Raw genomic sequence first — 72089 nt, forward strand, 5'->3', positions numbered from 1 at the left:
TAAACAATCAGGATCAAATGTTACCTTTTTATTTCAACTTTCAAATTTTCTTAATTAAAGACAATTGAAAATTACGTAGTACCGAAAGGGCAGTTCAAGGGTGCTAACCATTCCTTGACTGTAACCGATTCCCGAATCTGACACATATTTGGTAAGACGAAGATCATGTAAGAAATAAGGTATCCGATCAACCCATTTGTTTAAAAATAAATGATCGGTGGCGACTCATAATCCATTTTCCTAAGTCGAAGCCTAATTCTGGGCCCACCCGAAAGGCGGTTCCGACAGCTTGGCGACTCCGTTGAGGACAAGTAAGAGAGTCAGGCTAAGGTAATTTCCAGTTATCTTTTTAACGAAAATGGTATGTTAAAATTTTAAGGTAACATTTTGATCCTTATTATTTACTTTTGATTATATTTTCGAGTAAATAGTTGCACTAACCGTTTTCTAATGATTTCAGCCTTCCAAACTCGTTTTTCCTCTAAGGCTCTAAACCCGAGCTCCGAACCCTATTTAAGTAGGGGTAAAAGCGACGCCTTCGTGTGAATTTATTCACCGCACAAGCCTAGAAAGTAGCCTTCGGGAATCATATACCTTATGTCTTCGTGTGAATTTATTCAGCGCACAGACATAAGGGAATGTGTCCTCTCGAGTTTAACTTAGTCCACACAAGATTGTAATGGGCTTAGGACTAAGGGTCTGGCAAGTTCAAGGGGGCACCATCAAAGAGAACTCGGGTACCTTTTTAGAACCTAAACCGTGAGAGTACCGGGAATTAGAGCCCACCCCAAAACCTCATTCCAAACCCCAGGCTATTGTGGTTTTATTTCCTGCTTTACTTTCTGTTCAAAGCATACGAACTAGACAAATATACGGTTAAGATGTGTTTGAAATTAGCATGCGGGATAGAGATCATGTCCGGGTAGGAATAATAAGCACGTGGGGTAGATATCATGTGGGGTAGGACTTTTTTTATTATCCTTATCTTACTAACATTTTTCCTTTAATTTTTATTCTCTTTTATTTCATTTTACTTTCATCATCTACATCATTCAAAAGAGGCGTTGATCCACCAAAAACCTGTTCGTTAAGCGTAAATAATTTGTAATAATGGACAAAAGGGGTTATAATACAAGAGATGAAAAGCTCAGAAGTCCACTATGGTCATAAACGACTCAGAATGGACCAAGTTTACATCAAGTACGTCAAAAGTCAACTTTTCCAAAACGGGTTGACAAAAGTTGCAGGGGCAAGATGAGAAAAAGTTATTAACCTGAGGAGTCCCTTCAAATACAACAAGAACAAGATGACGAAACCCTAACTAAGTTGGAGACTATTGTTGACGAATTCAAGAAACAAGCAGATAAACTTCGGATAGTTCCTATCGATGGAAGGCTCCAATGGCGCTTCCGTTAAGAACGAGATTAGCAGAGAATGAAAGCCAGAAATACAGTCATTCGAGAATTTTTAGATCAAGCAGCTCATCACTTACACAGTTTAGCCTTAGAAGCCGAGACGGTTTGATAGGGTATGCAACCAATGACAAAGGCGGAAGATGAATCAACCACTCCGAGCCTGTTCAGTGGTCTATACCATCAAAATGTTTTTGTCTCTTCAGACGTAACACTTTTGTCCCCAATGAGGATTATTTATAATAATAGACACATTTTTGGATCAATGCCTCGAACATTTCATACATCATGCATTTAGACATATTTTACATTTTTGTTATTTTTCTTTACATTCGCATTAACTAACAAGAAACATGTTTCATCAAAAGGAACACATACTGGATACACCACCTCAAGCATTGGACACACCCCATCCGCATAACAACTGCTTGAAAAAGAAGAAGATGGAAGCAAAAATTGCTCAACCCGAGGAAAATATGATGAAGTTACAGAGAGAGCTAGAAGATAAGATAAACCAGAGAAATCTGAGTACTCTAGATACAATCACGAAGAACCAAGAGTCCTTGGTCGATCAGATTGTTACCAAGCTAGCTGGCCTACGTCAAACAAGTGCATTTGGGACAGGTTTATTGGAAGGGGTAACTATGCCACCTACCCCGCAAGTGGTTGTCTCATCTGGAATCTTTCCAGAACTTCAACGGGACTCATCCGCAGTAAAAGCAAAGACCCCATCTGCTGCAAAGATATAGACTATTGCATCTAACCCTGAGAATAATCCGGGTTATTACCATATACCGGATTTGGACGAAGAAGACAAAGTAAAGAAGATGAAAGAAAAAATTAAGCGATTGAAGGACCAAATGAAAGTAGTTAAAGGATACCATGACTACCATGGAGTGTCGCAGAACTCAGTCTAGTCCCATACTTGGTTCTTCCTTCGAAATTCAAGTCCCCGGAGTTCGAGAATTTTGATGGAAACAACTACCCATCCGCCCACATTACCATGTTCTACCGAAAGATGACAGGATATGGAAGAAACAATCAACTCCAAATCCATTGCTTACAGGAGAGTCTGTCGGGCTCAGCCATCCGATGGTATAATCAGCTAAGTCGATCTTATATCAAGACTTGGAAGAACTTAGCCAAGTCATTTTTGGAACAATACAAACAAATCAATGACATGGGACCCGATCGAGTTATGCTACAAAGCATGGAAAAGAAGCACAACGAGAGTTTCAGACAATCCGCACAGAAATGGAGGGATTTAGCTATGCAAGTTCATCCACCCTTAGATGAGAATAAAACCAGGAAGTTTTTTGTGCAGACGCTAAAGGCTCCTCATTTTGGGCACTTGGTCGTAATCACATCTGGAAATTTCGATGACATAGTAATGGCCGGAGAAATGATAGAAATGACCATAAAGCAAGGAAAAATCGAAGGAGGGGATGTTGCTCAGAATCCTTTGACTAACCACCAAGAAGACAGTGTCAATGCGATTGTTGAGGAAAGAGTTGAGATCAACCTAAGGGGGTCGTACCTTACTAATATGGGGATTATACCTCATAATGTCTTCCATAAAAAGACTCGCATCAATCCAATCCCAATGACATATGAAGGGTTGCTCCCAACTCTAGTTGAGAAGAATCTTGTGACTCCAGTTCAATCCAAACCTAGAGAGGCCCCAGATCTTGAAGGCCATGATATTAACGCCATATAAAGCTATCATATTGGGAGCACAAGGCAAACCACTGAGAACTGTGGGGCATTGAAGCGTGAGGTCCAATATCTAATCGATTCAGGGGCATTGACTTTTAATGTGTAATGGGCATTCTGATCGAGAGTCAGATGGGGCATCCATCAGGAATTTTGTTGCATTTTCAAGCATGTCATCTTGTTTGAACTTGTTTTTTCTTTCGATCTTCTTATGTGTGAATGTTTTTAAGTCACTTGACTTTCAAACATTTTAAATAAAATATTTCCTTATGAGAAAATGAGCAAGTTTTAATCTTGAATTCCTTGAATATAACCTTAATCAAAAACTTTTTAATAATTGAGGTTGTAAATCTTTGAAAAATGAAAAGATTGAACCCTACAAAATAAGGACCACTTTTGATCTAAAACATACACTGGAATACATACCATTCTCTTACAGGAACCAAGCTAGCCCTCTCCTCGCATGTATAGCCAAACAAAGGTTTGGTATTCAGGTATATGTTAGGAGCGAACAGAATGGGGCAACTAGCACATGAGATTGCAAAACTAATTGGTTTAAACCTTTTTTTATGACGTTCAGTGATGATAATGATCTTCACAGATGGAATAGTCAAGTAAGCAAATCTAGGTTAGGTCAGTTGTTTGGAAATTAAACTCTAAAGATGAGATTTATTGACTTTAAAAAACACTTAGACTATAACAGGTTATCCTTGACAAACTTAAGAAATTGGATCCGTATACCCAAATTATAATATTACATATATACAATAAATCTTGAGTTGTCCCTCTAGAGCAATTGGTTAAACGCCTCGACTTTATGGATAATATTCAACTAGCCTGATAAAGGTGATTATACTATACAATAAAGCTTGAGTTGTTCCTCTAAAGCAAATGGTTAAACGACCTGACTTTATGGATAAGATTCAGCTAACCTGATAAAGGTGTTTATGTATTAAGTTGTCCCTCAAGAGCAATTGGTTAAACGCCCCGACTTTATGGATTCAGCTAGACAGACAATGGCGAATTAAATCTAAATAAGGAGTTTTGGTATAGATGGACTAAGGGAGTTAAGTAACACCTGCTATAGTCAAATTCACACGAGCACTCAAGAATTTCATTTTTAGACTGATATTTCTGCACAACCTTTGATAGAGGAGCTTACAAAACTTGAACAAATGGAAGATTTCAGAGAACTGAAACAGAAGTGTTCTAAAAGGTCTATTATTCATTATGCTAGTTGTGTCATTTTGTTCGCCTCCGATCAAAATGCCAAATCAAGAAAGAAGGGTATGCCATAATCTTCACGATGACCGAATCGATGAAACAAACCTTAATTTAAATAACCCACATCTAAACCAACTTTTCGATCTTGATATTTGTCAGAGGATTACAGCTATCAAAGATTAAAAGAGCATTTTATTCTTTTGATATCCAATGAACTCCTATTTTATGATTTGCTTCAATTGTGAAACCTAGAAAGAAGTAACATTTTTAAAAATTCCTTTCGATAATTTTCAAAATTTTGAAAATAAGAAGAAGGAAAATATTTTCAAACAAGATAAGTTCTCTGGAAGCATATCTTGAAAATCAAAGAATATCTATCTGAAGCTTAAGATTGAAGTTGGGGCAAGAGAATCCAAATTTTTAGGACAAAATTTGTTGGAGCAAGGAAAACAAATTGTCTCAAGTTGAGGTTTGCAATAGCGTACCCTAGTAGAAATGAAGACAAACTGAGTCAGGGATAGAATAAACCCAGCTCATGCAACTATTCCCCTCACATATCAACATATACATCAACACGTACATACATGACGCATGAAATATGCATCTTTTCATTCATCATCATATGCAATAAAGACCTTGATTTTTCCTCTCTAGAGGACAAATTCAATAAAACAACAAATAAATTTCAGCTTGGTATACATCAAACATCCATCATCAAGATAGTTACATCCAGATACATTTTACAGATCTTTCAGGAGAAGATGAGATTAAAAGACAACAAGACATCCTCATCAAGAGGGAACAATCATCTTCAAATTCAACATTTCCAATATAAATTTTGTCTCGCTTGAGACAGTCTCATTTAATGTAGATGGTTTATCTCACTTGAGATTGTTTTTCTTAAAACAGACTTCGTCTCACTTGGGACTGTTTTACCCGAAAGAAGATTTATTTCACTCAAGATTGTTTTTCTTAAAACAAGATTTGTTTGGCTTGAGACCGTTTTCACTCGAAAGAAGACTGTTTTTAAAGAAGATTTTATCTCGCTTGAGATAGTTTCCCTCGAAACAGAAGATTTTGTCTCTCTTGAGATAGTTTCCCTCGAGACAAAATATTTTATCTCGCTTGAGATAGTTTCCCTTGAAACAAAATTTTGTCTCCCTTGAGACAGTTTCTCTTGAAACATAAATATTGAAAACATTTCCCTTGAAATGAATTTTGTCTCTCTTGAGATAGTTTCCCTTGAAATAAATTTTATCTCCCTTGAGACAGTTTCTCTTGAAACATAAACTTTGAAAACGTTTCCTTTGAAACACAAAATATTTTAATCAATTCCCCTTGAAACGAGTTTTGAGACATTTTCCCATGAAACACCCACATTTGATATTGTTTCCCTTGAAACATGTTTTGTCTCTCTTGAGACAGTTTCTCTTTAAACACCAACCTTTGAGATAGTTTCTCTTGAAACATCAACCTTTGAGATTGTTTCCCTTGAAACAAATTTCGTCTCGCTTGAGACAATTTTCCCTTGAAACAAGAAATTTTATCTCACTCGAGAGAGTTTTTCTTAAAACAGATTTCTTATTCATTTTCATCCAGATGTTGAATATTTGACAAGAATTCCAAAGTTAGCAGAGGTTTCATTACACAATTCCATGTTGAAGAACAAGATTTTAACAAAGAATCAAGGGTTTCACCTTCACGACGAAGTATCTTGAGCCAGAAGACGATCCAGGAGCTACTGGTCAAAGCTTTGAGTTCGATATCAACTTCACGACTGAGGATATAGTGCTCAGAATTTTTCAGTTTCGACTCAACCTCACGACGAGGGAGTCATTTCGTGATTTGAATTAACAAACCAGTTTCAATATCATATTTCAACTCTACGGCAGAGGACATCTGATATGGATGAAATTTGTGTCTATTAATCTTTGCTCTATTTTCGTTATACGATAATGAGCAAAGAGGGGCAACTGTAGACACTCCATTTCATCTAAATATATATGTGTTACATTTATAATATTTATGTATATATATTATAATAAGCATATATTATATAACATTAATCTATTATTTTACATGTTTCAGGCTCAAATAAAATAGCCCAACAGTGGCCCAAGTTTCACACCTCACACACCCAACAAGATCCAAACACGCAGGCTACCCACGTGACCCAAAGTGAAGACCCCGAATCGATCCACTTGTGTCTCCAACCGAACCATATGCAACCAAGACCGGTGAACTAGGGTTTGGGAACCCTAGTTCTAATCCTTTATTCCAGTCGCGCTGCACGCTCCCCCGAAGACTCCCACAGTCACACGCCTCATGTGATTCTCGGCAACAAACCATAAACCCATTAGAAAGCAGTGTTCTAATATGAATAAAACGCTAGAAATAAGAGTAGTTGAGTCCAAATCAAACTCTAAAAATAGTCAAATTTGAGGCTATAAAATTAATGTAATCATCCATTTGTAACACAGAGATGATACGAAATACAAGCACAAATTACACAAAAATTACGAGCAACATCGGATTGAAACCGAAACATTTTTCAAGATTTTATTAAAGTAACAAAAGGTAAAGTCTATACCTTTTTTTCGTTTTGAGGCTTGCATGCTTTTGTCTTGTTGTTCTTGATTTGGAAAGTACCAAAAAGAAAAGGGTTTTGGCTGATGAACATTTAGGGGAGGGACCGAGATTTTGATCTCAGATCTACCCTCCCCTGAGGCTTATTTTGAAAAACCGATTTGATATTCGGATTGGGGGAAAGAGGAGCTCTTGAAAAAACTACTTTTTTAGGGTACGCCACCGATGAACGGCGGCCGGCGAGGTGGTGCAACCACCAGGTTCTAGAAATTTGAGGGAGGCTCGGCAGTGTTCTTCATTTGTGAAGAACAATGAAGAGAAAAAAATAAGAGAGGGTCCGTTTTTGTTCGAGAGAAGAGAGGAAATGAAATTTTTTTAAAAAATTGGCTTATATATTATGTCCATTAGATCCGCGCCTGTACCCGACCCGACTCCTTTGGTCCCCGTGTGTCCGAAATAAAATTGGAAAATTTTGTTTTGATCCCCCTTATCCTGAGAGTTATAATTTACCACCTATGTTCCAATTGCACCCCGAGTTCCTTCGAAATTGGCCCCCATATTTGGCTTTTGTTTTAATTTTATCCCTTGTATATATATATATATATATATAATTATATATTTTCCTTGGTTTTATTTATCTATTATTATTATTTTCATTAGTTTTTATTTATATATATACGTAATTGTTTTTAACATTTTTTTATATTTTTTATTTTATTCCTTATTATTATTATTTTTCTTTTTAGTATTATTATTATATATATTTTTTATTTCGCTTTATACCCTTTTACTATTTTATTTTTATTTCTATTATTCTTATTATTTTTATTATTCCTAGTATCATTATTATTATTATTTACCTATTTTTGTATATATATATATATATATATATATATATATATGTTTTATTCTTTTTTATTTTTTTTATTTATTGATTTCCTTTTCTTTTTATTTATGATATTTTACACATTATTTTTATTTCTCATGTTTTTTGGTATTTTATTTTCATGTGCATATATATATATACTATTTTCTTTTTGTTATTTTTATGGTAATTTTTCTGTGTTTTTTTTATTCTAATGTTATTTTTTGTCTTATTTTTATTTTTATATTTATTTTTATTATTTTTTCTTTTCTTTTTTTCCTTTGTTGTATTTTTATTTAAGTTACCATTGTACATGTTCTCTTGTTTTATTTCTGCTTACTACATTATTTTCCTTTTCTGTTTTGTTTATCATTCGCATGGGTACATACTTTTTATCTTAAAACAACTCTGAACTTCACCATAAATCTAACATCGCTATCTTTTTAAAGGCATTCGTTAAATAAATCAGAGGTAAACAATCAGGATCAAATGTTACCTTTTTATTTTTCTTAATTAAAGACAATTGGAAATTACGTAATACCGAAAGGGTAGTTCAATGGTGTTAATCCTTCCTTGATTGTAACCGACTCCCCAATCCGACACAACTTTGGTAAAACGCAGATCATGTAAGAAATAAGGTATTCGATCAACCCATTTGTTTTAAATGATCGGTGGCGACTCTTAATTCATTTTCTAAGTTAAAGCCCAATTCCGAACCCACCCAAAAAACGATTCCGACAAATTCAACCTAGAAAATGAAAAATAATAGTGGGAGCATCGCACGAGCCACTATTTGTTGATGTGGAACATACAGAATCATTAAAAATTACGTATTTATTTATTTATTCTATTCTTAAAGTAACGTATTTATTATACTTGCAGGAGGGAATAAGTAGATGGTGGGAAAAGAATATTAATATATTAATTTTTAATTAATTAACTATTATTATATAATATAAATAGTGCATGTGAACCTAAATCGAATTGTATAAAAATAATCCCATATCCACTTACATCTACTTTTTTAATGTCATTTCATTCTTTACGCGACTAAATATTTATTTTTGTATAAAAATAAATGTTGCCATACATAAAAATATGTACATTAAAATATTTAGTAGTAAGATAGAATATTATTTTTTTTTAAAATGAATTTAAACAATTGATTTATGGATATTATTTTATAATTATTTTAGATTGTTTTAAAAAAAGAAATAAAGAAGATATCCCGACATTTTATCTTGTCTAAAGGTATATTTTATTATAAAATTATCGATATGGTACATGTTAGTCCAATATTAATTCAACCAGAAAAATATTAATAATTTTATAAGAATCAATTTAATATACTTTTTATATAATCTATCTATAGAAACATTTGAAATCCCCAATTTAAATTAATTAAATTTGAGATGTATTGGCAAAGAATATCGTTTTGGTTTTAGTTGACATTAAATTTTGTACTTAATCTAAAACAATATCTCATTTTCTATTAAAGAAAAATTCATCACTTTAATTTTAAATATAAGACTATACTAACAGGGAACTCAATTACTCCTTTTTGTTATAAGAAAAGCTCATCGTCCATCACTTAAAATTCAAATACAAGACTATGCAAATATTTTTTTACTTACTTTTAACAAAATCTAATAACATCAATATCTTAGTTTAAGATTAATCCAACTCAAAATAAAAATAAAATAAAATTTCCTAATCTATATTTATAGAGAGAATGTCAGAATCTACTTATATAATATAAAAATTTTAAATATCTTTAAACCGATAAATAATTAAATTTAATAATTAATATTATGTAAATGTTGGCAAGAATGGAAATGTGGTTACTACAAAAGGTGAAGAGTCATGGAGTATTCTGGAGAAGCTGAATCTATCAAATAATCTTAATAATAAAAGGAAATGATGTTCTCTTTAGAGGTATTGAATTCGAACAGCTGCGTCTGTAAGATGTGTGTATTATAAACAAATACTATATTGTGATCATGTCAGACTATTCAATGTATATATATATATATATATATATATATATATATATATATATATATATGTGGAGAAGCTGCAAGGAAGGTTCGTTTGTATGCTTGTATGGTTGTAATTCTATTTATGTGAAGATAAAATGCTTTGTTTTGGTGTACCTCACCACTCACCACTCACCACAAGGGCCAATATTACTTTCACTTTGTCTCATTTTCGCTGGTCCCGTGGATAAAAATTCAAAATAATTATGAATAAATATTATAAAAAATTGATTTTTCTAAATATAAAAGGGGAAATTTATGTTCACCGAAAATCAAAGATGAATAAAGAAAAAACAAGTTCGTCATCATTATCGCATTAAATTTTAATACTAAAATGAAATGGGTAGCAATATGGACCTTAATTTGGGTTAAAGGGCCCAAACCATAATGAAAGCCGTTTTAATTTTCTTTTTGGTGACGTGTAGTCAAAGGTGAGCAATACAAGCATTTGAGTGTAATTAGATTTTGAAAAGTCATTCAAGTTGAACAAAGGTGCATGTAAATAAGTTATTGATGATGATGAATACTTAAATTGAGTCACATGAATGAGGATGCATTACATGAATGCGTTATGTGATTAAAATATGAATTTTTAATACATTGTATTTATATTATGATAAGTTGAATATGTTGAATGTGATATGCAAAATGGTAAATATGATTGCATGTCTGATGCCTTTTTCAACCCTTTTGCTATTGTATTTTTTTTAGTAGTTTAGGGTATTTTTTGAGTTTATTTAAGCTTGTTTCTGTTGATGATCATTCTTTGTAGAAAAATTAACAATGAGGTGTTCAATTGATCATTGACAAGGAAAATTGGGGTATGTAATATGATTTGTTATGAAAACGTCTTCAAGGTAATGTGAGTACCCATTAGGAGTATACTTTGATTTAGTTTGTTTTGAACTAATGTATGGACTTTGGGCATTTTAGTAAGAGTTTTGATGTGTTTGATTTTATGTGAATACATGCTATGGTTGATTGATTGTTTTGTGTGATGATTAGACAAATTAGAAAAATATGCAAAAATATCAAGTATTCCAAAAATAAATAGTAATGGTGTTTGGTTCGATTGAGCATGTTACAAACATGGAATTGGTATGTTAACCTTGTTGGTATAAGAAATCGATTTTAATTAGTCTAAATTGTCTTAAAACCATTCTAGATTCGGCAATCATGAGGGCTGGTTTTTGGTGCAAGTGTAAATGGCCTCTCCTCTAATCTTCTTATTTGGATTTTATAGACAGTCCCCAAGCGGTTTTCCCCTGCCGCAGACCTTGGTGAGGGTGTTTTTGTTGCCCTGTCTTGCTTGCCTGTTTAAATTTGTTTTCAGCGGGTTGGGGTTCTCCAGGCTGTTGGCGTAGGGAGGTTAGGAAGTGTGTGACTTGGTTGTGTGTACGGTTTTGATTCTCTTTCCCTTTGGCTTGGCTTTGATTGTTGCCTGGGGGGAGGTTGCTCTCTTTCCTCTGAATTACTTGCGCTTGTGGTGGTTAGGAATTGCTGGGTGTGATTGGTTGACCGGGTTCTTATGTCTGCATTTTGTTTTCGGTCAGTTTTGTGTCCTCTGGTGGGCTGCTGTTATTACTTCCTACATCTATGAGATGTGTTTTAGACATGCTGGTTGCTGGTTGCTGGTTGCTGGTTAGGTTTGGGTGCTTTCAGCCGGGGGTCTGAGGGGGTCTAAATTTTATAATCAGGTCCCTAAACTTAATAAAAATACAATTAAGGATGATTTCGAAGTCTAATTTGGCTGGAAATTTTGCATGTTATCTGTACGAGTATGTTTATGATGGTTATCGTGTATATATTTATTTTTTAAGCATGACTCGTAGAAATTTTATGAAATTACCGAATTATCCATGTGATTATATTTACTTGTTTTACATAGTTTAAAAGAGTGACTTAGGATTGTTTGCCCACTGTGATGTATGTTTAGATTGACTTATTCATGATTATTAATTTAACACAATGAATAAAATAAAAATATATATATGTAAGCATGGTTAGGTATGTTTTGTTGCGGGTCACTACGATGACTAATGTGGTATTTGATATTCAGATCAGATTAACATGATTGAATATCGGATGTTACATAGAGTTTGATAATATTTTATTGTTTTCGTCTTCTTCATTGACGTTTTTCGTTTCAACCTTCCTTTTTAATTCAAGACATTTTCTTTTAGATTTTTCAGGTGTTGACCGCAATTCATGTTTTATTTTTTAATTAATAACAATCACATTTTTTATATATCATATTTTGTAAAGAATAACTAAGATTGTTACTCGGTTACATGGTTAATTAGCCAACGCTCCATCCCCAAGACTCAGGCTTAAGTCTTCCAAAAGTCATTCTAATATTTTTTCTATTTCTCATCCACATTTTCACCGTCTGATTGATTAAAATTAATTTAATAAATAATTTTTCTACTGACTTAATATTATATCATGTCATCAATTAAAAATGCCATATCAATATTTTGGTCTATGTAGATATGTCTTATCAGCAAAAAAGTATTGATGATTAGTTAATTAATAGAATATATCTAAAAAAATTAGTGTGATGACAAAAGGAAATTTTAAGGATTAGAATACTTGAAAAAGATAGAAAGCCCGGTAATTATTTGATAAAACATTAAACACATATTTTTATAATGTATACATATAATTATTCTTCTTTAGCCATCTTAAGCTTTAAAACTATTTAGTTGTGATTATGTATTACAATATGTAGTTTAATAGCAGCAGATCGATCAATAACTCTTGGAATCGTCGCCCTCCCGTATATTAATAACTAATGTTCCTCGTTAACAACTTTATGCATATTTGTTTGGGTTAGTTTTCCATATCCTATTAATTTGAAGTATTAAAATCTTATACAAATATATACAGTCAGTAAATATCAGCATTGACCAAATTAGACCGAAACTATAAAAATAACTAAAATACACTAAAAAGTTTAACTAAAATAATACTTAAATTAGTTAGTACTAATTTAACCTGGATATTGGTTCACAATAGAATAGTTGAAAATATTATATATAAAAGACGGGCCATAACTTGAACCCAGGTAAATAAGGTGTTGGGGAAGGAAGCTACATTTACTGGTATCCAAAATTTGCTAAACCCACATTCGACAGTGATGGGGCTGCAGGTTTGGCAACCACCGCCTATACATAGAGATAGATTGAGCGGTTGCGACAGTTATTCCCTTTAAAAAAAATAATTTTTTTAATTTTTATTGATAATTTGTTTTAGTCTCTTAAAATTTTAAAAGTTTATCTCTTTTTAAAATTTTAAAACTTTACTCTTTAATATAAGATCTTATGTCAGTCCCTTGTACAACAAAAAAACTACTAATGTAACATGATTCGCTGCTGTGCTTTTTGGCCCGGGCCTAAGTGAAAGTGAAGTGGCTGGAGAATGGATTGTTGCGAACTTGAAGGGACAAGGGCAATTTGATATCAATGGCAACCATTGGGAGAAGCTCTTTGCTGTACTTTGCTGGAAGATTTGGAAACGACGTGTATGCTGGTTTTCCAACCTGAAATGACCGAATATGAGGACTTGATAAGTCAGAGTATTTTGTCTTAGAGATGAAATTGTAGCAGCCGAGGTGGTTCAGCAGAGGTTTCATCTCACTACAAGAGAAGCTGCCCGTTGGAAGTGTCCTGCAGTTGGTCGGGTTAAAGCCAACACGGACGGGGTTGTCGGTGGTCCCAGGAATATGGCTGCGGGTGGAGGGGTGATTCGAGATTCGCACGGGGAGTGGCTATGTGGTTTCTCTAGAAGCATTGGCCTTTGCAGTGCGTTGAATGTTGAAATGTGGGCAATACACGATACTCTTTAGCATGCCTGGAACCTCGGATTCAGGAGAGTGGAGGTAGAGACGGATTGTGCGGATGCGGTGAAGATCATCAATAAGCAACCCCAAGTTAATGAGAGCAGGGCGATTATCTCCCGGATCCGAGAAGCTCTCAATAGAGATTGGGAGGTTAGAATTTCTCACATTTATCGTGAAGCCAACCAGGTGACCGATAAAATTTCGGTGATGACGAGAGGCAGTTCGATTGGCGTGGCTCTTTATCAGGATCAGGCTCCCATGGAGGTGGTGCCCTTGGTGCTGGTGGTTAACGATAAGGCTTAGTTGCCTAAGGAGGCTTAGTTGCCCAAGGAGTGCTACTGTATTACCAAAAAATAATAATAAGATGTTGAAATGGTTTTTTATTAGTTTGGAATGATTCTAAAATAATATATATTAAAAAATCAGTTAATTTATAAGAAATAAGTATATATTCTTATAATGTAACTGTTGGAATTTAAGAACTTAGTGATTATAATACTCTCTTAATGGGTTCAATGAGGTTGAAATTGGAATAAAGAATGTAGAGACGATTGTATGGAGCATGTGCTGATTTTGAGTTACGCGCTGGTTAAGACAAATAATGGTCAAACAAACTTTGTCCAATGCTTAACACTTGACCATACTTTTGTCTCTTAGGAGACATAAAACCCTAGGAATTATCATAATCATTGAACTAGAAAACTCACACACACCCCTGCAATACTTCCATTGAACTTATAATTATTTATCCCAAAATCATTCAAATTGTATGCTTTTTAAATTTCTATAATAGTTTTAAAAAAAGGTTTCACCTTTACATTACAATTAACATTTGAATCCAATATAAACAAATATTCATATTATTAATTGCATATTTTATTTAATATTAAGTTCCCCAAAAATATTTTTAAGGGAAAAACACCCTAAATTTCTTTAATATATATATAAACTCAAAACTTTAAAATCATTAGTTTCAAATTCATTTGCAATCGTCGTCGATCATTTCCGTAGCCGAAAGGTCACCTACTTGTCGTCGTTCACCCATTGACCGGTCATTGCCCTTGTTTTTTCCCCAAACCCCTAAACTCCTAACTCTATAACTCTAAATTTAATGGGTAGAGGATTTAGTTGGAATTTAATCTCAATAATCCAAATTTATCATTAAAATACCTAAATTTTAATTTCTTTCAAAACCATACATAACATTTAATTTTTGTTTCATTTTAGTACACCGCCGTTAAAAATTTAACGGACAAGCTCGGCGGTCACCGCGTCTACAGTCTTCGACATTTACATCCGTCAGTCAATGAAGTCCAAACTTTCCAGCCCGCACCTTTTCTGCCCCATGAACGCGATTCGGGCCTCTGTTTCATCGGGAAACACCATAATCTCCCCAAATCAACGATATACTCTTTGATTTCTTCATCATTCGATCTCTATGGTCCACCATCAGATGGGCTTAAAACTGTACTGTGTTGGTCGACTCATCATTCTCTCGTGGTCCACCGTTCGGATTGGTCGTCCATCCATCGGAGTTCTTTCACTTCAGCCCGTCCGTTAAGTTTTTAACGACGGAGTACTAAAATAAAATAAAAGCTAAATGTTATGTATGTTTTTAAGAAAAAAAGAAAAAATTAAATACTAAAATACTAAAATAAATCAAAACTGATAATTTAAATATTAAATGTGTAATTTACCTAATCAATCAATATGTTTACTAATAAATATTTTTTTTAAAAATAGCACATACATTAAAATCGATTGTTTTAACTCTCTTTTTTAGGGAAAAAAAATACTACTGTTATGGTGAGCGAGTCTGTAAGGTGTTTTGTTAAAGTGAGAGTAAATTAACGTCAAAGATTTGGTGAGTTTTATGTTTAAAAAATGGGGAAAATGAAAGAAAAAGAAAAGGCTAAAATGGTATCCATCCGTAAAGACAGCGGAAGGTAGGGAGACAGAGAGACGTAGACTTTTATTACACATTCACGGACAGCCTGTCCCCTACCTTTGTTTTTAACCGACTATCCATGCATTTGGATTTTTGGTAAGGAATTTGAGATTCTCATCTAAATGAAATTCATAATCTTATGTTTGGTTGCCGGAAATTTTATTATCGATAATATTTTATTATTTATAGTAGATTTTTTTGAATATATTATCGGAAATGTCATTACCTCCATTTCTTTAGGTATTGTTAGATTACTGGTATTTTAGACTAAAATGCCCTTAAATTCTTTTTTTATTTAAAAAATATCCTTATTTTACAAAAGTTAAATTATAAATTTATCCTTAAACTATTTTAGATTTACAAAAAAATCTATAATTAAAATGTTATATGAAGTTTAGGGGTTAAAATAAAATTTTACCCTTTCATTAAACCTTTTTATATTTTCAATTTTGTAAAAAAAATATAAATTTTATGAATTTAACTTTTTAAAAATATATATATAAATATTTTTCAACTTGTTAAAAAAATAAATATATAGTAAAGACGATTTGGTCAAATATATATTCCAATAATCTTTTATTCTTTTAACCAAACACGGTAATCTTACATTCCTGCTAAACCAACCAAATACAAAATACAACATTCTCAGTAATCCTATTCTCTGGTAATCTTATATTCTCACTGGTAATCTTACATTCGGTGAACCAAATGCATCCTTACGTCCTAAATCAAGCTTTTCACCAATAAATTCTTATTTATTTTTAAATCTAGAGTTAATTACATCACATATCTCCGAACTATAATCTTCATTTTAAATTGGTCTTTAAATTTTTAACCAATTTCATCCTCAAAATGTGATTCTCATTCTATATTAGTCCTTAAACTTTTGAACATTATAATTTCACCCCTAAATTATGATATTCTTAAAATTGGTCCCCAAACTTTTGAATATTCCAAATTTACCCCCAAATTAATGTAAAATTGTAATTAGTTTCAATTATAATTTAACTTAAAATTTGTTTTTTAAACATATAATAATATAACTTGGCCTAACGATTTTATTAATAAGGGATGTGATTAGTATATACGTATAGTTTGAGATAAAATTAGAATGTTTAATAAGTGTAGGGACCAATTTAGAATGAACGTCATAGTTTGGGGATAAATTTAAATGTTCAAAATTTTGAAGATTAACTTAGAATGATAATAATAGTTTAGGGATGAAATTGGAATATTTAAAAGCTTAGGGATCACTTAAAATAAGGGTCATACTTCTGAGGATATATGATATAATTAATTCTTATATTTATTTATACTCGATTTATGTTTTAGTTAATTATATAAAATTTATGTATATTTAAAAGTTATATGTTTATTGATTTTTGAATAGTTTGACATGATATTAAGATAATATATGTTTTATTGTTTATAATTTTTCGTAGTCAATAATAACACATACAACTTGCGAATGTAACTGCTCGAGTCTGAGACCAATTCTAGTAGGAACAACTCTTTCTTTTATCATTGAAGTCGCTTGATGGATTCGTGCATGTTTATATTTGTTTGTTTAATGTTCATGACATATTTATTTAACAAGTTCATAAACATTAAACGAACTTGTTTATGAATATTAAATAAATATATAATTGAACTTGATTAGGTATAATACAAAAAATATTTTTCAATAATAAAAAAAATTATAAATGTACATAATTTTATTTTTTAGATACGAAATAGTTAAACATAAATATTAATAATTATAAATAAAAATAAAAATACTATTAGTATCTCTTATAGAAAATATCGGATTTAAATAAATAAACTTAAAACGAGTTAATAAATAAGTTTATTTGTGGACATAAATGAACCAAATACATTTTTATTTGATCCGTTCCTTTAGTAAACAAATATAATTTTTTCATGCTTGTTTATTTAACTTCATGAATAAAAACAAATAAATGATCTACAAATAGTTTGCAAACAATTCATTGAATATTATATTCATTTACAATTATATTCTTTTTTAATTTACTGTTATTTATTTAAATTGTTCAATATCCGAAAAGAACATTTTGGTATATGTGGATAGTGTACTATCTGTGGTCCGTTTGCTACTTTGAGTAGTCCAATATTTTGTATATTTGTAAATATTATTAAATATTTGCATTTGGTATGTTATAATTTTTTCATACGTTCATTTTATATTGTAATTTATCTTTATTTTTTATTGCATGTATTAGTGTATCGTTAATTCATGTTTTAAATTTATGGATCCAACTTTCATTTAAAAAAATCATATTCCAATGAGGATAGAAGTACTATGAATTCTCATGAATAGAAAAATAAGGTATTTTACATAATTTAATATTTTAATAATTCACTCATAACAATATATTTTTCATTTGTATAAAATTTTGATATAAGGTTTCCAGTGTTGAAACGTGTTAGTTTTAGTATAAGCAGGCTGTAGCTTTTTGTTCATGGAGTTGACTACAAACAAAAAGCTTTTTTCTTTCTTAAGCAGTGCGCGTGAAACTGATCTGCGACAACAGCAGCAGGAGATTAGGCGTTTTCAGAGGTCTGTTTTTTACTGGCGAATCCAACACCTTCACTAGTTCCGTCCAAAATCCATTTCAAACCTTTTTCATCTCATCGGTCTTTTCAGTCCGATAAAACACCCCATTTTCTCACTCCTTTTCAGCCCATAATTCCTTCTCTTTTTCTGTAAAGAATCTTTTTACCTTTGCGTCAAGACATGTAAATAGGGACTAAAAAGTGGAGAACCCTTTCCTTTTCACTGCTCCTTTTCTTGTCATTTTCTCTCCATTATTGTACGGCTTTTCTTTTTTTCCTTTCCCTTCGTGGGATTCTCTTACTCCTTTGCTACAGTGCTCCTTTTCACCACTGTCAGCCCTTTCTTTGCTTTGTTAGAACTAACGTGTCTTTTCCATCTCTTTTTGTTCTTTAATGGGTTTATTTTTTTTGAAGTATGTTCTTTAATGGGTTTAGCATTTTCTATAGTGGGTTGGAATGGGGTTGGATTAGATTGTTGGGTGTGTTTGTCAGATGATTAAAACTAGAGATCGTTTCAGCATTTCCTTGGATCTTTTGTAGAAATTTTTCTGGGTAATTTTTAGTGTCGGTGCTAAGCAAAATGAATGAACTAGCGGTGAAAACACAGTCGTCTCTAGCTATAACGGAGAAGAAGCCTTATAGGCCTGGTGGTTGTGTAGGCATTTTCTTTCAACTCTTTGATTGGAACAAAAGATTTGCGAAGAAGAAGTTTTTCTCAAGAAAATTACTCTCTCCTCGTAAGTTTATTTCTTCTTTCGTTGCTTTTTGATTTTTTTTTCAAATTGAATTTGTAATCAACTGTAATTGTTTCTCAGCCCGTACCAAAGCTTCAAAAAGCTTTGAAGGAGATGAAAAAATGCCCAAATCCAAACTGCATTTGGTATGTTCTCGGAAATTTATTAGATGGTTTTTTTGTGTGTGTTTTAGTTCATAAATTAGTCACTTATTTTGCTTATATAATGATGATAAAATTGATTTTATGAGGAATTTTGGTAGATTGCTGATGAGAACTGTGGGGGTTTTCCGAATGTGAAGAAAAATGGTAAACTTTTTAGTGTAGGAGAAACGGATCAAAAGCATGAAATGAAAGCTCCTGGTTTGGTTGCTAGGCTAATGGGATTAGAAGCCATGCCGGCTTTGAATGGAGAAAAGCCTCATAGAAAAGCGCTGGCGTTAGGTAGTAATTCCGATCTTAAAGATGAGAAAATGGTGAATTTTCAAGGTGGGAATAGCGGGAAAGATTTGGATTTACCTAAAAGTAGCTCGAAAATTGAGCCTCGGTCTCCAAAGATTCAGAAAATAGAGCCATATGATAGACGGATTGTCACTAAGTTTGGAGCTGAGGCATTACAAATTAAGAATGTTTTGTCTCGATCGAAGAAGCATCATCATCATCATCATCAAAAGTTTGTTCCTTCGGTAAAGAGTCCGAGGATTTCTTCTGCAAGGAATGCTTCTAGGACATCGAGGTTGATCGATGCAGCTGCTAAAATATTGGAACCAGGGTTGCAAGCGACGAATAGAGCGAAATATTCTCTTGTTTATTCGAGTAAGAATGTGGCTGCGACTGAGGGAGTTCAGGTTGTGTCACCAGACGTGTTGGAACAATCTGCTTGTAATATTAGTATTGGTAAGTCTTTGCCTGGCCTAACATCATGCAAGAACTGTGGCAATTTGCTTGACGTTGTGGAGTCTAGAGCAAAGTCAGAGGATCAACCATTTGTTATTCCTTCCTCTGCTCCAAATTTTGCTGATGCTTCTTTGCAGGGATTAGAAAAGAGTTGGCTGAGGCCTTCGCTGTCCTTTTTTGATCAAGGGAAAGAGGCAATTCTTCAGAGAAGCCATGACCAACCATTATCTTTTACTAGCCAAGAAGAGAACAGTGTACAATCAAGTAATGATTCTGATACATTTAGAAGTCCTATATCTCAAGAAGCTCAAGCTCAGTGGAATTTAACAAGCCAACCTGGCAAATCCCAGAGAAATGAGAAGTCTCATGTTGCTAACAAGCTGAGGAATCAAAGTCATAATCATATATCACTAGACAGGGATAGAATCCCAGTGAAGGCTAAATTAAATAGTCTTCCTAGTAGGAAAGGTGTTTCAAGCGCAAATGCTGTTAGCAGGGCCAAAGATTTTGTTGCGCTGAACCGAAGTTCAAGTAGTCGAACCCAACATAGAGTGCCAATCAAAGTGGATAGTGCTCCTATTGAAATCGAGAGAAATTCCTGCAGGGTTCGAGATGACTCCTTGTCTCAGCTATGGTCTCCGGTAAGAAAGAGGAGGACCAATAGTGTTAATGGGCAAGCAGAAACTACAGGTTTCATCAATTCCTCTATTGGAAAAGAAAAAAATGATAAATATAATCCGGTGACTAGGCGAGAATTGGTACATGGAGCTTGCAGCATGGACCAAACATATGTTAAAAGCAGATCAACAAGCCAAAGAACTGGTAAGGGAGCCATGGATAAAAAGGACACCGGTATTATTTCTTTCACATTCAGTTCTCCATTAAAGCAAAAGCATGGCGTTTCCATGGAATTGAAGGGGCAAAGAAAAGACCCAAATGAAAGCACTGTCCTCCAAAGACGTGAAATATTGGAGAACAATTACGAAGAAACATCTTTGCCGAAGAACTTGCCGCTGACAGGAGATGCTTTAAGTGCACTTTTGGAACAAAAGTTGAAGGAATTGACTTCTCAAGAGGAGGATGAACGGAAAACTGGTTGCACCCTACCAAAGAGATCAACCGCCATGATTCTCCAGGAGTTAATTTCTGCTTTAACATCAGGGCAGCCTAACTCTCGGAGTGGTCACCTTTTCAGTTCAGATATCGGTTTCCAGGTTGGTGTTTATATTCTGAGGCACTGAATTGTCCTTCCACTGGTTTATGCACTGAATTTGATGTTATATCTTTGGTCTCAACTTTAGTTTTAGATGTCTCTGTACGACACGTGTCTTGATAATACCAGGGTACTACTTATTACTAATAAAATGCATGTAGGAATCATAATAACATTTTTCCAACCCTATTACCTGGATTGTTGTTCAGTTGCTATGTTGCTCCCACTAACTGTGTCCGGTTCTAGTGTTCTACACATGATTAATGAGATAGGATCTTCAAGGATCCTCCAAATAAATGGAAAAACTTAGGAAAACCTAACCATGCTCTTATTGGATTTATATCCGCATCTGAAACTTGGAACTGAGTCCATGTAACATAGGTCAACAGTTCTTATTCCTTGAGAGTGGGATCAGTGTTCACCATCCAATATTCAACTCCTCCATCCTGCATAGAAAGGGCAAAAGCAAAGTTTGACAGTCTAGTCTTATTTAGATAGTTGAAATTTTGGACTTTTTCCACGTTATTACAGTTTTATAAATACACTGCCTAATTGCTACTGAATTGGCAAAAATTAATTGAAGAAAACTATGCCTGTCTGAATTAGATTAACCAGAGTTCGTAAAATCTGCAATTTAACTAAAAACTTTGTCCCATATTCAACCCTATTGAATAGAAACAAGACTGGTGTTGCATAGCTACAGTTGTTTAAGATTGCAGCTCATTGACTTAAGCTGTTGAAATATCTATGGATGTTTTATAGGTACTGTGGAACCGTTGAATAGTAATATATGCAGTTTTCCTTTCACTGGACAGACGATTATTTCAGAATGATGGTTCCTTATTTTGTCACCAATCTGCATATTTTGTATTGCTTTTACTTGAAGTTTGATTAGTAGTTTTTGGCTGTTAATATGGTTTTCTCATGAAGCTTTTGTGTGTTGCTTGAGGGTTTGGGCATTGATAACTTCTATTCCTGCCACTTATAAATTGACATTTTTTTCTAAAATATTATTTCCTTATTTCTTAGACTGAAGCAAAGGCTGAAGGGACTTCAGCTGGATTTTCTAACCATGGTAATCATTTTAGCCCCGGTTCCGTTCTTGAAGCTTCTTTTTCGAACAATAGTTATGTTTCCAGCAGCATCGATGAAAGCTTAGGTAAAAATTCAAAACCTTAGCCTTAAATAAGCCCTTTTATTTTTGTGTCAAGAAATGTGTCTGCTTTTCAAGGAACTTATGCGGTATTGTAGTACTAGAAAATGCAGATTAAAATGAATTCATGCACTGCTCTGATTAGATCTGTTTAATAATTTATTTGAATATTTATTATTTTTTAATTGAGTTTTTCCTCAGCTTTTTAATTTCAAGTTTAGACTTATAGTAATTCTTCTTTATGCTACGATAAACTATTTTAACTCGTGTAAAAATTAATCTTTTGCCTTATGTTAATACTTACCGAACCATAGCATAAATTATGTGGTTTTTCTGTTCCCCATTCAATTTAGTTTTTTTGTGTATTTATTTGGTTCAGGACATAGGTTACAACCAGATTCATTGGATTTCTCATATGATGAACCACAACAAACGGAACCTGATGCAGATCTTCTGGATTCTGCAACTTCATTGGACAATGAAACAACTGTTAATGAGATGATCATTGATCTTGTCAACCGAATTTCTGCTATGTTGCATGTTGTCAGTAATTTTGGTCTTGGATTATCTGGTGACAAGCTTATCCATGCTAAAGAGGTTATCTTGAAAGCGGAACTGTTGTTTGGAAATTTGAATCCCCAGGATTCGGGTAGGACAGATGATTTTATCCTGGCTCCTTATATATATGATGAAGTCGAGACTCTTGTCGCTATCATGCAGGTAGATTTCAAGTCTGTTCTTGGTATCGATCAATTCAAAGAAAACAATCAACTTCGGGGATTTCTGTTTGACTGTGCAATAGAGTGTATAGATTCCAAATATGGTCCATACTGTAACTCGGGATTCAGACCTTGGAGAAGTTTGCCGTATTGCGTGAACTCAGGAAAGCTGATTCGAGATGTTGCAGTCGAAGTTAAAAGGTGGATAAAACTAGTTGGGATGGTACCTGATGAATTATTAGATTATGAGATGAGTTATTCACTGGGGAAATGGACAGATTTCAATATAGAGGCATACGAAACTGGTGTTGAAATGGATTGGGACATTCTTCAAAACATAATCGATGAAATTGTCCATGACCTGGTCTCCCCACGATTTGCATACAGTCCCTGTGATCTGTGAGTATCTTGTATATCATGTTGACATGCAATCAGTAAATTATATTTTTGAATTCTGATCAAGACCAAGCTGGTGAATTTCTGTAAAAGATGGATCTATGTTGATTTGCTTGAAATATTCGTGTTCGACACAATATTCGGACATGGGTGCAAGGATATAACTGTTTAAGAGGACACTCCTGTATCGGATGCTTGCTTAAACCGAGTCCAAGTAGCATAAGATGGGATGGAGGATGGTATTTTTGCTTTGGGACATTAGAGTTTATGTATATGAGCATTTGTACCTGTATAATCTTTCATCTTCTGTGTAGCTTTTAACTCCTGTAATAGCTGAACAAACTTGAAGAACTACTCATTAGTTGTTCCCTAAATTGGAAGGCAAATTACTCATTCATTTAGTGGTCTTGATAGTTCGTATATTTGCGTTTTGTTCATATATATTTCGGAATTCAAGATGAATCTAAAGTTTTTATTTTCTTCAAGTAAAGATGAGCAATGCAAATATCAAATTGCAGATGCACTGAAATACTTAAACAGCGAACCCTCTTCTTATATTTGCAGTCAATTCGTGAAAATAACAAACTAATAAAAGAATTTTTAACCTCAAATCTCTCTAAAATACGAGAACCAAGTAATCAGAATCCTTCAAATTCAGAGCTTTCTTCCTCTCTTTTTTTTTTCTTCTAAAATAATCTGGCACTACTCTTCCCTCCCCTGCTTCCGCCGTTAATGGCCTTCAGTTCTTCAACATTTGCATAACTCTTGCTCGTCATCACCAACCTTCCCTTCTTCTTCTCCCCAGAATTTGACCAATTCTTTCCCCTCGAAGGCGGCGTCATTTCAATCCGCCCCATGACCTCCGGCCTCGGGTTCTCTTTCCATAAAGTGGCAGAAAAATCCGGCACTGATTGAGCCAAAACAGAGGGCCCTTTACTCGAAACCCCTGAATTCGAACTGAACTTCACTTGTTTCTTGGTTGGGGTTTGTTTAATTCAGTTTCTTGTTGCTTCGCTTTTGACCAATTCTTTGCCGTTCTCGGCGGGGTCGATTCAATCCCAACCGACGGCTTCCGGTTCTCCTTCAGTAAAGTGGATGAAAAATCAGGCACCGATTGCATCAAAACAGAAGAACGTTTAACGGGAATCCCCGAATTCGAACTGAATTCCACTTGTTTCTTAACTGGGGTTTGTTTGAATTCGGTTTCTTCCCATTCTTGTAGCTGCTCAAACTTCATTCTCAGCTTGTTTTCTCTCAATTCAGCATATGAACTGTATCTGGGACCTCTTTCGATTATATGATTCTGCGAAAGAATGAGAGAAATGGGTCGAGGAAATGTAAAAGCGGTTGAAAAGAAGGATTTGAATGATGGGTTTGATGCAGAGAATCGATCGTGTCCGCCATTTTCGATGAAATTGGAAGGTTTTTTTTCTCCCAGATGTGATAAAGATATTGAGTTTGCAACGGTCTGATAAAAAGAGAACGAAAGTTGGATTTATTTATTTTGTTTTCAATTTTTAATTAATATTGATTCCAACGTTCTTATTTTGATGTGGGTCCCGGTGGGAATATAATATCAGCCGTTGGATAAAATCTTTCGATCATGGATCTAACTACGACGTAATTAAGGCTTCCCAGTTTAAATACTTGTTTGGTCTACTCTAAAACAAATGCCATTATTTTGTATAATAACCAGTTCCTTAAAAAATACTTTAGAAAACAAAAATAAGGGAAATATATATATATATATATATATATATATATATATATATGATCCCTGACTATAGGGTGCTACTTTGTTGAGTTCCCTAACTATTAAAAGTTATAAAAAAAGTCTCCCGGCGTTGTTTTGTTGAGGAGAAAATAACCTCAGTGACCAAAAATCCCATATAATATACGATTTTGACCAATTTTTTTTGGATTTGCCAAAACGACCAACAAAATCGCAATGCGATTTCTAATTCGCAACGCGATCTCCAGTATCGTAAATTCGCGATGCATTTCGCGTTGCGATAGTTGAAAATCACGTTGCGGTTTTCTATTTCGCGTTGCGATAGTCTACAGTGTCGTTGCGATTTTCCATTTCGCGTTGCGATAGTCTACAGTGTCGTTGCGGTTTTCCATTTCGCGTTGCGATAGTCTACAGTGTCGTTGCGATTTTCCATTTCGCGTTGCGATAGTTTTAAAAATAGTATTGCATTTGTTTCTTAAGAATTTTCTCTAAAAAGGTAGTATCCGCGCGGACATGTCGAAGACACGTATTACCACGACCACGACCACGACCCAAGACGAGACGGCGGCGGCGGCGCGCGAGAGTCCCCCTTGTTCTCTTTCACTCAACAAGGAAGTGCAAAATCCAAACCTTAAATACCATTCACAATATTGTTTCCCAAACTATGTGGGATTGAGCATTACCAATAGTAATATCACGGATCTTACACTATCATATCAAACTATATCACATAAGAAAATCTATAAGAAAGAGATATTTATACAATGTTCAACTCATAAATTATTTTATCAATTCATAGATAATAGAGTCTCTTTAAATATTTTGAAAGATCATCAAGCATAACATTCAGGATCATTAGTCTCACTCAATTACTAATCACTACCTCTCCTTCAAGCACCTCACCATCCTCTCTCCACTCTTAAGTCTAATCATTGTACAATATAATTCATTAAACAAATTATCTCGATCTCACTATCTTTTTATATATCAACACGTAATTATTTAAGTCGAATAAAATACAAAGACTAAATATATAGAATTTGGCTTATCTTTGAATGTATAAAAAGCTGAAACTACTATAGGATTCACCATATTAATGAGCTGAACATTGTATAAATATACTCTATTATCTAAGTGTTGGTAATGCTCAATCCCACATAATTTTGGAAACACTATTGAGAATGATATTTAAGATTTGGATTTTGCACTTCCTTGTTGAGTGAAAGAGAACAAGAGAGACTCTCGCGCGCCGCCGCCGCCGTCTCGTCTCGTCTCGTCTCGTCTCGGGTAGTGGTAGTGGTAATACGTGTCTTCGACACGTCCGCGCGGATATTACATTTTTAGAGAAAATTCTTAAGAAACAAATGCAATAGAATTTTTAAAACTATCGCAACGCGAAATGGAAAATCACAACTTTGCGATACTGGAGATCGCGTAATGGTCAAAATCGTATATTATATGAGATTTTTGGTCACTGAGGTTATTTTCTCTTTATTGAGTCATCGACTATTAAAAGTTACAAAATGATCATACAATTATTCATATGTTCCAAACTCGTTATTTTTTTTTTAAAAAATAATGGTAGTCTGATCTGAGCATTAACATGTTGACTAAGATATGATAAAATATGATCTCATAATCTTAAACGAATATCATATCTTAGTTAGCATGTTAATGTCTAGCTCAGACAACCGCCAACTTTTTAATAAAAAATGACAAGTTTATAACATATGAATTGTTGGGTGATCATTTTGTAACTTTTAATAGTTAGATGATTTAATAAAATAACACCTTATAATCATGGAACAATTTGTATACTTAACCCTACAATAAAGATACACTTTTTAATTACCCGTAACACTTCTGCAAATCTAAATCCAAAATCAACGCCACGTAATCATAGATCCATCCATACAGACACTCACTGAACTCGATTACCATTTCCGTTTTAGTTTGTATTTTTAACTTTTACGGCTTTGATCCTCTTAAATTCAAATTAATATAGTTTTCTCAAACTGGTAAAAGAAGAGTGTGGTATTCAATTGAATTTTCCACCAAACATCTTCTTCTTCTTAGACGGATTTTCCAAAGGTTTCCATCAAAACTCCACCATCCAAACAGAACTTAGAAACTGGCTCCTCCTCTCTAATCTTCCTTTCGATTTGGTAATCCCATTCTCACTATCGTTTCTCAGTTATTCAGTTTTCAATATTTATTTCTGGATTTTAATGCTCTATTTTCCCCCAGACTGCTTTTACTTGGCGGTTGGACAGTCTTTTTCATTTGGTGAATTAGCTAATTCAGAATGCAGGCGTCGACGCATTTATTAAAAGGAAATTTAGAGTTTGAGATTTCAAAACGGAGAGATTTACATTGTTTTGGTGAAGTTAAGGAACGGAAGTCGACTTTGAATCCTAATCTTTGCATCCGAAGGGGTTCCATTTGTAGTGATTTACGTTCTGGTGCCGTTTCAATGGGAGCTGAGCTCGCACGTGCCAGAGATAGTATTGAATCCGTCGTTCAATCTTCGATCAAATCTCGATCTGTCAAAGCTCAGGCTTCTGGTCTGTTTCTCCTTCTCCCTCTCTTGAATGTTTTTAATCATCGCATAATAATGAATATTATACACATTGCATATTTAGAATATTCCAATTGCTCCAGCTTATTATCTGCGTTTAAAAGAATGTTATTAATCACAAATTTAGAATATTTTTATGTATATGAAAAAAGAACTTTGGACGGTCTGATAGTTGTAGTGAACATCATTTGAAGAAAGGAATGATTTAGGTTCAATTTGGTTTTTAAAGGTGAAATTGATTTTTAATTTTGATTCTTCCTTTTTCCTTCTTTAAAAATCAATGGGAAATTAGGATAGGAGCTAGAAAACTTTTAGGGTCAGAATTAAATGATAATTTTTAAAAAGTTTATAATTTTTAATGTTTGATTCATGGAAGTTAAGATTACGATTATCTGAATTTAAATTTGTTTTATTTGAGAACACAAGATTACATAAAAGTAATTTTTACCAAATTGTTCTTTATGATGTATTTTATTTAACAAATTTAACTTCTAATATTAAATTGAATATTTTGTATAAAATCATTCAACTATTTCTGTTACACTATCTAATGTTACAAGAATTTTATAATTAACATATTATTAATATAATTAATAAATTAAGCAATATTTAAAAATAAACTTACAAGCTAATAATCTATAGAGCAAGTGGTTAAAAGCTTTCAGTGGACACTTTATATCTCCTCTAGATTATGGGTTCAATACCCATTAGGATTAAAAATTTTCATTCCTCCTCCCCTAAGTAGGATTTATTAAAAAAACTTACATAGGTAAATTTTACATATATATAATTTATCTAAGTTATATATAAAAAATTACTCAATTTTTTTAATTAATTAATCAAATTATTGACCTGTTAAACAATTTGGTCAAGAGTCAATAAAAAAATTCATTGTCAAAACTGAAAATTACTGATTAATCCTTAAACATTAATCAAATCATTTTATGAGAATTTTGTTTATTCTTGAAATAAACAAATAATAAAGAGGAAGATCTAAATAATATATATATATATATATATATAATTTTAGGGGTAATATGGTCTAAAATGTTATTGTTCAACCAATGAAATAGGTGGGAATGACATTCCCGCCATTTTGGTGAATATTTCATTGTTGGTAATTATCATTCACATGGGGTAATGCTTGCAAGCCTTTTGTCAGAATGCACAACAACAACAAAACCCTATTTCCATATATAATGGGGGTAAGGGGAGGTATGATAGTAGGTTGCCCCCAACGTCAGGTTGAGAGCAACTTCCGTGGAAGACCTCCGACAGTCAGAAAATTTTAAAATAAAGATAAAATGCAATGCATGTATAAATAAATAAATACATAGTTGAACAGTCTTCATATGCAATCTTCATATGCGCATCTGTAATGAGAAGTAATCCCAAGTTGAGAGACAATAATGAACAATTTCTTCAACCAAACACACCCATAATTATATAACTTTTAAAGGGACTAAACTGAAATTATGTCATTCTGGCGCCAAAAATGCAATTTTACATTCCCTTTATAACTTTAGATTTTGAAGGGATTAAACTTGATATTTTACCATTTGCGGGGCCAAGGTCCCTGCCCCTGCCCCTGTGGAAAATAAAAAGGCAGCTTTTTTATAAACTTTGAATTTTTTGGAGTGTTGATTTGTTTTTAATAAAAAATGTACTTTTTGCTTCGAAACATAAAATTGAAGTTGCAAAAACAATAGCCAAAACAACAGGAGCCTAATTTTTTGCTAGTGTTTGAATGATTCGCACAAATTTTTATTTCATGAGGTTGGGCAGCCATAATATTTCATATAGCACCATGGTGATGGTGTTGTTGGGGGATAGCTAGTTACGTTCTTCATTCTTGCAGATTTTATTAACAGATTTATTCTTCTGTTAGTTTCAAATAGCAATTCTTTCCACTAAAATGCATTAATATGTGCTTGGTTACGTTGGTACGATGGGTATATGCTACTCTAGAGATGCTTCTTACCAGATATTAACTAGTGTGTGCGTCTGTTATTGGACGAAGGTATACTTGCTATTCAATTCATTGATCTGCACAAGGGTCATTTTCTAAGCATCTGAGACTCCGAGTCTTCTAATCATTGTAAAAGAAGTTAGTTTTTACAATCTGCTTATCTATATTAGTAAAATTTCCAATTTGATCAATATATGGCAGGTGATCTTGAGGATTTGGCACCAATCAACCCTCGGAAGAAATCTGCTGGATCGGTTTTACCATTTTTCGGTGTTGCTTGCTTGGGAGCTATATTGTTTGGTTACCATCTAGGGTATGTCCCATTTCGATTTAGAAGGAAAATACTTTCTTTTTTTGTTCTACATGTCATTTTACTAATCTTAGCATCTCAATGATATGCTTGAACACTCTGTTCTGTGGAAACATATAGTATGCTCTCCAGTAATATCAAAGCTTCAGAGAAGTTGATTATGGTTCATTTTTGTGAGTTCCAAAAACTTTACGGTGCCTGCAATAAGGGATGTTTGTGAATGTTCCCAGTGTTTTGGAAATATACGAACACCGCAGTTGACTGTTTTGAGAAATTAAGCGAAGAATCCATATTCAATATTTGCCAGTTGGATTGCTACGCTTTTTTATGCTTATTGTTTGTGGCTTTTTGCATGGCTTTTGATAATGTGACTCACTTCTTATATCCCCTCCTTTTTTCTCATTTCTTTTTCTTTATTCAGGGTGGTAAATGGTGCTCTTGATTATCTATCTAAGGATCTGGGAATTTCTCAAAATGCTGTCGTACAAGGCATGTATCGTGATCATTAGTTACTGTGTTTTTCAATCTCTGATACCATTTATTTTCCTTCCCTTTTTTTGTTTTGTCCCCCACCCCACCCCTGAAATTTTACATTGAGTTATGGTGTCCGATAAGTCATTCCCATAGCCCATTTAGTGCTGAAGAATATTTAGTGCAATGAGTGAAATAAAGGGCATTCAATTGAACCCATTCCGTCCATCTATAATGGTGTTTTTGTTTATAAAAATGAAGTGGCTTCACTTGTAATTGTTCAAGCAACGTCACAAGTTGTTGGCCTGCTGTTTTTCTTTCTTTTTTCACTTTTGGTTATTTTGATTATATGTCTACTCTGAATTATCTAACTTTTCTAATCTTCTTGTTTTGATTTGAATAGGATGGGTTGTCAGCACACTCCTTGCTGCTGCTGCAGTGGGTTCTTTTACTGGAGGAGCAATGGCAGATAAGTTTGGCCGAACACGAACTTTCCAATTAGATGCTATTCCACTAATCATCGGAGCAGTTCTTACGTTTGTTTCCTTTCATTAACTATTGCTTGTTAACTCTCATAACTTTGCTCCAAGCTAATGTTCCTAAATGACTTGAATGTTTCAGTACTATAGCGCCTAACTTCCAGACTATGATAATTGGCCGCTTACTGGCTGGCATCGGTATTGGTATAACATCTGCTATTGTACCTCTTTACATATCTGAGGTAACATTTTCTGATCCTTACTGTTTTCTTCGATGGTCTAGCTTTCTGAAAACAGCTGCTTACATTCTTTCAATTGGTCAGATCTCACCGACGGAAATCCGTGGTGCACTTGGATCTGTAAACCAACTTTTCATATGTATTGGGATTCTTGCAGCATTGGTGGCTGGATTACCTTTATCAGGAAACCCAATATGGTATATTATTCTAACAATTTTTTACGCCTTCTATAATATGTTCACTAGGAACATATCATGTCATTTGGCATTAGCTATGTCAAATTATGGTTTTTGCTATATGTTTGTACATGTACAATCAACCATGAATCCAGAGAGATTGCCTCTTCTAACTTTTGGTACAAATGTGGAAATGCTTAAAACCTCTTTCTTTTATGTAGCTATATTTAGTGGCAAATTTTCCCTTTCTAGTCTTGAAAACGTTTCTTCCTCTCATTTGCACCTGTTGACGGAAAATTATGGAGGATTTAATTGCTTTGCTGCTTTTGTATTTTCTTTTTTATTTCCCTCATTTGTTTTGCTGGCACAAAAGCCTGAGGGTAACCTTTCTTTTAGTAATATGGTAAAACAAAAAAAGCACAATAGTGCAATATGATTCATGGGTCAATCGAGTGGGAATAGGCTTCTTTGTTGTTCACCCCTTTCTGTAATCATACCATATTTGTTGTAACTGTATGAAGCTAAGCATTTATCTCAATCATAAGTGTTTGTATCCCTTTTCTCAAAGAGCTTGGCCCAAATCCCCCTTCCCCAAAAATTGTAATAAAAGATAGCTCCATCCAACTAGTTGGAATGTCTATTTTTTTAATATTCTTTCTGATCAATCTTTATTTTGTGTCTGTTTGTCTTTGTGAGATTAAGTGAATAGGTCAACGTAATGCCTTCATCAATATACATCTTAATGTCCTGTATAATGTACCAAACTTTTAGTTAAGAATTGTATTTCTTTTGCAATTAAATTTTGTGTCTGCTTAAGCATTTGCCATAACTGTTTTTATCTTTGTTATTTTTCTATAGGTGGAGGGCAATGTTTGGCCTTGCTGTTGTCCCTTCAATTTTATTGGCAGTAGGAATGACATATTCCCCTGAAAGTCCTCGGTGGCTTTTTCAGGTTTCTTATTGGACTTCTCGGTCTATTTTACATTTTTTAACACCTCACATTGATATATATGATATTGACTATTATTGTTTAATTACATCAATTTTGCAGCAAGGGAAAATTTCTGAAGCTGAAAAATCTACAAGAACACTATATGAAAAGGAAAGAGTTACTGAGGTTATGTATGAGCTAAGTAATGCAGGTCAGGGTTCTACAGAACCAGAAGCAGGATGGTTTGATCTATTCAGCTGCCGATACAGGAAAGGTTTGCCTGAATATTGAAAGCTACCATAACTGGATACCAAATGCTTGTAGTGCTACCATAACTTTAGTATTGCTACTGGACACTACTAATAGGATCAGATGGTAATATCGGAAAATTATCATATTTCATTTTAAACCTATCGTACCATGTAAGAAAATGACCTTGAAGGGACAATGTTCTCAAAACATATTATTTTAACTTTGAAGGGTTGTTTCAGCACCAGTCAATCTAGTTTTTCTTGGTTCCCAAAAGATGACAAGTACTTAATGTCAAGGTTTAGATTTTGTTTAATCATCCACACTACTTTCCATACCCTTCTGCAGTTTTTTCTTAATGCCTTGTTGATCTATGATGAAAAACTCAAGGGTCGAGGATGTAATATAATTCTTTTCTTTGAATTTCATTTCTTCTTTCCCGTAGCTAGTATAGCTCATGATGGACTTTTTCTGGTTATTGAATCAGTGGTCATATAATTAACTGATTATCCTGAACCTGAAGTCTACACCTTCACATATCTTATGCTTTCTATTGTATAATGGTAATTTTCATTCTTGTCTTTGTTTTCTTCTGTAGTTGTGAGTGTTGGTGCTGCACTTTTCTTGTTCCAACAGTTTGCCGGAATAAATGCCGTGGTGTATTATTCTACAGCTGTCTTTCGTAGTGCTGGAATTGCATCTGATGTTGCTGCTAGTGCTCTTGTTGGTGCATCAAATGTCTTTGGTAAGTCTTTAATCATTTTTAAAAAGCATAAGTTCTTGGGGGAGGGGGAACCAAAATTCATGTAGGAGATTTAACATTTGTTTCTTCGACTCTTCATTTCTCTTGAAGTATTTGTGTTTTCCCCTGCATTTAAAACATATACGAACATGAATGAGTATGAGGATATGATCCCCAAGGACTCTTCAAATACATGGAAATATTGGAAAAAATGAGCATGCCTGTGTTGAACACATACCCATGTCCGAGTAACATTCCTAGCTAGTGAAATTCTTGCAGGCACAGTTATTGCATCCTCTCTGATGGACAGACAAGGAAGGAAAAGTCTTCTAATCACAAGCTTTGCCGGAATGGTAGGCTTTTTTTCGCCGTAAAGGTTCATACTTCCATGTCAGTGTGAATTCCATTGTTAAGCTCTTTGAAACAACCACCTGCATTTGTATTTTGGGCCTTCAAACACATAAACACTCATTTTCATTACATAAACTTGCATTTTCTCCCCTTTTCTTCTACATCATGACCAATTTTCTTAAACTGCAAGTAATCTTACTTTATGCAATCAAGTTTTGGTTCTATAGGCCCTTATTCTCTCTAATTTCAAAAGCTCACTCGGATTATAAAACCATGTTTGTTTATAGCACCCAATATTAATTAAAGTGTCCAATGGGAGAACATTTTTCATCATTAAGTAGCCGGAAGAGTTCACTTCAGTATCTCAGAGCAAGTTCTCAAGATCACTTTTTAGCTTGCTTGTAAAACAACTCCGTTTTGAATCTGTACCATTTATTTTTCCTCCAATTTCATGGATGCTTAAATGGATTTTGACTGAAAAATGTAGAATTTTGAAGAGCTACGATTGCGAAATAGCATTTTGGTTCACCGTCCAATGGTTGAATAAGTTGTCTACTGATATTATTTCTGCTAATATGGATGGCCTTAGATTTTAAACCATGATGAATATTAGTTAGGTAGAGACTAAATGCGAAGCTTACAATTACAAAATGATATGATGCATGGTTTTCTCATCAGATTCTTTTGTAAGTAATAAATCCTTTCTTTTTTCGATGGCATGTTCCTCGGTTTTATTCGGCTCGCTAAGGGTGCATCAATGTTGCTGTTGTCATTGTCATTCACTTGGAAGGTTCTGACCCCCTACTCTGGAACGCTAGCCGTTGTTGGGACTGTTCTGTGAGTTAAACCCTTTCATGCAATTAATGAATCTCCTCAAAGCTTCTAATTGTTTTGATGCCTGTAATCATTGTCGCCTCCTAATGACCAGAGATCTAAAGCTGATTTTCATTTCTTTTACACAGCTACGTCTTATCGTTTTCGCTTGGTGCCGGTCCGGTGCCTGCTCTTTTGCTTCCCGAAATATTTGCTTCCAGAATCAGAGCAAAAGCAGTGGCTTTATCGCTTGGCATGCATTGGGTAAGTCGCGATAAAAAATTGGCCCAAGCATTTTGATATATACTCCGGCATGTAAATCCCTGCAAGCATATTGGCATGTAGATACTTCAATATGATGTGGTAATCGTAATGCAACAACGATTCTTTCTTAATACGAATTCCTCCGTTGCATATATTTTTCTTTAAAACAACATGATCTGAAAATGTTTGCCATATTTATCTAGTATTCTTGATATTTCTGCTTTCATCTTTCGATTGAGTGTATTTCTTGCTTTCATGTCAGACTTTGTTTTTCGGTTCTTACAGATATCGAACTTCGTCATCGGCCTGTATTTCCTGAGTGTTGTGGACAAGTTCGGAATCGGTGCAGCATATACAGTATTCGCCGCTGTCTGTCTTCTTGCTGTCTTGTACATAGCTGGTGCTGTCGTCGAAACCAAGGGGCGGTCATTGGGAGAAATTGAGCTTGCTCTTAATCCTTCAGGTAGATTCAGAGAATAAACTCCATATCTCGTTAACACTTATCTCGGTACGTGCAGTCACATGGATTGTGTCCGTTATCTCTGTAGGACTTTCTTCATCCTGAAAGTAATCAGCATGTGTTCTAGCACTTGGTATAAACCGTCTGAGGTTTTCAAACAGGATTCTATAGTTTGGTCTTGCACTAATAAGAATATGCGAGCTTATGGTTTTGTTTACAAAAGAGGTCAAGGATCATAAACCTGTCGGATGTTACCTCAGAAGGTAGATTATATAAATAAATCGAATCTGATCTAGAATTCCAATGCACGCATATGCTATTTGGTTTCCTCCGAGAAATTGTCATTTCCATAAGTTTTTTCAACATTAATTTTCCTGTTTTGTATGTAAATTTTCATACTTTTAATATCAAATTTTATGCTACTCAGTTTTGGAGGTATCGGATATGGATATGCATATTCTATGAACATGTAACCCCCTCAGACCGATGAGGGTGGCCCAATCCGATTCAGGGTGTCACATTAGGGCCACCGGAATGACCCACCGTAAAAAATCACGGAAAAATTAAAATTTCTGTTAAAACACGTAAAGTCATAAAATCATTTATAAATACAAAAGTAAAATTTACCAATATTCAGAAATAAAATAGATTTTCAGACTCAGATATAAAAACAAAATACAACCTACATGCCCCCTAAACACAGACATCGTACTTTGCAAGCAACGCCAGTGGAACTCCCTTACCGATGTCGATAGTTGCACAGGTTCGAAATAGTGAGTAACAGAGTGAGTTTTGGAAAGCTCAATAATACAATACTACTAATTGATGCTACAGATCATGCATATAACAAATAAGCATATGTTTCCTTATTGATTTGGACATATACAAATTTTTAAACTGAGCTGAGGTCCCAGTGATATCTTAGATAGTAACAGACAATAAGCTTTCAGTTCAGAGGGATATATTTTGGATGTTTGGTTTCAGGAGATCATAATAGGGTGTCTAGTGTGTTCTCACAAAACCAGTGAAAATATACAGATCTTTTTAAAACATTAACCATTAAAAACATGTTTTCAAAACTATAGTAGTCCCTTCAACCGAACGCCATATGCAGTTCCCCAGAACTGCATAACCTAAGGGAGTACCTTGGGACTTGAGAGCCTACCCAAGAAAGATTCTCGGGGCCTCAGAGCCTACCCAAGGATTGCCTAAATTCCATAAGGAATTACCAGTCGGTGCTGAACCTATAAAAGAAATTACCAATAGTGACTGAACCTGCCAGAGATAGGAATTACAAGTAGGTGCTGAACCAATACAAGGAATTACCCGCAACGACTGAACCTGTTAGAGTCTTCATACCAGATCCCAGAGTCCCCAAAAAAAACATTTTCAGCCAATAAACAGATACATCAGAAATCAGAGCAGAAATCAGAGCAGAAATCAGAATAGAAATAAGAGAAAACATCTATGTGATCAGAGAACACACTAGAGACTCCATATATTATTTAGAGATACTGGATAATTGTTGAACTAAGTTTTGATATAACAATTATGGCAAAATATTTTTGGACTTAAATTGAATTTATTCAAAGTTTTCAAAAATATTTCAAAGTCCATTTAAGTTGGAATTGAGCACAAATTTTTTATGAATAGTATTTTACTGTACGAATAGTACCGATACAGTATAAATAGTAATGATATTGTGTGAACAGTAATGAATAATACCGATACTCAAAAACATCGAATGCAAAATGAGTATCGATACTGGTATAGTAGTATCGATACTGCTACAGTAATATCAAGCCCAACGGTAAAAAATTCAAATATTACAAAGGTAGTACCGATACTCATTGAAGGAGTATTAATACTACTTGTTATGGGCAATTTTATTTTGCAAAAAATGAATCCCCAACAGCTCCAACGGCTATATACGACTTCAAACTCATTTCAAGCTATAAAAACAAGCCGAGGACACTTGAAGAAAATATAGAACAACTATCCAAGCAATCAAACACAAGAGAAGAGTTTTTCAATCTTATTTCATCTTTCTCTTGTAATTATTTTATTCTTGTGAGCTTAATTCTTGTAAGCACATACCTTAGAGAGGTTTTCTTGTTTACATTTCCTTTCATTGTAAAGGGGTTTTGGTTCTAGTTGTGCCCGTGAAAAGCTAGGGAAATGTTCTAGTTTAGCTTGTGAAAAACTAGGGAGTTTGTAAATGTTATCTCTTTGTCCTTGAAAAAGAAAGAACAAATTAGTTAATCTGTTGGAAAATCCTTGGTGAGGAGTTAAGGTAGTGGATGTAGACTTGGTTGAGAAGTCGAACCACTATAAATCGCTGTGCAATTTTCTATCTTTCAATCTCCTTACTCCCTAAACACAAAAATTGACCCGACTCCTCTTGGCAAACCCTTTCAGTTGTCGATTCGAGCTTTCGCAAATCCCAACAATTGATATCAGAGCTTAACTCGTTAGAAGGCTTAACATCCTTGAGACGATCCTAGAAGACGCTCTACCAATTCATGATACATCCGAGAAGATGACTTCCACATCTGGCTTGTTCCACATGGAAGACTCCCTACCGATCGATAAGTCTTCATACTTAAATGGATCAAACTACTGTCATTGGAAAAAATTAATGAAGTTATTCATACAATCCAATGATCTTGATGCATGGGAGATGATCGATAGCAGTTACTTTTCTCCAAAGAAGAAGGAGAAGAAGTGAAGTGACCAAGAACGGAAGAAAGCTCAACTTAACGCCAAGGACATGCACATGGTGTTTTGTGCATTTGGTCCCGATATCTATGAAAGATTTTCTTCATGTTCGAATGCCAAGGAGCTTTGGAATAGGCTCGAGGAAATCCATGGAAACAAGAAAGAAGAACCAACAAAGGTGGTGTCTTTAATGGCTCGTGAAGAGCCCGAGGTATCTTCTAACTCAAATGAATTTAATTCATATTCTTTTGATGAGTTACAAGATGATTATAATAAGTTGTATTTGGGATTTGAGACCATGAATTCCAAATATACGAAATTAATTTCAAAACTCAAAATTAAAAATAAATCGATTTTCAAAGCAAAAGTTAATTTTGAAAAATGATTTAGAGCTTTCAAAAATCAAAATAAATGATTTAGAAAAAGAAAATTTTGGTTTAAAAGTTAAGATTGAAAGCTTAACAAAAGAAAAAGAATTAATTTCTAAAAACAACTTATTATGTTTAAAAATGGCAAAATGCTCACATTGTCATTATCATGGACATAAGGAACATACTTGTCCTTTGAAGAAAGGAAAACAATTTAAAATTAGACAAGTATGAGTTTCTAAGGGAACAAGGGGCATTGAAACTAACGTCCAAGGATCCAAAGAAATTTGGATACCAAAATCGAAATAAATGTCTCTTGTAGGTGTGTGAGAGCAATGGTGATGAATATGAAGAAATCAAGATGCTCTAGCTACACGTGAAAAAGGAATGAGTAGCCTTTAAGCTTAATGTTTTTGATTTTGGTTATTTGGTTGCTCATTTGGGTTTAAGCATGCATGAGTTTTGATTTTAAATAATTATGTTTTGTTTTTAATCTCATGAATGTTAAGAGGAAATTGTGATGAACATTTTAAAGTTTTAATGATTTTTCATAAATTTTAGTTCATTATAATGAGTTTTGGTCAAAATTGGTTTTAAATGCAAATGATATCTCTCTAACAATTGATATCAACTTTTCAAATACTTTGATTTTACAAATTTTAAATTTTTACCTTGATTTTTAAATGTTTATGCATGTAATTTAAAATGTAAATAATATCTCTCTAACAATTGATATCAAAATTTTCAAATGCATAACGTTTTTGGAAAGCTTTATGCATATGCACTTAATTTCAATCATTGGTATTGCATAAAATATTTTAGACTTGGATATATTGAATTTCATGTGTTACTAACATATTTGTTAATTTTTGATGAAATTCAATTTTGTTTAAGTGTCAAGATCTTAAAGCTAAATTTTGGAATGCACTTTTTGAGGGGATCTTTGATTTTTCAAATGATTTTTTTAAATGTCAAATTTACCACTTACTCTCAATATTATTTTAGAACTTTAAAGATTGAATTATTTTTGATATAACAAAAAGGGGGAGAAATATTGGTTTGAAAAATTCAATTTCTTAATGAAAAAGTTGAAGCTGAACATTTTCATATTTTTTCCAACAATTGGTGTCTTTTTCATTAAACATTTTATTAAGGGGAAGTTTTGCCAAAAACAATTTTTCAAATGTTTTGTTATATAAAAAAGGGGGAGATTGTTGAACTAAGTTTTGATATAACAATTATGGAAAAATGTTTTTGGACTTGAATTGAATTTATTAAAAGTTTTCAAAAATAATTCAAAGTCTATTTAAGTTGGAATTGAGCACAATTTTTTTTATAAATAGTATTGTACTATATGAATAGTATCGATACTGCGTGAACAGTAATGAATAATAACGATACTCAAAAAATCGAATGCAAAATGAGTATCGATACTACTACAGTAATATCAAGCCCAACAGTAAAAAAATCAAATATTACAAAGGTAGTATCGATACTCATTGAAGGAGTACCGATACTACTTGTTCTGTGCAGTTTTATTTTGCAGAAAATGAATCCTTAACAGCTCCAAAACATCCCCAACGGTTATATACGACTTCAAACTCATTTCAAGCTATAAAAACAAGCTGAGGACACTTGAAAAAAATATAGAACAACTATCCAAGCAATCAAACACAAGAGAAGAGTTTTTCAATCTTATTTCATCTTTTTCTTATAAATATTTTGTTCTTGTGAGCTTAATTCTTATAAAAACCTATCTTAAAGAGGTTTTCTTGTTTACATTTCCTTTCATTGTAAAGGAGTTTTGGTTCTAGCTGAGCCCGTGAAAAGCTAGGGAAAGGTTTTAGTTTAGCCCGTGAAAAACTAGAGAGATTGTAAAGGTTATCTCTTTGTCCTTGAAAAAGAAAGAACAAATTAGTGAATTTGTTGGAAAATCTTTGGTAAGGAGCTAAGGTAGTGGATGTAGACTTGGTTGAGAAGTCAAACCACTATAAATCGCTGTGCAATTTTCTATCTTTCAATCTACTTACTCCCTAAACACAAAAACCGACCCGACCCCTCTTGGTGAACCATTTCGGTTGTCGATTCGAGCTTCCATAAATCTCAAAAATAATCTTATCGGGCAGAGAAACACAGATCTTTAGTATACCGATAGAATGACGGAAATTAAAATCACTATTGAAAGAGTTCATTAACTGACGGGATCATCAGTTATTTAGAATGTGATTTATCAGGCTCATATAGTTTTGGGACATTTTTCAGAGGCATTAAATAATCTGAAAGATATTCAGAATCCTTTGCATCTGACTTACTTGTGTTTTAGGCATGACTATAGTGATTCCATTATTCAGGAAAATCAGAAGCATTTTAGCATTATATTCTTGGAGAATTCAAGTAATTTGAGCTGATAAGGGAGAAACGAAGATTCAGAACGGAATTTATGATTTGTGTCGATCTATCAGAATATCGAGTAACTTGAGCTGAACAACTCCCAGAACTAATGCATGTCGATCGGTCAATTTGTTTCCCTTCCAGGGCATTCATTATTTAATACAAACAATTCTTGTCCATAGATCATCTTCAAAATCATCGCTGGATAGATCTTAAGGAAACGAATAGATATCCCAATGATCTTTATTTGATTTCCATGTTGCAACAATATCAGAAAATGTCGGCGTACTTGATTCGTGTTTCATAACCCATAGAAACAGTACATCATGAAAGTTCATCCGTGTTTTCAGACTTATCCAAATCACTTACTTATTCCTCAATTATTGAGGTTACTTAGTTCATTTAGTAGTCAAGTTTATCCCGGTCACTTCGGAGTTTTTCAAAGTAATTTCAGACGTTTATTAAATTCAGATACATATGGTACTTTTGTTCAGTTCAATTTGGTCATAATAATAAAGTCATGTTGATATTCAAGGTTGATTTATTCATTTCAGAGATGTGGGTATTAGTTATTCCAGGGCTTGGACGTGCTTCGAATCATATTACACTTTATGGGTATTATCGTCATTTCATCTAATTATGTCAGTGGAATTACTTTGGATAACTTAAGCTTGAAAGTATTCTAGTTCCATTAAAGTTCAGAGTACTTTGCTCATTTGCTCATTGGAGGTTAATTTCACCACTAGGGAAAGTCTTGGTCCTTTTTCAATACAAGGGTATTTTTGTAATTTTACCCCTTAGGGCTATTTTAGGTAGCATCTTATCTAAATATTCCCGATATTTAACCTAAAAGAAATTAATCAAAATTTACAGATCTTGAAGTTAATTAAATCATTATTGAATCACCGAGCTTATTATTATTATTTCCGATTGATCTTCCACTTTCTTAAGCGAGCCATATAAGTCATATTCGGTTACCAACTTTTTATAGTATTCGGATCGAGTTTAGGAAATAATCACTACATACATGTGACCAATTATATTTATCCATGCAGGAATTAATACTAACATGTTCCATAAAGCATAAAACAAGTAGTAATGCATTACCTTGGTTTTTGTGCCATATCGATCGACCATTTAAACTTCATTCGATCGACCTCGAACTTGAATTCAACGTTCAATAATTCCTCGGATACAAAGCAACCAAATTTACGTCAGAAACTGGACTTAATTGAAAAACCTTATTAAATCCGAAGGTAATTCACTGGAAAACGGCTTAGCAGGTACGAATTTGGCAAAACGAACTTCATATTTGGACAAAAGACGTCGAAAAACATAAAATATGACATTTTCGAAAAAGTTAACTTTTTGGTCTAAGTCGAAGTCAACAGTCAACTGGTTGACTCGGTCAAAGTCAACGGTTTGACCGATCAACGGTTTGGGTCAAGTCAAACCGGTTCAGGTCGGGTCAAATAGGTCGGGCAGACGGGTCGGGTTGATCGTTTTGAGTCGGGTTGGGCCGGTTCAGACCGGTCCAGACCGGCTCTAGAACATTTCCAGAGCAGGCAGAGTAAGCCTACGCGCACTGCCAGCGTGTGGCGGCACGTGCGGCCACGACGGGGGTCGGGAGGTGAGGCGACAATCGAGGCGACTGAAATCGAAGCAAATCCAAGCGGCTTCGATCCAGTCGTACGACGACTGATCTCGACGAGGGGTAAGAGGGCTTTTGGTCAGGGCGAGGCGACGACCATTTTAGGGGTAGTGGCGCCGGCTAAGGTGGTTGGACGGTGACATAATCGGAGGAAATGAGAATCGACGGGGTTAGGGATTTTGGGGGAATTGGGAGAAATTTCTCGGGGTTTTGGTTCTAACCAATAGGGGGATTTAACCGGTTTATTTTTCACCACATAAAATGGGCAAATTATGGACGAGATCCCTATATTTCCTATAACTTCCTAAATCTACCAATAAGTTTCAGAAAACTATAATTTAACCCCTATTTTGGGGTGTGACAGACCAAGTAAATGCTCGATTTTCAATGTAGTAGGAAAGTTGTTGAAAGGTTATATCTCTAATAACCTATTTGTGTTGAGGACATGCTCTTTTGTTTCATTTTGAAATTTAAGTTAATTGAGCTCAGTATAATTTATGCTTTGAGAAGCTTAAGCAAGCTCTTGATTTGACTCATAGCTCTACTTAAGTTTGACTCATTACAATCTGGACAAGTTCAATTCTACAATATTAGAGATTTGATTCATTCTCACGTAAAGACTTCATAATGTTAGATTGAAGCTTTGACTGTTTAAGAGCAAGTGATCATTCCCTATGCCCTTTTTTTTAATATTGCATTCTATATCACCGTCTTCCATAGTCCTAGATCTATTTACATTCGGCCAATTAACAATTCTCGAATATACTACTAGCAAATGCCTCAAAGATGCAATAATTGATTCCTCCGAAGCTAACTCATTTAAGTTTACTGATTTACTCAATAAAAGACACAAAAGCCGCAACAACATCTAACCGAGTTTTCTTTTCTTCAGAATAAGTCTACATGTTGGCTTTCCTTTCCCATCTTTCCTTTGTATCAAGGCTGTGGACAAATCAGAATTTTGGAAATTGTTAATATACCAAGACAAAAGATATAAAATGGAGCATCAAAAGATGGTGCAAAGAACAAAATGTCACTACGCATAAGTTAGGTTATCTGTACTCGAGGATGAATTTTAGATATGGAAAAATGTCTGATATGAGCACGCTCATTTCTTTTATATTCAGAAAGATCAACTATATGTCTAACCGAATAAATATTACATATAGTGTTAAACACAAGTATTTTTGAAAAATAAAAAATCCAGGTAACAGAAATAGGATATAAATAGTTAGTACATCAGATGGAGCAGCAATTCTCTTGCTTATGAATGCATTTCTCCGCAATGTTGTCTTGACTTGGGATAGACTATAGAGTGTTGGATACGTGCGCATATCCAAAACATGATATGCTCAACTTTTATAAGTTCTTTTTTTTTCTTCTTAAAATAGATATTTGGAGGGTTATATGGCTTATGCTTTTATCTGAAAAGTGAAATGTCTTGGCTAGGGTAATTAAGGAAAAAGGTGTTCAGGTAACAAGCTTTCCCATTAATGAATGAGTTGATGCTAAGGAACAGTCTAAGGTGAAAGTTCGTAACATACCCCCAATGCAGTTTCTGCCGCTTTTTTGTTGCAATTTGCACAACTTCATTGTCTTCTTGAAGTGAAAAGGGATTATCATCTTCACCGTGGCTCTTTGGGTCCAGAACACTTTCATCTTCAACTCTGGTATTTAAATCTGATTCCAGAGAATCTGCGGAATTCATGTATTCAGCACGAAACCTTTCGGCTCGACCTACAATCAGAAGAAACGATTGCAGATGATGAATTATTCAAGTATTCAGCACGAAACTTTATCTACGAATAGAAGAAGCGGTTGCAGATGATGAACGAAAAATCCAACTATAGAAAATTATTGATAATGATATACTATTTTACTTCAACTGCGGCGTGAGTATTGAACATGAACATGGACCAACACAAGTAATTAGATTTTGATCAAGTTTTTCAATGTATTCAAATTTGGTTATCCGTCGAATATGAATGTTGGACATTGATACTTCAAGAAGAATAAAAAGTTGAGCAACATAAATGATATGAACCACAGTACCTTTTAGTTTCTTGTGGATCTTTGATTTTGCTTTTATTTGTAAACGCCTCCGGTGAAGCTCCTATAGCATACAATGTTAATACAGAAGTAAATCATGCAGTAGAAAAGAAAGAATATCAGAGATTACTAATAAATGGGGCATTCAAAACCCAAAAGCTATCCTTTTCACCGACTTTAACCGTATTTGAGTGTGAGTATCAAATATGGGTCAGAATTTAACACGGATATGTTTAATTTCATTAGAAGCTTTTACACGTATTTGGGAGGATCTTTAAATGGTATTATTCCCATACCTATATCTGGATATGCATTAAACACAGATATTGAACGTTAATGCTTCAAGAACGGAAGAAAAAAGTCATAGCAACATAGCTTGTAGCTATGAGGAAAATAATAAAGAAATATAAATATTTCTCCAAAATTATTTATCCTTTTTCTACAAATGAGAGGCTAAGACTTAAGATATTATTAAGATATTGCAGTTTTTCTCCCGGCTGTGTCTGATGCATATTCGGACATAGGTACTGGATACGATACTCTAAGGATCTTCCAAATATATGAACAATCTTATAGAAAATTGAATATATCCATGTCAGACATATATTCAAATTCAACACAAAAGGAAGTAGATATATGTTTTATGATTTTTCCCAGATAACCCTAACTATCTAAAAAGAAGAAAACCATGTAACTCAGATTTGCATCTAAGAGTTGGATACGGGCTTGTGTTTGACACAAATATGGTGAAACATTTTAAAGTTTTTCATGTACTTGGAGAACCCTTGGAGGTCATATTTTGACATCCATGCATAGGATATAAGTGCCAGGCAAGAGTACTTCAAGGAAAAATGAAGAGTCAAAGTAATATAGAAAACAAAAATACCCCTAACCCAAAGCAAGCTGGAAGTAAAATCACTGGAGTAATTTCCAGTAGTTCAATACGACAAGGCTCAGCAAACCCAGATTTTTGAAGTTTCTGGAAATGTCAATCAAATAGACACTAGAACAATTAAAACTTATACAACATTTCTCATTCAACTCCTAATCAAACACAAAAAATTGTCAAGTTTTAAAACCTAATAATGCCAAGATTCCACTGCCCATGATCCCATGTTACTCAGTCTTGCGGCTTAAGAATCAAATACAGGTAATGTCTGACATGGATATAATGAAAACTTTTTAATTTTCTATATATTTGAAGAACCCTAAGAAGTCATATCCACAGTTCTACAAATTGGATCTGAATACTATGGGGAAAAAACATGAAGTGTTGGAGCAACATAGCCATCAACTCAATTCAATAGAAAAAGGAATATGCTTAAGATGACAAAAGGATTTGGTTCCTTCAATCATAAAGGAAAATGGTTTTACTGCCCATCATCTAAATTCCACAAAAATGTTTCAAGGAATAGAAATCATACGCAATTCTATAGTTTCTTATCTATTTTATGGATTTGACCCTCTCTACTGACAAAAAATAGCATTAATTATACCTGAAATTGAGATAAACAAAATAAACCTTACCCAAATCTGACTCAAAAACCATCACAGAAAGTTAAATTCATGAAAGGTATCTGCCAAAGATTACAGAAGGGTTCGGTTCCTCAAAAAGTATCAGGGAATTAAATAGCAATCATGATGCAATATTATAGACATGGCCAAGGTTTCAATTCTTTCCGCTTGCGATATTCATCAACAATAATTTACTAAAACAGAAATCGTTAAATCCACAACTATAATTACGATAAGTCCGACTGATAAAAAACGCGCCACTGCAATCTAAATCCATGAAAAGTATCTGCTAAGGATGATAAAAGGGTTCAGTTACTTTTCAATCATAAACTATGCCCCAGATTTCAGCATCCATTATCTCAACATGTAAAACTATCTGCAAAAGATTTAGGTTCCTACAAATTCATTTGAACATCAATATTAAGCATGAAAAAAAATGAGTATAAGGAATTACTTGGAACTTAGAAAGCTGTTGAGGAGTGACTCCGACAGGCTTGAAATTGGGTTGCAAAGAAAGGGTTGAAGCAATGGCTACTTCTCTTCTGTTGTCTTCATCTTCTTCCTGCTTCTGCTTTCCCATTTTCCCTCTCCTGCTTTTCGCTATCCCCAACTCTTAAAACCGCATGGCGTTTGGTAAAAAACTTTCTGACCTGAACAGAGGGAACACTACTGGCCCAGTCCATCGGCCCGAGTTTTAAAAGGACAAATTTTAATTAGGTAAACAACACTAATAGTACCTTAATTTTTCAGCCTATTCTATTTTAGTCACCTATTTTGTAAAATTTTGGTTTCGGTCACTTTTGTTTTCAATTCGTCTTATTTTAATCAATGGGTCATTAGCTCCCATTACTTTGTTGACGTGATATGCTAGTAAAAAATAAATAAATTTTAACCCCTGAATTTTAGATAAAACATTAATTTAATTTTAAATTTATATAAAAGTATTAATTTAACCCCTAAATTTTATATAAAATATTAATTTAATATTAAATCCAGTCAAAATTCACTTCACTTACCGATACTCATAACCATCACATGTCACCATTAGTTGCCATCATCAGTAACCTCTATCATGATATTTGTGATAAAATACTCGATATTTGATGAGACCGATTATCACTCCTATCATTAATACTTGATGCTTAGTGATAGTATGTGCCAATATTATCAAATACTTGATGTTTAGTGATGTCAATTACAAATATAATTTTTTATATTTGATGCTTAGTGATACTAAATGTAAATAATATGTATATTACTTGATTATCGTATGATATCAAATATATTCATTATTTATGATATTCGATGTTGTGTAATGTTATGTATCATTATTATTTATTGTTTGATATTATGTAATATCGAGTATATATGTTATTATCTGATGTTAAGTCATAGTATGACTTTAATAACACATGATTATATATATATATATATATATATATATATATATATATATATAATTTTAATGATAAAATAATATTTATTTAGCTGTATTAAGAGTGAGAGACTATCTAAATATTAGTGAAAATATCTATAAAATGTTTCAAGGTCTCATAAATTGGCAGTCGAAACGTAATGCTAACAATTTAAAGTTAATGACGATGAGTGTTGACACAAGTAGTTGATATTAATGAATTTAAGTTTATAAAGTTAAATTCGAATTATATCACCGTTACTCTTGATGGACAATCTGTAAATTTTTATATAAATCTCAACTGAATCTTAAGTATGTCCTGACATTGATCTGGAAAGCCATCCTTAACCTAATTTTTTTTGTGTAAAAAAAACAATTCAAAATTGATTTATTTAATTATGTAAAAAATTAATTAATTTAATTAAATTTCAATATATAAAAGGATCCGTACAAAGCGAATCATTACCAAGTGAAGTGATTAAAGATCTAAATATATACATGCATACATGTGCATATCATTTGTCAAATTCGCCGTCAGGGGACCTTCCTATACCCACGCTCCTTCTTATTTTTTCTTACCCCTCTTTAATGGATAAAATCCCATTCAGCTCAGATTCCCAGCTTTCAAGACATTTAAAAAACACCAGATCCGGTTTCTCGTCCCACAAATTCGTTGTCTGACGGCTGCTCCCGTGCAAACGCGCCTTTATTACCATTTCACGCGCCACCTATTTTGGTTTCATTTCTCTTCTCTCTTTCATTTTTATGCTGTTTGTAAATGAAAAAAGATCTTAAGAAGATTGGACGGCGGTGATTGAGATTTGAGGTTTCGGAGGCAGCTGAGCTATTTTGGTAGCTTTAATGAAAGGTGAACAACTATTAGTGCCAAGAAGAAGATGGGAGGAGTGACGTCGTCGATTGCCGCCAAATTCGCGTTCTTCCCGCCGAACCCACCGTCTTACAGAGTGGTGGAGGACAAGTCAAGCGGTGGTCAGCTTTACATACCGGAGGTACCGAGGAGGGATGATGTTGACGTCTTGAAGCTACGCACGCGCCGTGGAAACGACATAGTCGCCGTCCATATTAAACACCCTAAAGCTTCCGCTACTCTCTTGTATTCTCACGGAAATGCCGCTGATCTGGGACAAATGTTTGAACTCTTCGTCGAGTTGTGTAATCGCCTGCGCGTTAATCTTATGGGGTAAATTTTTTCCTTTCATGTTTTTCAACATATTGAATATGATATTTTGCTTTGGATTCTTAGGCTTTAACTGTTTTGATTGTTTTGAAGTTTTTTCAGCTTGAGCTTAGTGAAAGTAGTTCGTTGGGTTTGGTATGATTTGCTTGTGCTTTTGGGGTTTTAGGGTTCTGTAAGTGTTTGATAATATTGGTGAAGTGGAGCTTGCTTAGTTTCAGCTCTCTGATTGATACTGAAGCTAGTTTCATGCTAAATGTTCAGGGAAGAACAGAGATTCTGGTTATCAGTGAGTGAAAGTTATACTGATTTTGGTATGTTGTAAGGTAAAGCTAATAACTACTAGAGATAGAATAAAAAATATAAAGGAGAAAGAGAGACTTAGACAAAGAGTTGGTGTGTGGAATATTGCAAATATCATTCAGGCATGGATCCTGTCGGTGCTTGATTGAAATGCTTTGGGATTTGTTCTTTCTTTCTGTTTACTAATCATGAACTTAAGTGAATGTCAAAAAAAGCGGATTATGTCAAAGTCATCAGATTGAGGAGCTCTACGTGATGGATTATATATTTTGCAAATAGTGCTTTGATGTTTTTAATACCTAAGAAAATGCATGAAAATGTTGTTAAAGAAAAGAAAATGAATACATGTGATTAGAATTTTCTGTGTGTAGTTCTTTTACTGGATATTCTGTTTCGATAGAGACACCATTTTCCTATAGGGGAACTATGACCAACTGGAGATATTTCTCAACTTTTGCATATTCTAGCTTTTACTTTATACTTCGGAATAATATTAGGGAGGTTTAAATGACTGTGTTCTTTAATAAATTGAACGGTTCGATCTTGACTTCTTTTGACTGAGGTGTATTAAAATTCCTGCATTATTTATCTATAAATTTCCGTGTTCATGAATATTCTGCTTTTTTTCCTTTCCTCTGTGTCATTACCACATCCCGATCTATTACACTATGTTGATATTTTCATTGTTGCTTATCTATGCTCACTTTGAAAAGTTAGAAATTAACTTGGACTGCAGTATGAGTTCATTGAGCATAGTTTTCATCATACCAGCATAGAGGTAAATGGAGGTAGGTTTATTTGTATGAAGGCATGTATCTAAGTCCAAATTGTAGGATACCGTACTTTGTTCAGTTGATTAGTCATAGTGCAACTATATATTTTTTGGGCAAATAGTAGCTACTAAAAGTCACCAAACTACTACTAAATGATGACTGATAGTTATTATTTATGTCATGAAAATGTACAATGAAAAATGTATGTAACTTTTCTCACTGATTTAATAATCAACCACTTCTGTATGGAAGTTTTTTTAGGTCCTGTTTCCATTTCTATTAAAATGGTTTCTAAGAAGTTTCTGTGCTAGTTTAGTTCATTTGGGCTGTTGTTTCTGTAGTTCTAAGTTGCAGCTTTTGTATCGCCTTCTGGTATCAATTTATTAACAGTCTCAGTTCTGCTTGTGACATATGCTGCTATGCATTCTCTTTTTACTATAAATATCAAGCTTGACAGCTTCATTTGGAAATGATGACCTGCTGTTTATTTGTTTTCTTGATCAGTTGTGTTTGTTTGTTGTCAAACTGCTGACTTTTCATTCTATAGGCAAGCACTGTGTGTCTTGTAATTGCATGATGTGATGCAGTTTCCTTTTTTATTAGTGTTGGTACTTCACTAACTAAGTCTCGATGAATGTTTTGAAGATAAGTATGTTATTAACTAACACCAACAAATGATACGGAAGAGAAAGAAATGAGCTTGATGCAATATTTCAAAGAGAAAACTTGGGTTAATCTTAGAATTAGGCACTGACTGAGAAGTACCTATGAACACAAAATAAAATCAACAAATTGTATTCCATTAATACTTTGTAGGAGAATGTGAACTACGGACTCTTCAATTCTTGTACCTTCCAAAGTTATGTGAGTCATGATGCAAAATGGATATGTCATTCAAACATATGAACTTTCATCAGAATCTCAACCTGCCTAAGACTAGTTGACAGCATTCTCCTTTTCTTAAGCATCTAGAACTTTTGGGAAAAATTAACCAAGATTTTAAATAAAATTACTTTGGAAATCTTATCCTATAAAGTTCTTGACATTGTTTTTAGAGACGCATGAAATGATTGTGCAGGTAATTAGACTTACTGAAAGTAGAACATTTTATCATATCTTTGTTCTTATTGGGTTTATTTTTAGTCTATCCTTATTTTATATTAATTTATTTTACTATTCCTAATATCACCTTTTCGTTGTAGGTATGATTACTCTGGCTATGGTCAGTCAACTGGAAAGGTTGGTTATTTGGCTTATCTTTTTTGTTGCTAATTTTGAGAACAAAAGTTTCCCTTATCCATGTTTTCTATAGCAATTTAACTATTGCAATGAACATTTAAATAGTTACACAATAATAATTTACAAAATGCTTCTCTTTTTCTGCTAAAGAAGCATAGTGTTCATTTTACATGCAAGATTTTTGTTCTTATGAGTTATATCTGTTGGGCAGCTTCTTTTTATTCTATAATATCTAAAATCCAAATTTGCCATGTTCAATGTGTATCAAGCAAGACCTATGAATTTTCTGTGCAGCCATGTCATTTCTGATTTCTTGTACTTATTGAACCAACATTTTACTGCTTGCTACACACCTGTAATCTAAAAGTCACTTTCTTTTATTTGAAACAGCCAACTGAGTGTAATACATATGCAGACATAGATGCAGCTTACAAGTGTCTTAAGGAAGAGTATGGAGTTAAAGATGAACAATTAATTTTGTGTGGTCAGTCTGTTGGTAGTGGACCTACGGTTGATCTTGCTTCTCGTTTGCCCAACTTGAGAGGCGTTGTTCTACATAGCCCAATTTTGTCCGGCATGAGAGTATTGTACCCTGTCAAAAGGACATACTGGTTTGACATTTATAAGGCAAGTCGGTGTTTTACACCGCATTTCTATTTTCTTGTTTTATCTTGCAGGCAGTGACCTTCATTACTGTTTTTTTCCCATTCTAATTTTCAGAATATTGACAAAATCGTAGCAGTGAACTGTCAGGTTTTAGTAATTCATGTAAGTATTGCTTCCGTTTTTTTTTCATTTTTATCCTCTCCACTTGTTTCATCACATTATCCCCTCCTCTTTCTCTAGCTTCCGTTTTACTACATTAACATTCGTTATATGGTTGCTCTGGTAATTAGGTATTTAGGTACTGAAGATACTAATTTTTTATCCATATTATTATTATTAATATTATTATTATTATTATTATTATTATTATTATTACTATTATTATCATTATTATTATTATTATTATTATTATTATTATTATTATTATTATTACTATTATTATTAAATATATTAAATACATATAAATATTATTAAAAATAAATAAATAATAAAAAAATATAATTACAGGCCCAATTACAATTGAACCGGCCCAGTTACAAACCAACCAGAACCGGTCCAAATCCAACTAGAAACCCTAAATATTTGGGTTTCCAGTTAGGGTTTCCTAACCCTAATTTGATCAGCCGCCTCAGCTCACAGCCGTTGGATCTGATAAGATCCAACGATCCAGATGGTGCCAGAAGGAAACCCTAGGGTTTGATACCCTAGGGCCACGCGGCGCCGCTCCAGCTTCCACGCGGCTGCCGACAGCCCTCGCCGCCTCCGCCGCTGCCACATCCCAACCGAAGACTCCAGAAGATCATATACCAGCCGTCCATGCAAGGCTACGGGGTGAGTCACCACTGGTAGTCCGGTGACTCACCGAAGCCCCCTCTTCGGACCGGTCCGAGACGAACACCGGTGGTGGCTATAAAAGCCACCACCCACCTGCGAAAAAAAAAAAAAAAGACAGAGATATACAACGAGACAGAGAGACAGAAAAAAAAAGAGACGAGAAAGAGACATAAAAAAAAAAACAGAGAAAATCCAAACTATTACCAACGATCTCAGCAGCAAGAAAACCAGAAAAAAAAAAAAGAAAAAGGAAGAGGAGACTTACCGAGGAAGCCTCGACCACCGGATCTCGTCAGAACCAACAAAAACCGAAGGTATATTTGTAGATTTGCTCCGATTGGGAGCTTCTTAAGGAAAAAGAACACCGGAAACGTCCTTAAGACGTCCCGATCTATTTAATGGTGTCAAAATACAATTTTCCGGCCACTGGATACGGTGGCCGGCGGTGATAATCACGGCGGCACACGGTGGCCGACCGGTGACCGGCTTCCCTCCGGTGAGGGAAGCTAGAGAGAGGCGAGAGAGTTTTTAAACTCTCTCGGTTTAGAGAGAGAGAAAGAAATGAGGAATGAAATGGTTGGCCCTTCGGGCCAGCCGATTTGGACTCTTATAGTCCTTCCCGAACGATGTCGTTTCGGGAAGGACTATGCGCGTAATTATGGAAAAGTTAAATCCCTTCCGCAGTCCTTCATATTTGTAAATTTTACATTTTGGTCACTAAACTGAATTTATAATAATTTTTAATTTAGTCTTCGAAAATTAATTTTATTCATTTTAGTCCTTCATATTAAAATAATATATTTAGGATAAATTACAGATTTAATCCATTAATTTTAATAAATAATATTTCAATCCTTAGTTTATATTTTTAATTTATTTGATTCTAATATCCAAATTTTAGATAATTTTATTTTAGTCACCAAATAAAGAAATAACATATTTAATCCCTATAATTTAGATTAATTATGAATTAGATTTTTAATTTTATTTTTTTAGTTATTTTATATGTTTTCATTTATTTTGTTGTTTTTAAATATATTGTTTTAGTAATATTTGTATTTTTATTATATTATTAAATATTAAATATTTTTATAAATATATAATAAATAGTATTTTTTTAAATATTTATTTTTAATATCGAAGAAAAAGGACAGTCTTAATACAACTGGATGTCCTATTCTGATATTTTAAAATTAAAAAGTAAACAATATTATTTAAATCAATATTTATCAATATCAAAGAAAAGAGCTGTCTTGAGGCACCTAGAAGTTCTTTTCAGATATTAAAAATAAATAAATATTTGTTATATAATTTTGAAATAATAAGATTAAAAATTAAATATATTTTTTTGAATTTTTAAATTTTAATAATAGAGACAATTTATAATTAAAAAGTACCAATTTTGGGCGTTGTAGGGGTGCTAATCCTTCCCTAAACGTAACCGACCACGAATCCCTTTTTATTAAAAAGAACGAATTTTTGGTTATAAAACGCAGATCAGTTCATTTTTTTTATTGATGTTTTCTTAAAACTCTTTAAAGAAAATAATTTTTAGGTATTCGACCTACCTGATCCAAAAGGCCGATGGCGACTCTCAAATTATTTTCAAAACTATTTATTCACATCAATTTCCCCGCCAAGTATAATATTTCGTGCCCGGACGAAAACCGGTTACGACAGCTTGGCGACTCTGCTGGGGACCTGGTCAAACTTTTTTTTAAAAAAAAATCAATTATAAATTGTCTTTATTAATTAAAAATTAAAAATTCATATATTTAATTTTTAATTCTTTCTTTTCAAATTATTTATTTATTATTTTTATAATATTTATATGTTTTATTTGAAAGTATTTTATTTCAGTATTTATTTTTCTGTCAAAGGTTTGAACATTTCTCCTCACACACAACAATTGCATTGCATTACATAAAGCTCTATAATTGAGTTGTCCCTTTTAAGTGGGAGTGAAAGCGACGTCTTCGTGAGAATTTATTCTCCGTGTCAGACCTAGCAAGTAACTTTCGGGGTTCATATACTCTATGTTTTCGTGAGAATTTATTCTCCGTGTCAGGCATAGAGAAATGTATCCCCTCGAATTGAACTCGATCCACTTTAGTCTGTAATGGACTAGGATTGAGGGTTAGCAACCTAAGGGGGCACTAACAAGGACAATTCGGGTACCTTTATTCTTAGATCTGAAACCCTGCATATAAAAAACCTTAGAAACTCTTCCAATCCGAAGTCATGCCGAAATTTTGTCCAAAATAGGTGTACACACAGGAGAAATGAATTATGTATTTTCTGTTAATTTATTTATTGTTTAAATTACATGTTTATTTAAATTATTTAAATTCAGAAAAGCATGTTTAAATAAAGAATATTTATGTAAATGTTATTATTAAATTTCTTTATTATGTAAACTAATTTATTTTCTTTTTGTGTGTTCTTTATTTTTCTGTTTGCATTGCATCATACAGGATAAAAGACATTGATCCTTGTGTTAATTGTCTCATTGGAAAGCCTTCATCTATGGATAAAAAGTGTTCAAGTCAAGTAATTCTAAACTCAGAAGTAAGACAGTGGGCTGAATATTTACAAAGACAAGAAGGAGACAGTCTGCAGGATGATTATGTATCTGACTTGGCCAGTTATGCTTCAGTTTCACTAAAAAGAAATGATCTGCAAGATTTGCGAGGTATTTGGGAAAGTTGGGATTCAAACAAAAAATTACAGTTTTATCAGACTTATGGAGACATCCCATATTTGCTCTATGTTGAAGTTGATGATGAATTACTCAGAGCCCTAGTTCAATTCTGGAATCCAGGTTACAATTGCTTCACTTTCAATAAGGAGGACTTGGTCCCTACTATTGAAGAATATACAACTTTATTACATCTTGAAGGTGCTCTGGGGAATCGAATATATTCAAAGTCAATTAAAACTCAACCCTTTCGAGTTAAATTAGCAAAGATTGCCGGGGTACGAGAAGAATGGGTAGCATCCCGTACAAAACAAAAAGGCGAAAGCGAAGGCATTGCTTGGACCAACATCAAAGAACTTATTCAGAGTCATCCAGATATTAAAGTACGATTCGATCTATTTGCTCTGGGTATATATGGTATGGTCATCTTCCCAAAAGTATTGGGATATGTTGAAGCTGCAGTGGTAGACTTGTTTGAACAGCTACCGAAGAAGATTAACCCTGTTTCTGCCATCCTAGCAGAAACCTTCAGATCGTTAAATGCTTGCAGAAGGTTAGGAGGTGGACGATTCTCAGGGTGTACTCAGTTGTTATATGTTTGGATCCGTAGTCATTTCTGGAGAACAGAAAAGGTTTCATACCGACGCTTTAATACGGATTATTCACCATTAAAGGAATTTCTGGAGCAGGAATGGCCGAGAGAAATTAAGAAAGATATGTGGATTAATGCCTTTCGAAATCTGCAAAGCAATGATGTTGTTTGGCGAGCCCCGTGGCAAATACAAAGGGAGTTCTTTTACAGATGTGGTGATTACAACTGGATAATGCTGCTCGGATTATGGGGAGGAATTGGATATGCTCCACTTCTGATTATAAGACAATATGAAGGTCGTCAATTTGTACCTGTCACTGCTGGACTACAGTCATCTGAGTTCGCATTCCACAGCAAAAATTATAAAAGAAGTATCATGTAAGCCGTTACAGCTTGGAAAACAACTTTTTGTATCCGAGCTAAAGCAGCAAAAGAAATGCTAACTCCTGATTATGAAGATTGGAGATCTGTCAGAAAAAATGAAAATATTCCTCTACCAGATCAAAACGAGGATATTTCTATGGAAGATCGCATTAAGGTGGTTCCGTCAGAGATTGAAATCCTGAGAGCTGAGTTTGAAGCAGAAAGAGATGGCTGGTCGAAAGAATTAGAGCAAATGAGACAAGATAAAGCTATGTTGGGGGTTGATATTGACTTTCATTCATCACAATGTGCAATGTTGAGAAAAGATAAAGAAAAAGGTGAGGATGAGTACAGAGCCTTACAGAAAGATTACCAAGAGTTATACAAATCCCGAAAAGCATCAGGACCCAGCCAATCGACGGTACAGATGACCAGAGAATTGAACATTGAGAAAAGACGAGTTGAAGATCTGAAAGGAAAGAATAGCCGTCTACTCAAAAGCCTGGAAAAAGGAAAGCAAAAAATGGAAGATTTCGAGGTTGACAGAAGAGAGCGAATTATAAAACACAAGGCTGAGCACTGCGAGATAATGAATGAAATGCAAAGAGAAAGGGATCGAGCCAAAGATTTAGAAGAGATGAAGAATGACATCTTTGTTAAATTTGAAGGCGAGAAAAATAGCATGTTCAAGGGATTTGAATCTGAAATGAACCAGTTGATTGCTGAACTTGAAGTCAGAGGCCAAAAAATGGAAGAATCCAATATTGAAAAAGAAAAATGGGAGCTGGAAAGGAAAAATTTCAACACCAGACTGGAGGTAGAGCAGGAAGTGGCTAGCAATTGGATGCAAAGATGCAGAAACAAAGATGTTCAAATCCAGAAGCTTAATCAAAGAACACAAGAAGCACGAACAAAACTTGAAGAAGATCTGGATCATTCTAGAAACAAAAACTCAGAGTTTAATGCTTACATTTTGCAACTTGAAGAATCATTGTTTCAAGAAAAGGTTCGTCTAGGACCTAATGATCTCAAAGAAAGTAATGAGGAAAATGCTTCACTGCGAAGACGCATTAGAGATCTTGAAAAAATTCTGCACAATTGCCAAGTCAGAATCACCGAGTTAGAGCAAACTCTTGAAGGAACGAATGAGCAATGGCAAAAGTCAACTGAATTCTATGTCGAAAGAAGTGAAGAAAGAAGTAATATGGTGTTCGAGGCCATGGTTCAAATGAGCGAAGTTGCCAGATATGTTGGGGAACTAGCTGTTGAAGCCAAAATAATTGAGCATCAAGTTGATCCAGTTTCTAAGTGCGGAAAGAAGGTGTCATGGTTAATGAAAGAAATTATAGAGCTTAATAGGAAAGCTATGCCTTATCTGTAGTTATGAAATACTATAAAGAAACTTTTGTATGCCAATGAAAGTTGTTCTATGACAGTTAACTTTTTGGGATCAATGTTTTTACATACATGCATTTTTGCATACATTCATCATTCATTTCATAATTGTCGCTATGAATTATTTTATTTATTAAGTTAAAATTCATTAATTAAAATTTGAAAAAATAATATTAGAAGATTTTTCAATCGCAGTTACTCTGGCCAAAAGAGAAATACTACATCAATACGGTACTAGACAAGCTACTAAGAGAATTATGGATGATAAAATACAGCGTATTGAGGAACAGCATCATAAAGAACAAGAAGAAATGAGAATGAAGTTGGAAAAAATTGAAGCCAGTATTGCAAATTCACAAGACAGTATGATGAAGAAGATAGAGGACATGTTTAAAAGGCAGGCTATCAGTGGAAAAATGCATGAAAATCCTGTATCTTTTGATCAAGATCCTATGTATCCTTTAGGTTTTCCATCAGAACCAATTTATCACTCTGGTACTACCCCTATACAAATCAATGCTCGTACATCTGCATTACAAGAAGCCAAACCACATGAAGATCAACAAGTGGATCCTGCATCTTCAAGCAAAAATCCGCTTATATCAGATGTGAAAAATAGGGGATCTTAATAATGATCATTTGATCCCGGATTTGAATGAGCTGAATGAGAAACAAAAAGTAAATGAAGAGCTGACCAGACAGATCAAGAGCTTAGAAGAACGAATGAAATCCGTGGAAATAACCGAATCATTCTATGGGTTTGATGCTAGTGAATTAAGTTTAGTTCCAGACCTAATCCTCCCTATCAAGTTCAAAGCTCCCGAATTTGATAAATATAACGGTACTACATGCCCTTCATCCCACATTACTATGTTTTGTCGAAGAATGGCAGGATATGTGAAGGACGAAAAATTGTTAATTCACTGCTTCCAGGATAGTTTGACAGGACCGGCTTTAAAATGGTATACTCAATTGACCAAAGCCAACATTAGATCTTGGAAAGATTTGGCTAAAGCATTTTTAGAGCAGTACCGCCATGTGACAGACATGGTCCCTGATAGATGGACTCTTCAAAACTTGGAGAAAAAGAATAATGAAACATTCAGACAATATGCCCAGAGATGGCGTGACAATGCGGCCCAAGTTCAACCACCTTTGTCAGAAAAAGAGGCCACAGTGATGTTTGTCCATACATTGAAGGCTCCTTATTTAAGCCATCTAATGGGGAATGCAACCAGAAATTTTGCAGATTTGGTCATTTCTGGAGAATTAATTGAAAATGTCTTGAAAAGTGGCAAGATTGAATCGAATGATGGGTCTAGTTCCAAAAGACCTACGTACCGGAAAAAGGAGAATGAAGTCAACAATGCAAATTCTTACAGCAAAGGTTCATCGAAAAGTGTTACAATAACCCAGCCAAGGGTTCAGAAAGAGGAAACAAACACTAATCGAGCAGAGTCCAGAGGATCTCGAAAAGAAAATGAAAGGTTGTCTTTTACACCTTTACCAGTACCGTATTCAGAGATCTATGATTCGCTGTTAAAAGCAGACGTTATACGGCCTTATCCCTTGGTTCCCATGCAACCACCATTCCCTCCTTGGTATGATACAAAGGCACACTGTGTTTACCATGAAGGAATTACAGGACATTCTATTGAAAACTGTCTAGCATTCAAAAGGGTGGTTCAAAATTTGATCAACATTGGGAAGTTGGAATTCAATACACCATCCGCATCAAGTCATCCATTGCCAAATCATGGAGATAAAAACGTGAATGCAATTCAGGAAGAGAACAGAAAGAAAGCAAAGACTGACATTTCTGAAATTAAATCTCCGTTTGTTTGGATATTCCAACAACTTTCTTTAGCCGGTATAATTCCACAACAATTCAGGCAAAAGCAGAATGAAGGCAAGAATTATTGTGAATATCATCAGGAGAAAGGGCATAAAATTCAACTATGTCCTGAGTTTAGAAACTTGGTGCAAAAATTGATGAACAACAGAGAAATAGAATTCTTTGAAGAAGAACCCGGGAAAAAAGAAGATGATGTTTGCTCATCAGAGGATTCTAAACCAAGTCAAAAAATAAATGATCCTGTGATCATTAATGTGAAATCATCTACGGCGATTCCTGCACCAATAAGGCCAAAAGTAGTTATCACCACTCCTCTACCATTTCCATACAAAGATACCCGCAGGGTACCTTGGAATTATACTACCAATGTTTCAATGGTAGGAGGACCTGTTTCTTTAGAAAAAACAGAAGAGAAAATACAAAGTCTGAGTACTACATCGACGTCTGAAGCAGTGAGCGAGGTCGGTTTCTTTACAAGAAGTGGGAGATGTTACTCTCCCGAAACATCCAATGCTTCAGAACAAGTGAAAGCAAAAGGAAAAGCTGTGGCAATACCTCAGAAGGTATTTGAAGATGAAATTCCAGCATTCAATGAGCCTGTAACAGAAAAGCAAGCTCAAGAATTTTTGAAATTCTTGAAACATAGTGAGTATAGTGTGGTTGAACAACTACACAAACAACAAGCGAGAATTTCTATTCTTGATCTTTTGATGAATTCAGAAGCGCATAGGAATGCTTTGATGAAAATTCTCAATCAAACATTCATCCCCGAAGATATATCCCTCAATAAACTTGACAGAATTGTGGGACATATAGCCGCTGACAATTACATAACGTTCACAGACGATGAAATACCGGAAGGCGGAATGGGGTCAGTAAAAGCTTTGAACATCACAACACATTGTCATGGTCATGTGTTACCAGGAGTATTGATTGACAATGGGTCTGCTCTCAACTTGATGCCTCTAGTTACACTTCAAAGAATGCCTCTGGATCAATCACACATGAAGAGTTATCAGAATGTGGTACGAGCATTTGATGGCACTCAAAAAGAAGTGCTTGGGAAAATGGAAATACCATTGTTAATCGGCCCGGTCGTGTACAATATTGACTTTGTGGTGATGGACATCCACCCCACATATAATTGTCTATTAGGGAGGCCATGGATTCATTCAGCAGGAGCCGTTCCTTCTTCATTACATCAGAAATTGAAATTTGTTGTTGATGGACAACTAATATGCGTCAGTGCTGAAGAAGAAATCATTGCGTCTGTAACAAGCGATGTTCCATATATCGACACCAATGATGAGGCTCTTGAATGCTCTTTTCGAGCTCTTGAATTTGTAAATACAACCTTTGTTGCAGAAGGAAGGAAAATTCCATATCCCAGATTGTCTGATTGCACCAAGATGACAGTACAACAAACTTTAGGCATCGGAGCTAAAGCTGGGAGAGGTCTAGGAAAGAATCTTCAAGGGATTTCAGTTCCTATCAGCATAAGGATGAAAAAAGACCGTTTTGGGCTAGGGTTTAAGCCCAATCTTCAGCAAAGGAACAAAGAGATGAAGAGAAGATGTGAAGACAGAAAGGCAAAATTGAAAGGGGGAGAAATCCTTTGGAAACACATGTCTTTCCCACAGTTGAAGACCACATTCAGATCAGGGGGAACAATTAATGTGGAACAGCAGCTTGTTGAAGCCTTTAAGGAAGAAAAGTTGAAGAAAGATCAAGACATAGTTGAAGAAGCTATGAATGGATTATTTATCAACATGATCACGAATGACAACAAGACTGGCAAGTACTTGGATAGGATTCGACCATGTCTTCCTGGAGAAACACTCACCAATTGGACCACTGAAGATCTTCCTATAGTTTTTAATATTAATGCAGAGTAATATTCAGAACTAATCTTTATGTTTAGCTCAAAAATATGAAAACTTTTTGTTATCTTGTAAAAGAAATTATGTTAAATATAAGAAATTTTCTTTAAAATTTTCAGATGGCAATCATTCTTTACATTTTCTTACATTTTTACATTTATTTATTTTCATAAATTTACTATGTTCTTTCGGAAATGGTCCGATTTAAATTTGCAGGTGTCACAGTGTTAATAGCATGTGTATTCCTAAATTTAATCCAGTGATAAATTTAGAGCATCCTATATGTCTGGAAGAAATCAATGGTTGTGAGGATGAACTGGAATGTGATGTTCCTACTGAATTATTAAGATTGGTAGAAAAAGAAGACAAACAAATTCTACCCCACAAGGAAGAGGTTGAGACTGTGAATTTGGGAACAGATGAAGAAATAAAAGAGGTGAAAATTGGTACCACTCTGACATTCCAGATAAAACAAGAATTGATAAATCTCCTTCAAGAGTTCAAAGATATCTTTGCCTGGTCTTATCAAGATATGCCTGGTTTAAGCACAGATATAGTGATACATAAGCTTCCAATCAATCCAGAATATAAACCAGTCCAACAAAAGCTCAGACGAATGAGGCCAGAAATGTTGTTGCAAATCAAAGAAGAAGTAATGAAACAGATCAATGCAGGTTTCCTACAGGCATCTAAATACCCAGAATGGGTAGCCAACATTGTGCCTGTACCAAAGAAGAATGGGAAAGTTCGAATGTGTGTGGATTACAAAGATCTCAACAAAGCTAGTCCAAAAGATAGTTTTCCATTACCCCACATAGACACATTGGTGGACAATACTGCAGGGCATGCATGGTTTTCATTTATGGATGGCTTTTCAGGATATAATCAGATAAAAATGAATCCTGAAGACATGGAAAAGACAACATTTATAACCATGTGGGGCACATTCTGTTATAAAGTGATGCCATTTGGATTGAAAAATGCAGGGGCAACATATCAAAGAGCCATGGTAACTTTGTTTCATGACATGATGCACAAAGAGATTGAAGTATACGTGGATGACATGATTGCCAAATCCCGAACTGAAGAAGAACATATTCAAAATTTGAGGAAACTTTTCCAGAGATTGAGGAAGTATCAATTAAAGCTCAACCCTGCAAAATGCACTTTTGGGGTAACTTCCGGAAAACTTTTGGGATTTGTGGTCAGCAAAAAAGGAATCGAGATTGATCCAGATAAAGTAAAAGCAATTCAAGATCTTCCACCACCCAATACAAAAAAAGAAGTTCGAGGCTTTTTGGGAAGATTAAATTATATATCTCGGTTCATTTCTCAATTAACTGACAAATGTGATCCAGTGTTCAAATTACTTCGAAAGAACAATCCTGAAGTCTGGAATGAAGAATGTCAAGAAACTTTGGATATTATTAAGAAATATTTATCCAATGCCCCCATTTTAGTATCACCAATGCCTGATAGGCCATTAATTCTCTACTTGACGGTCTTCGAAAATTCGATGGGATGTGTACTAGGACAGCATGATGAATCTGGAAGAAAAGAAAAAGCTATCTATTATCTGAGCAAGAAATTTACTGATTGTGAAGTTCGATATCCACCAATACAAAAATTATGTTGTGCTTTGGTGTGGACTACTCGAAGACTCAGACAATATATGTTATACCATACTACTTGGTTGATATCAAAACTTGATCCTTTGAAATTCTTAATGGAAACACCAGCTTTGACAGGCAGAATGGCTAGATGGCAGATGTTATTATCTGAGTTTGATATTGTATATGTCAACCAAAAAGCGATAAAAGGAAGTGTCATAGCTGATTTTCTGGCCAGTCGTGTATCAAATGATTATCAGCTTTTGAACTTCAATTTTCCCGATGAAGATCTGTTGTGCATATCTATGAATGAAGAGGTCAGAACAAATGATGAATTTGCAACTTGGAAGCTTTATTTTGACGGAGCATCTAATGCTTTGGGACGAGGAATCGGGGCAGTGTTAATTTCTCCAGAAAATGTTTATTATCCCTTTACGAGTAGACTGGAGTTCTTTTGCACCAATAATATGGCAGAATATGAAGCTTGTGTCATGGGTTTGAAAGCAGCTATAGAAAGAAAAATCAAATTTCTCAAGATATATGGAGATTCATCTTTGGTGGTGTATCAATTGCGAGGAGAATGGGAAACAAAAGATCCCAAATTATTGGAATACCGAAATTTTACTCGAATTAGTGAAAGAATTTGAGAGAGTTACCTTCAATTATCTCCCTCGAGAAGAAAATCAAATGGCAGATGCTTTGGCTACATTAGCTGCTATGTTTCAAGCAACTAAGAAGGTTGATATGATGCCAATCAAAATGCAAGTATATGAAATTCCTGCACATTGTTATAATGTGGAAGAAGAGGTAGATGGTAAACCATGGTATCATGATATTCTGCAATATATCAAAAATCAAAGTTATCCACCAAATGCATCGGAAATTGATAAAAGAACCTTGAGAAGAATGGCTGCTGGATATTTTCTTGATGGAGAGATTATGTATAGAAGAAGCAGTGATCAAATGCTATTGAGATGTTTAAATACCAGCGAAGCTCGAAATGTCATGGAAGAAGTACACAGTGGAATATGTGGAACACATGCAAATGGTCTTTCCATGGCCAGAAAAATAATGAGATATGGATACTATTGGGCTACTATGTACACAGATTGCATTGATTATGCAAGGAAATGTCATAAATGCCAGATATATGCAGACAAGATTCATGTACCCCCATCTCCTTTACATGTAATGACAGCACCCTGGCCATTTTCTATGTGGGGAATAGATGTCATTGGAGCAATCACACCAAAAGCATCGAATGGACATTGTTTCATCCTTGTGGCAATTGATTATTTTACCAAATGGGTGGAAGCTGCTTCATACACTAATATTAAGAGATCCACAGTCTGTAAATTCATAAAGAAAGAGATAGTTTGTCGATATGGCCTACCAGAGAGGATCATTACAGATAATGCTCTGAACCTGAACAACAAAATGATGACCGAACTTTGTGCACAGTTTAAGATCAAACATGCAAATTCAGTGGCATATCGTCCAAAGATGAATGGGGCAGTTGAAGCAGCAAATAAGAATATCAAGAGAATCATTACAAAGACTACTGAAACTTACAAAGATTGGCACGAGAAGTTACCTTTTGCTTTATATGCATACCGAACTACTGTTCGAACATCTACTGGGGCAACACCGTTTTCTTTAGTCTACGGGATGGAAGCAGTCTTACCAATTGAAGTTGAGATTCCATCACTTCGAATATTGAGAGAAATAAAATTGGATGAATCTGAATGGATCCAAGCTAGATTTGATCAATTGAACCTTATTGAGGATAAAAGATTGAAAGCTATTTGCCATGGACAGATGTATCAAAAACGGATGATGAAGTCTCATGACAAGAAAGTACATCCAAGAGAATTCCAAGAGGGTGATCTAGTACTAAAAAAGATCTTGCCTATACATAAAGATTTTCGTGGGAAATGAATGCCTAATTGGGAAGGGCCATACGTTGTGAAAAAGGCCTTTTCCGGAGGAGCATTGATTTTGGCAGAAATGGATGGAAAAATTCTGAGAAATCCAATAAACTCGGATTCTGTCAAGAAATATTATGCTTGAAGAAAGAAAAGAAAAAAAAAAGAAAAAGAAAAAAAGGGGGGGGGGTCAAGGTGAAAACCCGCAAAGGGCATCTTGTAACCAAAGGAAGGATTTGAGTTGAAAACCTGAAAAGGCGGCTCAAATGAAGTTTGATATTAGGCATCTGGCAATTGAACCCTCTTAAGATTTTGACAGTTTGGAAGAAACTTCACATCCACAAGCATTTTGACAACGTTTGAGATCTTCCAGACAAAAGCTTCCATCATTACTCTAAATTGTGTCAACTTGATTAATTTAGAAATACTTATGCTTATAATTTGTTGAGACATTTGAATTTTTATTCTTATGATTGCCAGAACTTTGAATACAATTCTATCTATTTCAAGTTCAATTTATTTGAGATTCAATTTATTTTTGGAAATTCAATTTATTCTTTTCTATTGAATTAACATAATTTTGAAATAATTTAAAGATTTCTGAATATCACTTTATGTTAATACTTTTAAATACATGGAATACAAAGTAGGCAAATCATCACTAGGTTAAAGCCATGAACATCAAGATTGTTACAAGTGGTGTTACCGACAACAAGGTCGAATCCGCCAAATCTACTCATCAATTGCTCCAACCGATCACCATTCAGTTCTTGCACATCTGTTTTCAAAGATATACTAAAACAGTAGAAGATGATCTTTGCAGTACTGATTCCAGCAAAAAGAAACAAGACATTGATATCACTAGGAAACATGTCTCTATACAGATCCTTGTGTATGGTTTTTATTTATTTTTTTTTTTTTGAGGAAACCTAGAAGCATTTCCACTTCATCAGGTTCAAGTGGAGTAACTTTATTCCTTCCAACCCATACTAGATTCCATTTTCAGCACTCATCAAGAACATACTTCTGACCAATCGAAGATTCCATGAAGGCCATCATTTCTTTGTCAATGGAAAGGCATCAGCACATGGAGGAAGCAGAAAGAGAAAATCTGTTATTAATTGGCAGAATTATGAATATAGCCTTTTCAGTGTAGTAGCATGGAAATGCTTCGAATCTACAAATTTTGGCTCTACATCGAATAAGAACTATGATATCCTATTCCAAACATTAACTGGAACAAATGTAATGTGCTCAATAGCATCTTCTGGAAGTGTTCTTTAAGTTATCTGATCTGGTTGAACATAACCAATCATTGAACTAGAAGATGAATTTGTTAATAGCATCTTCTGGAAGTGTTCTTTGAGTTATCTGATCTGGTTGAACATAACCAATCATTGAAGTTAGAAGATGAATTTGTTAATAGCATCTTCTGGAAGTGTTCTTTGAGTTATCTGATCTGGTTTGGCAGAACCAATCATTGAAGTTAGAAGATGAATTTGTTAATAGCATCTTCTGGAAGTGTTCTTTGAGTTATCTGATCTGGTTGAACATAACCAATCATTGAACTAGAAGATGAATTTGTTAATAGCATCTTCTGGAAGTGTTCTTTGAGTTATCTGATCTGGTTTGGCAGAACCAATCATTGAATTTAGAAGATGAATGTGCCCAATAGCATCTTCTGGAAGTGTTCTTTGAGTTATTTGATCTGGTTTGGCAGAACTTACAGAACCAATCATTGGAATTAAAAGATAAACTGCATGATCGTCTTCATTAAGAAGTTTCTTTTCAAGCTTCTTTTGCTTATTCCTTTCCCAAAAATCATAGCACAAGTTTCGCCTTTGCTTGTAACTGGGATCATCACATAATGGCTTCCCATCTTCTACCGAAAGAAAGCTATTGAAGTTTCAGCCCATGAGAATCACATTTTTGTCAAGAATAACAGTTTATTCTACTCATCAGAATCAGAATTCAAGATTTTTCAGTATTAGAAGAACCATCGATATCAGTGAAATCATCTTGAAAGGTCACTTCATAATCAGATGAGTTGTTATCAGAATCAACATGTTGCCTGAATGCAAGCTTTTCAAAAGTTTATACTATTGAGTTTTATTCACAAGAGGTTTTGTGACATCATATCTACATCTACATTTGTCAAAGATGATAGATTCTCTGATTTGAAGAAGAAAGATCTATTGTGTTTCTACAACTGAAGAAATACTCAGTTCACCAATCTGAAATCAAATAACTTAACATTCATGCATCATATTTTAGGTGTTTACAAAAATAGGTGCATTTTCATTCATTTTTATTCTTGTTGAATTTTTAACAGGAATTTTAAAGATTTTAGCAAAGGTTCAAATCTATCATTTGAAAGATTAACATTGCAAGGGAAAGTTCATAATGAGAAGAACTCATCTGAAGAAGGAAGAAGAAGTGCATAATGAGAAGAATTTGTTCACCCTTTTGTTTAAATTCATCATTTGATGGATCATTCTTTTCCAGGTAGAGTTCATAATGAGAAGAACTCATCTGAAGAAGGAAGAAGAAGTTCATAATGAGAAGAACTTGTTCAACCTTTTTTCTGAATTCATCACTTGATGGATTATTTTTGCCAGAGAAGGTTCATAATGAGAAGAACTCATCTGAAGAAGAACTTGTTCAACTTCTTGTTTGAATTCATCATTTGATGGATCATCATCCCCAGCAGAAAGTTCATAATGAGAAGAACTTATCTGAAGAAGGAAGAAGAAGTTCATAATGAGAAGAACTTGTTCAACCTTTTTTCTGAATTCATCAAATTGATGGATTATCTTTGCCAGGTAGAGTTCATAATGAGAAGAACTCGTCATCTGAAGAAGGAAGAAGAAGTTCATAATGAGAAGAATTTGTTCAACCTTTTGCTTGAATTCATCATTTGATGGATCAACATTGCCAGGTAGAGTTCATAATGAGAAGAACTCGTCATCTGAAGAAGGAAGAAGAAGTTCATAATAAGAAGAATTTGTTCAACCTTTTACCTGAATTCATCAATTGATGGATCAGTCTTTCCAGAGAAAGTTCATAATGAGAAGAACTCATCTGAAGAAGGAAGAAGAAGTTCATAATGAGAAGAGCTTGTTCAACCTTTGTTTGATGTTATCACAGAAGGAGATAGATTAGCATCAGCCTTTCTAGAGAAAGTTCATAATGAGAAGAACTCATCAAGAGTTTATTCAACCTTTTGAATGACTCTATCACAGAAAGGAAGTCATCATCATCCCCAGCAGAAAGTTCATAATAAGAAGAACTTATTTGGAGAGAGAGAAGAATTTATTCAATATCTCCATTATGTTCAAAGTAAAGTCAAATGGATAAAAAAATTTATTATCTTTTCATCTTTGCCCTATTCTTGTTAACACAAGAATGAGCAAAGAGGGGCAGCTGAAGATACTAATTTTTTATCCATATTATTATTATATTATTATATTATATTATTATTATTTATTATTATTATTATATTATTATTATTATTATTATTATATTATTATACTATTATATTAATATTAAATACATAAATAAATAATAAAAAAAAAATATTACAGGCCCAATTACAATTGAACCGGCCCAGTTACAAACCAACCAGAACCGGTCCAAATCCAACTAGAAACCCTAAATATTTGGGTTTCCAGTTAGGATTTCCTAACCCTAATTTGATCAGCCGCCTCAGCTCACAGCCGTTGGATCTGATAAGATCCAACGGTCCAGATGGTGCCAGAAGGAAACCCTAGGGTTTGATACCCTAGGGCCACGCGGCGCCGCTCCAGCTTCCACGCGGCTGCCGACAGCCCTCGCCGCCTCCGCCGCTGCCACATCCCAACCGAAGACTCCAGAAGATCATATACCAGCCGTCCATGCAAGGCTACGGGGTGAGTCACCACTGGTAGTCCGGTGACTCACCGAAGCCCCCTCTTCGGACCGGTCCGAGACGAACACCGGTGGTGGCTATAAAAGCCACCACCCACCTGCGAAAAAAAAAAAAGACAGAGATATACAACGAGACAGAGAGACAGAAAAAAAAAAGAGACGAGAAAGAGACAAAAAAAAAAAAGAGAAATCCAAACTATTACCAACGATCTCAGCAGCAAGAAAACCAGAAAAAAAAAAGAAAAAGGAAGAGGAGACTTACCGAGGAAGCCTCGACCACCGGATCTCGTCAGAACCAACAAAAACCGAAGGTATATTTGTAGATTTGCTCCGATTGGGAGCTTCTTAAGGAAAAAGAACACCGGAAACGTCCTTAAGACGTCCCGATCTATTTAATGGTGTCAAAATACAATTTTCCGGCCACGGTGGCCGGCGGTGATAATCACGGCGGCACACGGTGGCCGACCGTGACCGGCTTCCCCCGGTGAGGGAAGCTAGAGAGAGGCGAGAGAGTTTTTAAACTCTCTCGGTTTAGAGAGAGAGAAGGAAATGAGGAATTGGCCCCTTCGGGCCAGCCGATTTGGACTCTTATAGTCCTTCCCGACGACGTCGTTTCGGGAAGGACTATGCGCGTAATTAGGAAAAGTTAAATCCCTTCCGCAGTCCTTCATATTTGTAATTTTACATTTTGGTCACTAAACTGAATTTTAATAATTTTTAATTTAGTCTTCGAAAATTAATTTTATTCATTTTAGTCCTTCATATTAAAAATATATTTAGGATAAATTACAGATTTAATCCATTAATTTTAATAAATAATATTTCAATCCTTAGTTTATTTTTAATTTATTTGATTCTAATATCCAATTTTAGATAATTTTATTTTAGTCACCAAATAAAGAAATAACATATTTAATCCTATAATTTGATTAATTATGAATTAGATTTTAATTTTATTTTTAGTTATTTATATGTTTTCATTTATTTTGTTGTTTTTAAATATATTGTTTAGTAATATTTGTATTTTTATTATATTATTAAATATTAAATATTTTATAAATAAAAAAATAGTATTTTTAAATATTATTTTTAATATCGAAGAAAAAGGACAGTCTTAATACAACTGGATGTCCTATTCTGATATTTTAAAATTAAAAAGTAAACAATATTATTTAAATCCAATATTTATCAATATCAAAGAAAAGAGCTGTCTTGAGGCACCTAGAAGTTCTTTTCAGATATTAAAAAAATAAATATTTTTATATAATTTTGAAATAATAAGATTAAAATTAAATATATTTTTTGAATTTTTAAAATTTAATAATAGAGACAATTTATAATTAAAAAGTACCAATTTTGGGCGTTGTAGGGGTGCTAATCCTTCCCTAAACGTAACCGACCACGAATCCCTTTTTATTAAAAAGAACGAATTTTTGGTTATAAAACGCAGATCAGTTCATTTTTTTTATTGATGTTTTCTTAAAACTCTTTAAAGAAAATAATTTTTAGGTATTCGACCTACCTGATCCAAAAGGCCGATGGCGACTCTCAAATTATTTTCAAAACTATTTATTCACATCAATTTCCCCGCCAAGTATAATATTTCGTGCCCGGACGAAAACCAGTTACGACAGGTACTTCAGCATTTTTTGGCATGTTTTAAACTAAAAAGCTATGGAAGAAAATCTTTAAAGATTGGTTTCTTGAAATTTGAATCTTGATGAAAATATCCTGGGTCATGGATGGCGGATGGTCAATTATCAAACTTGCTCTAAATGAATATTTATTAACCTTCAAGTGCTTTAGCTTAGTCAGTGTAGATTTGATGTATTTTTCATTTGTATCGACACAAATCGACAAGCTAAGTTTGTCGGTTGTCAAATTTTTTAATATTTCTTCATGATTTAGACCTACTATATTATTATTACTCAATATTTTCGGTAGCGCTGAACCCATTTTATTAAATATATTATAATGTATCCGATAATATCGTATATTAACCCGCCTTTCCTGAGATAATCCCGTAGACTTTCCATGTTGAAATTTTCAATTTGCATTCACATTTAATATTAACTGTGGCTCACACGACACGCAAGACACTGCTGATAAAGATTATTTAGACTTTGCCCTTTGAAATAAAAGGGTCTAATTCTCAATTTCACCCTCTGTTTTATGACAATTAACAAGCTATTTCATCTACTTTAATTTATCAGCAATTGGCCTTAATACTTTACAAAAACAAAGAAGCAAGTCTAGTTGGATAATACCAGAGGCAAAAACAAACGTCATGTTGGTGGGTAGAGTATAGTTGTTCAATTAGATCAAATCATCATTTCAAAAATTTTACAAGGACTATATAGAAATTATACCTAAATTAGCTGTTGATATTTATATATGTTGATGGTAAAAGTGATATATGATATATATAGGCAGTTTATCTTTTCCATTTTAGGTGGAGGGTAACTATCGGTGATTTAGGTGAGTTGAAGAAGATGTGGAGAGAGAGATCGAGAGAGGAAAAGAGAGAGAATCCTCTTTCTTTTTAGTATGACGATTTATATGTCTCTTTAGGTCTAGAGCGATGATATCTATTTGTCGGCTTAACAGGGAGAATAGACCTTATTGTCTTATAATAAATTTAATCGACGATGAAATTGACTAGGATTAGATTAATGAACTATAGCACTCAAGAGGACATAAAAATTTGGAGATGGACAAGACTTGGAAGCACGCTTTACGGAGGAGATACAAAAATATGTTTACCAATAGTGAAATTAACTTATTATTTTCGTAAAGTACAAGGACCAAAAACCAACAATTTATTTGTAACAAATTAACAGTAAGTTCATGTGTTTAGACACAATTAGGTTAACTTCTTAGTTTGGTAAAGTATAAGGACCAAATTTGATAACATAAAAAGAGAGACAAACTTTATTAATTTCTGTGAAGTAGAGAGACTAAATTCAGAGTTAAACCCTAAATCAATGCCTTTGGTAAAACAAAAGCCTAAAGTCCTTTATAAGTCAACCCGACTATTCATATTGTCAAGTCTTTGTTTCGATCACTTTCTGTTTGCTTAAAATTCTTGGGAAGTTGAGCAAAGACAATCCTTCCTATATACCTATATGATTCATCATAATTGGCCTTATTCTATGCCTTCTTTCCTCTGAAAATTTAGAAAAAGGAAATGAATCATCTTTCTTTCTCATCATCTCTGCCTCATGCTATGTTGTGGTTATTGTTAGTGATGCTTTGTTTTCCTGTTTCACTAAGCACTTATCTGATTTACAAAAACTGCAGTGAAGCAAGGTTCGAATGTGGGAACATCTCCATCGGGTATCCTTTCTTTGGGGGTCATCGAATACCGGAGTGCGGACATCCTGGTTTGGAGCTTCACTGTCATCATTCTAATACTACCACCTTTGAAATGGTTGGTGTAAGGTATCGGGTGATGGACATCCATCCGGACCGTCGAACTCTAAGGATTGCGAGGGAGGACTTGTTCAAAAATGGGTTTTGTAGACCACATTCTCCGATCAGAGATTCCGTAATAGATTATGAGCTGTTGGATCTTGGGCCTGCTCCTCCTCCTGCTCCCGGTTATACCAATGCTACTCTGTTTTATGACTGCCCCCCGTCATCCTCATCCAGTCTTGGATTCTTCCCTTGCAATTCTTCAAGCTACAACAATGTTTCGGTAACGACGGGTAATATCCGCTTAGATGGATGTTTGGC

At 34.2% G+C, this 72089-nt stretch overlaps 5 protein-coding genes and 1 long non-coding RNA gene across 6 annotated transcripts in view; 4 read left to right on the forward strand and 2 right to left on the reverse strand.

Annotated features, from left to right (window-relative positions):
- The first annotated feature begins 18483 nt into the window (after nt 1–18483).
- Nucleotides 18484–23718, forward strand: LOC120196815. Its single transcript, XM_039198534.1, has 5 exons — nt 18484–18936; nt 19015–19079; nt 19196–21043; nt 22072–22201; nt 22575–23718. Exons 1-5 carry the CDS (start codon nt 18780–18782, stop codon nt 23315–23317), a joined length of 2943 nt encoding a protein of 980 aa, XP_039054465.1. The 5' UTR covers nt 18484–18779; the 3' UTR covers nt 23318–23718.
- A 121-nt stretch (nt 23719–23839) lies between these two features.
- LOC120196809 lies at nt 23840–52271 on the reverse strand. The gene is made up of 4 exons (XR_005523216.1): nt 52260–52271; nt 50283–50287; nt 32507–32512; nt 23840–24741 (listed from the first exon to the last, which is right to left on the reverse strand). It is a non-coding gene; the product is annotated as an uncharacterized LOC120196809 (long non-coding RNA).
- On the forward strand, nt 27301–35346 carry LOC120196806 (plastidic glucose transporter 4-like). Its single transcript, XM_039198524.1, has 14 exons — nt 27301–27606; nt 29791–29902; nt 30321–30388; nt 30774–30906; nt 30992–31091; nt 31173–31285; nt 32123–32216; nt 32316–32469; nt 33043–33189; nt 33466–33539; nt 34286–34374; nt 34500–34614; nt 34900–35077; nt 35163–35346. Exons 1-14 carry the CDS (start codon nt 27348–27350, stop codon nt 35177–35179), a joined length of 1653 nt encoding a protein of 550 aa, XP_039054455.1. The 5' UTR covers nt 27301–27347; the 3' UTR covers nt 35180–35346.
- Nucleotides 42931–46400, reverse strand: LOC120196808. The gene is made up of 4 exons (XM_039198527.1): nt 46221–46400; nt 44255–44315; nt 43747–43939; nt 42931–43144 (listed from the first exon to the last, which is right to left on the reverse strand). Exons 1-4 carry the CDS (start codon nt 46344–46346, stop codon nt 43102–43104), a joined length of 423 nt encoding a protein of 140 aa, XP_039054458.1. The 5' UTR covers nt 46347–46400; the 3' UTR covers nt 42931–43101.
- LOC120196807 (alpha/beta hydrolase domain-containing protein 17C-like) lies at nt 47653–51551 on the forward strand. Its single transcript, XM_039198525.1, has 4 exons — nt 47653–48381; nt 50654–50690; nt 51081–51317; nt 51411–51551. Exons 1-4 carry the CDS (start codon nt 48077–48079, stop codon nt 51534–51536), a joined length of 705 nt encoding a protein of 234 aa, XP_039054456.1. The 5' UTR covers nt 47653–48076; the 3' UTR covers nt 51537–51551.
- A 19270-nt stretch (nt 52272–71541) lies between the features above and the next one.
- Nucleotides 71542–72089, forward strand: part of LOC120196889 (LEAF RUST 10 DISEASE-RESISTANCE LOCUS RECEPTOR-LIKE PROTEIN KINASE-like 1.3) — an 894-nt gene continuing 346 nt past the window's right edge. The window contains exon 1 of the mRNA XM_039198577.1: nt 71542–72089. This exon is cut by the window's right edge and continues 346 nt beyond it. Coding sequence (XP_039054508.1) covers nt 71542–72089 — 548 coding nt within the window.

Source organism: Hibiscus syriacus, unplaced genomic scaffold, assembly GCF_006381635.1.
Source record: "Hibiscus syriacus cultivar Baekdansim isolate YM2019G1 unplaced genomic scaffold, ASM638163v2 tig00117034_pilon, whole genome shotgun sequence".
NCBI lineage: Eukaryota > Viridiplantae > Streptophyta > Magnoliopsida > Malvales > Malvaceae > Hibiscus > Hibiscus syriacus.

Coding starts and splice junctions, on each gene's coding strand:
- LOC120196808 (XM_039198527.1), bottom strand. CDS start 46,346: ATGGGAAAGCAGAAGCAGGAAGAAGATGAAGACAACAGAAGAGAAGTA. Junction 44,316..46,220: donor AACAGCTTTCTAAGTTCCAA/GTAATTCCTTAT, acceptor TGTATGCTATAG/GAGCTTCACCGGAGGCGTTT. Junction 43,145..43,746: donor CGGCAGAAACTGCATTGGGG/GTATGTTACGAA, acceptor ATTTGTCCACAG/CCTTGATACAAAGGAAAGAT.
- LOC120196806 (XM_039198524.1), top strand. CDS start 27,348: ATGCAGGCGTCGACGCATTTATTAAAAGGAAATTTAGAGTTTGAGATT. Junction 27,607..29,790: donor TGTCAAAGCTCAGGCTTCTG/GTCTGTTTCTCC, acceptor AATATATGGCAG/GTGATCTTGAGGATTTGGCA. Junction 31,092..31,172: donor TACCTCTTTACATATCTGAG/GTAACATTTTCT, acceptor TCAATTGGTCAG/ATCTCACCGACGGAAATCCG.
- LOC120196815 (XM_039198534.1), top strand. CDS start 18,780: ATGAATGAACTAGCGGTGAAAACACAGTCGTCTCTAGCTATAACGGAG. Junction 18,937..19,014: donor AAGAAAATTACTCTCTCCTC/GTAAGTTTATTT, acceptor ATTGTTTCTCAG/CCCGTACCAAAGCTTCAAAA. Junction 22,202..22,574: donor CAGCATCGATGAAAGCTTAG/GTAAAAATTCAA, acceptor TATTTGGTTCAG/GACATAGGTTACAACCAGAT.
- LOC120196807 (XM_039198525.1), top strand. CDS start 48,077: ATGGGAGGAGTGACGTCGTCGATTGCCGCCAAATTCGCGTTCTTCCCG. Junction 48,382..50,653: donor CTGCGCGTTAATCTTATGGG/GTAAATTTTTTC, acceptor TTTTCGTTGTAG/GTATGATTACTCTGGCTATG. Junction 51,318..51,410: donor ACTGGTTTGACATTTATAAG/GCAAGTCGGTGT, acceptor TCTAATTTTCAG/AATATTGACAAAATCGTAGC.